Source organism: Cornus florida, unplaced genomic scaffold (assembly GCF_030987335.1).
Source record: "Cornus florida cultivar Cherokee Brave unplaced genomic scaffold, ASM3098733v1 CherokeeBrave_3.0.0_Hap2_Chr09, whole genome shotgun sequence".
Classification (NCBI taxonomy): domain Eukaryota; kingdom Viridiplantae; phylum Streptophyta; class Magnoliopsida; order Cornales; family Cornaceae; genus Cornus; species Cornus florida.
The window spans coordinates 73352101-73424189 of record NW_026775579.1 but is presented as its reverse complement, the minus strand read 5'-3'; the positions used below and the strand labels follow the sequence as shown (position 1 = coordinate 73424189).

Sequence of the window (72089 nt, the reverse complement as noted above, 5' to 3'; positions counted from 1 at the left end):
TTATATTATTTAATTATTTGATTTGTTTTTTTGAATGTATTTTTACTTAGAAACCCTATTCCATTGAACTAGTATATGTTTCTTGAGTCCATAACAGACAGATTAGTATGCATCTTGACACAATTAAAAAATTAGTGATACATCACATACTTTTGATCTACTATGCATCAGTAGATCTGAACTTGTATGATCTTTCATAATTTTGATTATTTGTTCATCAGTTATTGGGAATGCATAATTGGCGTGATTTCTTGCTTCTAATTAATGAATTCAGACTATTTGTGCATGGAAGTGTGTAATTTTTGATTATTTGTTCATAAGAAATGTTATTGTGAATGCATAAGTGGCTTGTTTAGGATTTCTTGCTTCTAATTAATTGAAATTTATTTATTTATTTTTCATGAATGTGATTGGTGCTGCACAGGTGACATTGACGGTCAATTACAAAATTTAGTTAGGTGACATAGGTTCCTATATAAAGAGTTATTAAATATAATTTTTTTTTATATTTTGGAGATCATACCAAATTGTTGGGTTTGTTTAATTATTATCAAGAGTTTGAATACGGTCTTCATCGCTTGGAACTAGCACCATGTTATGTTATTACCCAAATCACATAAATATGCAAGTTTATACAGTGTGATCCAGTTAACTTGGAAGTTCAAAATAATGTATATTGCTCTGTTTGCCATACAAATTTTCTATGCTACATGATAAGGGAATAGGTTTTGTTTTGAAGAGATCATAATAATCACTAGTTTAATTTATTTAAACACCATGATATGTAATGAACAATTGGTCAACTTGGTTACTTTCCGAAAAAAAAAAAAAAAAATGGTCAACTTGGTTGATTATGTGCTAGATTCTTATATGTGTTTACACAGTATGGTTTATTATTTAACTTGTAAAGTTTGTTACACATGCTTCTCATTGTTGAATGCCTCAAATGCAGATTTCATATTGGATTGAGCTGGACATCACGATGAAACCTATGAAGGTGATTCTAGAAACTGTAGCTGACCTAATTTTCAATTAAGATCATTTGGAAAAGTATTTTTTTCATCATACTAACTACTACCTGCCTCTCCTTACCATTCTAGCACAAATAAAAGACTTGATAAAAACAATCAAAATGGACAATACATTATGAGATCATATAGGAGTGTCCTAATACCTTATACATGGATGTGCACAACATTCTGTTTTACTTGAACTAGCCTGAAATTTATTATGTCTATGTAGCAAATGGCCTGTATGATCTCAAAATGTATTGTCCATTTTATTTTTATTTATCAAGTCTTTTATTTTGTTCTAGAATGGTTATGAGAGGGAGGTAGTTGTTAGTATGATGAAAAAAATACTTTCCAAAAGATCTGAATTGAAAATTAGGTTAGTTATAGTTGATCATCTTAAAAACTTTATATACATTGAAGTAGACAAAGAAGCCCATGTGAAGGAGGTATGCATTATCAAAGTATCATACATTTGTGTTGCTCAACTAAATGATCTTTGCCTTCATATATGTTTGCTAATTTTACCCTTTTATATTTTATTTTTGTTGACACCCTTTTTTGGTAAATTGGGCAGTGATGTGGCAATTGGATGGAAGTAAATTGGGGAGTGACATTGCAATTGGTTTAAGTAAACTGGACAGTAACGTGGTTTAATATTGCATGTCAAGGGTGGAGATGATAGAAGCTTTTGAATTAACTAATGGATAAGAATCATAGCACTAGTATTTATCTTTTAGTTGGTTTTAGTTATATATTATGTTTATCTATATGATTAGTATATTTTGAAATTACATTTTGTTATGTGATAAGAGTTGTAATGCAAGTAAAATACTTTCATATAGGAGTTTGTTTTATGTATTATTCTATAAATAATTGTAAAGGTATGCTATGTTAGAGGTCGAGCACCTCAGAATCTTTTATTATTATTGTTGCTTTCTCAAGCTTCTTCCCCATATAGCATCCTTGCTATTTCTATCTCTTTTTTTATTTATTTTAGTTTCGCTTCTCTCTCACTTCTTCCTATCACCTTCTATATCTATATTTTCTTCCCCTTCTATTCTCAAATTGTTACTATATTTATTCATCAATTTAAAATAGGTTCTAGCCAGCCGATTTTAGCTTCAACATTCTTGGCATGCCCGGTGGAACCTTACTAGGTGAGTGATTAATAGTAAAAATATGCAGTCGGCTTCTCAACCGATGTATGAATATTTTGATCAGTCATATATGATGTACTAGTATTCTAATCAGTCATATGGTTGGCTAAACAATTATCAACAAACAGTCGCTGATTATCGGCAGGTGCCAATAGTGGATTATCGGTAAGTGGCAAATCTCAACCGTCGCTGATTATCGGCAGGTGCCAATAGTGGATTATCGGTAAGTGGCAAATCTCTAAATGAGAGAATTTAATCAGAAGGTATTTGTCGATATATTTGCCAAAACGAGGGAGAAGATTAAAGCAATAATGACTTAGATATTGGCTACCCAGAGTAGCTATGATCAAGCCGAAAGCTTGGCATCTTATGCATCAATTTTTCAACTAGCGGTGATTCGCTAGTAAAAACAGAATTAGCAATGCTTGCAAGCAATGCTGATTGCCTTTCAGAGAGAACAACGAGAAATGGGGGGGCAATCAAAACCGAAGGAAGAACAACCCACAAGCTCCACCAGTATCACCGACGGCTGTCGAGGGGCATGTTATTGCAAATCCACAACGAGAATGGGTTGACCCGTATTATCCACTTCAGCCTATTAATGATTTTACTACTTTCAACGGCAGAAAATATCAACCGTATGATCGGCAAGATTATTATCGATCAACAGCAAAATTTCAGCCACCAGTAATAGATTATCTGCAAGTTCCAGCAGCCGATTAACGGCAGGTGGTAAATAAATCACAACAGATGACTTATCAACAACAAAGTTGGAAAAGTTATCAGACTGGTACTGAAAATTGGCTGAAAGCAAAGCAGCCTATGTAGTAGAATTCTTTGTCGATTGTGACATCTAATAATCGGCAAAAACAATTATCAGCTCAAAGAATTGTTTTAACTCGCTGTCTTCAGCCCAATTTCAAAAAAAAGGATTAGCTGATGTTAATTGCAAAAGGTTACTTAGAGCTCGGTTGAGAAAATCGGCCGAGGCAAAATCGGCTAAAAAACCAGCTGCTGTCGGGGGGCATGTGATTGCAAATCCCTAACAAAAGTTAGTTGATGCATACGCTCTACTTCAACCTGCCGATTATAGTGGGGTCATGCTTACTGATCAATGGTCTTTTGGGCATGATGTAGTCCTGCCGATTGAGCTGAAGGCAAAATCAGCAGAAAGACAATCGGCTGAGATGAAATCGGCTGAAAGGAAATCAACTAAGAAAACTCTTTACTGGCACAATGCCATTCATCTAGTAGAGATATAGGCAGATCAGCTAGAATGCTTCACAATAATTTAATTCCTGTTGATCATGATTATGATTTGCTAACGGAGTTAGAAAATGCATGGGGGCAAGTCCTTTCTGGGTTTATGGGTTGACGATATCGGTAAACTTTCTGAGAATTTAGGAAGAAGACTAAATCATCTTAGGGGTGATTCAGAAGACATAAAGCTTTGGAGTTTGTTGATTTGAAATCTTGTTCCAAGTGACTAGCTCAACCCTTGTTCAAAATTTATTTCCAATGTATTTTAAATTTCAAATATCTTATCGGCTTGGGCGGCCGACAGCCGATAAGATATTTAAAATTGGAGGCATTGTTGACACCCTTTTTGGTAAATTGGGCAGTGACGTGGCAATTGGATAGAAGTAAATTGGGTAGTGACGTGGCAATTGGATGGAAGTAAATTGGGTAGTGACGTGGCAATTGGTTTGAAGTAAACTGGGCAGTAATGTTAAGTGGTTTAATATTTGTATGCCAAGGGTGGAGATGATAGAAGCTTTTGAATTAATTAATGGATAAGGATTATAGTACTAATATTTATCTTTTAGTTGGTTTTAGTTAAATATTATGTTTAGCTATAGGATTAGTATATTTTGTAATTACATTTAGTTATATTATAGAGTTGTAATGCAAGTAAAATACTTGCATATAAGAGTTTGTTTCTATGTATTATTCTATAAATAATTGTAGAGGCATGCTGTGTTAAAGGTCTAGCACCCTCATAATCTTTTATTACTATTGTTGCTTTTTCAAGCTCCTTCCTCATATAGCATCCGTGCTATTTCTATCTCTCTTCCTCTATATTTCAATCTCGTTATATTTCTATCCTCTCTATCACCTATATTTATATTTTCTCTCCCTTCTATTAATTATTTACTGATAAAAGTCCTTTTAATTAAGGCAATTTTGAACTCACAGAGGAGTATATTTATTCTATTTCTCTTTGCATCACTTGGAAGTCCAATTTCTCAAAGAGACTATTGTTGACTAAACACATTTGAACCATATAATTGGTTCTGACATGCCCGCAACAAATCAATTTAGAATCGGCTCTAGCCAGCCGGCTTTAGTGTCAACAATTTTGCTTTAGGCTTGCAAGGGCATGTAGGACATATTCTAAAAGTGTAATTTGTCTTCCAACTGAAGAGATCACTGATTTTCCTTTCTGTGAAAATGAAAGCTATTGATGCATCCTGGGATATACTTGGTTAGAATGAAGACCAGGACATACAAAGGGATCTAGTTACATTTTTTCTAATTATCAGGTTTTTATTTTTTAGGTTGTTGACTTGGATGATTTATGCCAGAAAGTCACTGCAGATAATTACCCGGATAAAAAAAAAGTCTATAGTTAAATATATATAAATAACCATATTTAGGACAATACAATTGAATCATACCTTGTCCTAAATGTGGTTAGTTATATATATATATATATATATTTTTTTTGTTTTGTTGGCCAAAGCCATTTGTTGAATTATTTTTGCTGTGAGTTTCTGGCATAAATCATTCAAGTCAACAACCTAAAAAATAAAAACCTGATAATTAGAAAATATGTAATAAAACAAGAAATATTATGAGTAATGAAAGAAAGGAAAAAGGATAAAATCAAAGTTAATGAAAACTTGTTGGTTTAGCATAGGATTGTTTAAACTGTATGTTGTATGTGATTTTCATACTTACAATTGTTTGTTGCTTAAACTATTTTTTGTGAAAATTCAGTGCTTTAAGATAATATATGAAGATGCTTAGTTATGCTATATTTGACTTAGTATGTGATTATCTACATATATGTTTGGGGTTAAGTGTAAAAAAAATCCCTTGTTTGTATAGTTAATAAGTGCATCTAAATACGTGTATTTTCAAATTTTGGAGCGAATTGTCCTTGATGGTATTTTGAGCAATTGTTTTATTACGGGATTTAAATTTTTTTACGCATACCTTCAACTCTCAATACAAAAATACAAAATTGCCCCTCATTCTTATAAATATACCACCTCCAAGATTACTGGACTGCCCTCAATCTTTACTTTAAGGGTAAATTGCATTGACACCCCGGTCAACGACTTTGTTTACATTAACACCTCCTAAGGTTTGAAATGTCATAAATGCCCTAGAATTTTTAATTCAATTTTATAAAAAATTATCAGCCATGCTAAATGGTAAAAATAACCCTCTATATAATGACAGCCTGAGAAGAAGATGAGGGAGAAAGAGAGTTGCCGCCAACCATCATCGCCGCCACCAACCAGCATTGACTCCTGTACCATTGATCATCCCTTTTTCTCCCCACTCACCACTGCAACATCCGCCCCACAACCATACCTATCATCGCCGACCCGTTCTCACCACTAACTGCCATCGCTACCACCACCCATCATCGGTAACTCCACCAGCGTCCACCCTTTCTTTCTCTCTCTCTACTCTAATATCCTCCCCACAAGCACCATCGCCACCTCAACCACCACATAAAAGCCCTAGTAATTAAGAACAAGAACACAGGATGCGGCAATACTACCCCCAGCATCGCTGCCGTTGAGCTACTGCTCTGCCACCTTGTGAGACCAAAATCCAGTCTGTTGCCACCACCCACCATGAGAAACCCCAAATCGAACCCCATTCGTATACCCCCAATCTGAAACGCGCCCCACCGCCCCCCACTAAAAAAAAACACACACACACATACACATACCGCCACTTCTACTACCACCACTTCTACTACCACCATATGCACCAATGACTAATATAATCAACCCCTTCCCCCCCACCACTTCTACCACCAGTATCTCCACCCATAGTGAACACGATCGAATCATGACTCATGAGGACCCCAATTTTAACCTAATTCATATATATATATATATATATATATATATATCCAGTGTCTCTCGATCTCTTAATTCATATACATATATAGAACCTTTCATATATATACTGGTTATATATATGTATATATGTATATTCAAAGGGGGGATACGAAGGTGCAATTTGTACCTGATAAATCTCCAAACGAGGGATACGAAGGTGCAAGTGAAGAATAGGTGCTCATGTGATTCAAATGTATTATTGCACAAAGAACATATGTTAAGATGCTTGGCCATTGATTTGCTATCAAGGGTTGGCAATTTAGATTGGACAGCCAACCAAAGGTTGAACTTCATTGTTGAGATTGTTGGAGATTGCCAAACCAAGTTGTGCCATGGGACAGTTGGGAACTTACCTGCTAGGTGTGCAACAGTATGCTTGAATGTTTATAGGCCGGATGGTGATGCTGTCCACTTCTTAGTGTCTCTTCTCGATGAGCATGGTGCAGGTAGAGAGAGCAGTTCAGGTATGACATTGGTGATAGTAGAAGAAAAAACCCAGTTGTTGTTTACAATGAAATTGTCCACTGTTGTGTCATCATTAAATCCAGCCTTAGTTAGTAAAATTAGTGAAAATCTTTAGCCAAGAGGCCCTCTTGGAGCTCAGTTATCCCACCAGAAGGATGTGTTAGCACTACTGCCAATAGAGTGTTTGATAAGAAGTCTTACAGGATTTCTAAGTTGAAGGATTTTCCTCCAACTCCAAGAGCAAGTCTGTGCGTATTTGAGTGTCCAAATTAAGATTTCTAAAGGAGGTGGGATTGGCCCCAATTGACCCAAAGTCTATTTGAATCATTTGTTAGGAAGTCCCAAATATACCTTATAATCCCAGCCCAATTTGCAATCTCCAAGTTAGGGATCCCCAATCCATCTGCAAGTTTAGGACTATAAACCTTACTCTAAGCAACTTTTGAACCAGGGGTTTTCATTTATGGGCCTATCCAAAGAAACCTCCTGAATATCTTGTTAAGTTCATCAAATAACTCCTTTTAGTAGAATGAAGATGTTGCACCAGTAATTCTGAGTAGAGACTAGCTTTAATCAGTTGCAGTCTACCTGCATATGAGAGTGATTTAGATGTCCAGTTAGAGATTCTATGTGTGATCTTACTTACCAATAAGCTGCAATGTTGTGATTTTAAGTTGGTAGTGATCAATGGAACACCAAGATATCTCATTGGGAGAGTGCCAACATTAATGCCAAGTAGCGAAGTAATCTCATCTTGTGTGTGATCATCAATTCTAGAGAAGTAAACTGCACTTTTTGAGAGGTTGATATTAAGGCCAGACATTGAGCAGAATAGATCAAGTGCAGATTTCAATACTAAAACCGAGGTAATGTCTCCATGGCACACCAATGCAAGTCATTTGATAAGGCAAATGATTTGCTTTTTTGCTCTTTGCACCTCTAGTGATATTTGAAGGAGGACACCATTTCCACATAGTTGCTTACAATTGATGAGAAAACATCCATAACAATGACATACAAAAAGGAAGGGAGAGATGGGATCCCCTTGCCTTAGCCCTCTTTCACCTTTGAAAATTCCATGAAATTCACCATTTAGAACAATAGTGAATGAGGGAGATGAAATAGAGGCCTGAATCAATGAAATGAACTTCAGTAGGTAGTTATGCAGTGTGAGATAGCTGATGATGAAATCCCACTTAACAGAGTCAAAGGCCTTCTTTAGGTTCACCTTGATTGCACGTCTAGCTGGTCTACTATGCTTATGGTAACCTCTAAGCAGCTCATGAGCTAGAAGGATAGGGTTTGTAATCCTCTTACCATGGACAAATGCAGCTTGGGATGCAGCTTGGGATTGATCAATTAAGTGAGGTAGTGTTGGTTGTACCTTGCTTGCAAGCAATTTGGAAATATAAAATTATTAAAATAAAATAAAAAAAATTAAAATAATTACCTTCTGGAAAAAAAAAATGGAAATATAAAATAATTACATGTATGCGCATAAGAAGCACATATAAGTAGGTTTGTGTACATAGAGAGGCCCAATTTTAAGGTCCATTGCCAAATGAACACACTTGATCAAGGCCCATTGCAATTCAAATGTGATCTTGAACATCCTCACAATGTGGTTGCATTTCCCGTTGGAGATGTCTACATATACAAATAGAATTGCAGATCAATCGAGCTATTCACAAATAATTCGAGTTCAGCTCATTAAAAATTGCACAGATTAATTTATTGATTAATCTATACTTAATTGTTGGAAATTTATTCGAAAACACAGGTTTTGTGCGAGTTTATTAGAATTTACATTATTATTATTATTATTTTTCTTTTATCTATGAAAATTTATTTATTATTTAATTGATTTGTCAACATAAAAACGTTGTATTATAGAGATGTGAGTTGAGTCGGTAACCTTCAATCAGAACTCAAATTTAGTAGACATGTACACCCTTTAAAGTTCTAATTCGAAGGAATAAAGGGTGACGTATGTTGAAATCGAGTAGACACGTAGACCTCTAAAGTTTTACTTTGAAGGAATAAAGTTTTAAATTTTAGCTGACATGTCTAAATCTGGTAGACATATAGACCCTCTAAAGCTCTCTACTTTGAAAGAATAAAGGCAAAAGTGCAAAAAACCCCCTTGAACTATCAGTAATCGGCATTTTATCCCTTTAAACTACAAAAGTGAACAAGTCAGTACAACAACTATCCAAATTGTGCAAATTAACCCCTAAAAGTCAATTCTGGCAACTTTCTGGCCGACTTCATTGTAGATTTACAAACTACCCATTGTAATTAAAAAAAAAAATACCAAAAAAAATAATCAGCGTGAAATACCCTTAATGCCCCTCAACAAATTTTTATTATTTTACCCAAATGCATCTCATCCTCTCTTCATCCACCTCGACCCCTCTCTCTCTCTCTCTCCACTCACTTTCTCTTTCTATATAGGTACACGACCGCCACCTCCACCATCAACAACTCATCTTCTCTATCTAAAAGGCCGATTTGTAACTGCCGCTGTCAACCTCCACCTGCAACTCATCTTCTCCGGCGACTGCATGTATATATATACATACATGTATATATAGACATCATTATCAACATCATCATCATGCCCTCTCTATATCACTCTTTTATCCATTCCCACTTTTCTCTCTATTCACTCTCTCTCTATATCACCACCACCTCTTCTTCACAACTCTGCCACTCCAACCACCCACCACTATCACTGCCACCCATTACCCACCATTAGAGACCCTGCATCTCATGAGCCTATCTCTACAATGCTTGTAGAAAGAGAACCCAAATGCATCTCATCCTCTCTCCATCCACCTCACCCCCTCTCTCTCTCCACTCATTTTCTCTCTCTATATACGTACACGACCGCAACCACCACCATCAGCAACACATTAGGAAAGAATAATAATTCCTAAATATCTGGTTAATTTATACCTTTAAATAGTTAAGACCTCTGTTCTAACTCTCATGTCCAAACTCCAAGCTTCAATGGAGGTTTTCAATCACAAACATGTTTTCTCACTCATATTCCTCCTCTTCTTCTCACCTTTCCTTTCACCATTTCCATCCCAAGCATGCCATACAGTAGACCAACAAGCATTACTCCAATTCAAACACCAAATCACCGATGACTCTTTTAGAATGCTGAATTCATGGACACCTTATTCTAATTGCTGCATAGCCTGGGAAGGCATTGCCTGTGACACCTCTGGCAGGGTCATCAACATCTCTCTTCTCGGCCTCGTGGTCGGCGACGACTACCCCATCAACACCTCTATGATCGGCGCACTCTCCCTTTATCTGGCAACATCACATTTCTTTAACTCCTTGACCTCAGCGAACTCGAATACTTGCAGGGTCCCATCCCACCTGAACTTGGCAAGCTTTCACACCTCACTGACCTCATACTTTACTACAACAATCTCACAGGCTCAATACCCATTTCATTTCAAAACCTTTTTAGGCTAAAGAAGCTTCAACTGAGTCGCAATCGCTTATCTGGTTCTCTCCCTAACCCTGTTTTTGAGTCTTTAGCTTCACTTTCTTTTCTCGACCTTTCAGAAAATCAACTGTGTAGTTCAATCCCATCTTCAATTGGCAATTTGGTTTCATTAACTATGCTTGATCTTCGTTAAAACAGCTTCTCTGGTGCTATTCCAAACGTCATTGGCAAGCTCAAGAAGCTCAAACTATCCATTTGTCAAGAAATCGATTAAGTGGTAGCTTACCAAAGACTATAGGCGGACTATCTGAATTAGTAAATTTATATCTCGACAACAACCAAAATAATAAATTAAAAAGAGTAAACACACACACACACACACACACACACATATATGTTCCAGTAAATATAACATTAGATTTGATAATTTAAAAAAAATTTAAAAAATAAAATTAATAGTAAGCATATATATAGAGATGTGTATTGTCCAGTAAAATATACTACATTATATATGATAATATATACACACACACACGCGCGCACGCATATATATATATATATATATATATTTACATATATACATATATATGTATATCTTACCTTAAACTTTATTCTTCAAATTTGTTCGAGTGTTTGGTGCAGAGGTGGAGTGGAGCAGATTAGAGGATGGAAGAAGGCAAATGAACAAATGGATTCATCTATCAGCAAGCTACAACGGTAATATTCAAGGGCAATTTCGGAATTAAAAGAAAATGACAGTCACGTGCTGACCTTGTGGGCCGGAAAGTGGCTGGAATTGAGTGTCGGGGGTTAATTTGCACGATTTTTGATAGTTGTGGTACTGACTTGTTTATTTTTGTAGTCCAGGGAGGTAAAATACCCATTTGTAATAGCTCAAGGGGTTTTTTGCACTTTTGCCAAGAATAAATTTTAGAATTGTCGAAATCTAATACACTTCCAAGTTTTAAATTTCCACGAATGTTGATATTGTATTCGATTGTATTTATTAAAAGAATTTCGATGTTGAGACGCGCATGGAATTACGATCCACAGGTGTTGTGTTTCATGCTGGCCGTGCACCAAATGAATTTATGGTTGTTTGCCGCCTTCAAAACAATAGTGAGATCTAATGTAGTATCAACTCTGGATTCACTCATGGAATGTAACATGCAGGACATTTATAAAGGTTCCGAAAGATGGGAGAAGAACCAAAGGTTCTAAAAAATGGAAGAACTTCTTTTATGAAACTTCATGATGGGAGAAGGCTAAACGGACATGGGGCGCAGTTCAATTTTATTCAGCAGCATGCAGCTCCAGTATTATTTATTTATTTATTATTATTATTTTTTTAAAGCAAAACACACACACACCCACTTTATCGGGACATAAACATCAACCTTCTACTTTGGAGATCCTCGTTTATTGGAAAATAGGTAAAAAAAAATAAAAAAAATAAAATAAAAAATAATAAATAAATGTTTTATTTGTTTATTTATTATTTTTTGTTGACATGAAAATATTGTGTCATACCCCCAAGTGACAGATAACTCTCTACTCACAAAAATAGTAGCACGTAGACATCTAAACTTTGAACAACATAATAATATGTAGGTCGATATTGTATTCAATTATATTCGTTAAAATTATTTCGTTGTGGAATTACGTGTGTTTCATGTTGGCCGTGCACTAAAGGAATTCTATGGTTGTTTGCCGCCTTCAATACAATGTGAGATCATGTAGATTCAACTCTCGATTCACTCGTGTAATTCAGGTGATCGTGGGCATTTGGCTTGGTTTAAAGAAACTCACTATTCTTTCGAAGGCAGCAAACAACTATACGAGTCCGAAGGGCCCAGTCAGATGAGTGTTGTGTGAAGTAGTTTATCAGCTATAATCCTTGTTCAGTTGAAGATCGAATCCGAGGAGAATATTGTGGCGCTAATAATGTAGCATGCATAAAAGGTTTTGAACGATGGAAGAAGAACCAAAGGTTCTGAAAATGGAAGAACCTTTATAAAACTTCTGAATGATGGGAGAAGGCTAAAACGACATACGGTGCAGTTCAATTATATTCAGTTTTGTGAGAGCAACCACTACTTTCAAGTTTCAAGGGTGTAACCAATCTGGACTCCAAAATGCCAGTGTGTGGGAGAGGGTACACTAGAGAAATATGTAAGTTTTTATTTTATTTTATTTAATTTATTTTACCCGACAAAAAACTCTTGTACCCCCACTTTGCTGGGACTTGAATTGTTGACCTTTTACTTTGGAGAGCAAGAATGGTAGTTGTGATCCGTTTTATTTGGTGAATATTATAGTAGCACAACAGGATTTGTTTGTGGTTATTTGGGTTGAAGTATGACCAAGAATAGTCGGATTTTATCCGGATGGTTTTTTGAAACTTATTTTGTCATAGCCCTTAATTTTGGGTCGTTACATAGGCGATCCCAATGGAAGGATGAACGTTTCCAAATGGAATGGTGAATGTTTCCAATTGGAAAATGTTTCCAATTGGAAGGGTGATATGCAGATAAGGGTGCACTCATGAAGCGAGACATGGCTTCATCAAAGGAAGCCATTTGGTATAACTAATTGCATAGGGATACGTGTTAGCAAAGAGGGAGGTAGTTACTTACGAGTTGAAAAGTTATGGGACACATGACAGCTAATGAAGGAGCAGTTACTTGAAAGGTTAGAGGCAGTTAAGAGATCGTGGTCCATTCTCCTTGGCAGTTCCAGAACGTTGTTAGAAGCATTCAATTGGCATTGAACCACCAAAAACACTTCTCCAAAGCTGTAATTCATGGGAGATCATATCCTTATACGTGTTAACATTATGAGAAAATTAAGGGAGACATAAGACACGTGGCAAAAATCAGACGTTCCACGTGGCACAAATCAGAAATTCCACTTGGCACAAATCGAACGTTCCACTTGGAAGCATTTTAACAACAAATGGAACTGCCACTAACTATAAATAGAAGGCTTTGACAGAATAAAATAGCATCTCCACACAGATCAAATGACTCTTATTTTCACTTACTTGTCATTTCAAGTAATGTACTTTTATCTTTTCCTAATGTAATCTTTACTTTTCAAGAACTTTTATTTTCTACACATATTTCAATTCCTTTAATTTCAAGCACTTGTGCTTCAATTCTTAGCTTAATGAAATTTAGTTTAGTTTAGTCTCTTTCATTTAACAATAGCACTTTCACCAAGCATTTTTATCTTTTTCCATTCTATCTTTCCATTTCTGAAGTTCTTTTTCCACAAAGGCAAAAAGAACTTTGCGAGAGGTGGTCATTCCAAACTCTCCACAATCGCTTGAACCTCCAACATCTCCCGGCTAGAATTGGAATATAGTTTGGCACAGTTCCATTTCTATTGGATTCTAGACGAATCCTGGCATGCCCGCACCTTCCACCTTTCCACTTGGAATGAACATAATTTTTATGGCCAAACAAGTACTATACCATCATTTTTACTAGCTAGATTTATATTCGTGCATAAAACTATAGTATAGTGTGTAAATAACCAAGTGAATTTAGGCTTGGATATACTTTAATATTGCATTTGGTGTGCAGAAATGGAATATAATGGAATGTCCCTTCTAACTATTCAATTGTTTGGTATGCAATTTAAAGTGAGAATCGTCATTCCATTGGAATGCAAATTCATTACTGGGAATGAAAATCCATTATACAACCAAATCTTGGAATGGCTATTCCATTCCCAAATAAATTTTTTAGAAAAATTAAATTCCTAAAAAATTATCATATTCTAAGTCCAAAAACCACTACCACCACTGCCATTGCCTTCCACCACCACAGCCACCACCCGCGCTGCCTTCCATCAAACCCTAAACTGAACGTAATACTTATATTTATAGATTTACACCAAAACCCTAGTTTAACTAAACCCTAAACTATTTCTTAGTCGGCCCATAGAAAACCTAATTAATGTTTAATTATGTTGGCTACATACGTGACGTCTGAAAACCTAATTTAACACAACACACTTAACTTAACTCAATTAATATAACCATGCAATTAAGACAACTAAGCAAATAACAATGAGCTAAAAACAAGTAATCAATTTAAAATTAACTCAAATAACTCAACTAATTCACATAAGTCAAATAATTCAAGTAATTCAAATAAACAATTAAATAATTAAAAATTCAATTAAAATAATAAATTAAATACCAGGACTATCTTTTTGAAATTTAGGAGTATTACAATTGTACTCGGAAGGTGATATAGAAATAGAAGCAGTAAATGAATATATTACTCTCTTTGATCTCTATTTCTCTCTCTTTTTATATATATATATATGTTATTACACTACTGCCTATAACATATAATTTATTATAAGGACGACATAATGTGAGAACTGTCGTCTCAAATTAAATGTTCATTTTTTTTTTTTACCGTCTTAAAATAAATGTCTCATTTAAAATGTCAAAATACTATTTATTTGTAACATTACTAATTTAACTTTATTAGATTGAACTTATAAAAAGTAAACTATCATATATGTGGACCCACTATAAACATAATTGCTAATTCATTCTCTATCAATATAATAAAAAAAAATATTAAAACACATCCTCTAGAAACACATCCTGTTTTGAAAACCGTGACTCACAAATTCACCATTATTAAAACAGGACATTAATTTGAGACGGAGGGAGTATTATTTAGTATATAATCTTACAAATTGTGCCACTTTTACAAACAAAAAATAAATAAGTAAAGATGAAATTTTTTATTTATTTTTGAAAGGCAAAATAATTCACTCACAAATACACTAGGGTCGAACGCGTTACCTCCCTTTTGTAAAAAAATATAGTCTTAGTACCACCGGCCACTACTCTCTGATTTAAAAATAAATGTTGTTAGCACATCAATAAGTTTATTTATTGATAAATTCTTTTCCTACCACCATTAGGATTTTTAAATAGCTTATAAATATTTAAAATGGACGCATAAAGAAATTCCAAAGTATTTTTTTTTTCTCTCTCAAAAAGCCGCCGCCGCCACCTCCTCCTTCTCGTCTCTTCCCATTGAACACCAAATCAATCCAGAAGCCAACCCACAGTTCTCTCTTAATCCAGAAGCCAACCCACAGTTGTCAGATCGGCTTCTTCAACATCAGGTAATTAATCTTAATTTCGATCTGTTTGGGGATCCAATTTCACTCTGATTTTATTATTTCATGTTTTCCTTCGTTTTAAATTATTATCATTCTGTATTGGGTTTTGGTTTAAATTCCATTTGTTGATGAATCGTGCCGATTGGGGATGCAGTTTATGGGTAAAAATATTTTCTTTTTTCCTTCTTCTCGAAGTAAAAATTAAGAATAGAGAGTTCTGTTGTGCTTTGGTTATGGTGGAAGTTCAGAATTTTGAGTTTAGAATGAAACTTTTTTAGTTTTTCTATTTGTTGCAGTATATTTATATTTTTATTCAGGAAGTCACATTATCTTTCTTCTTGTGTGTGTTGGCAATTTATGGGTAAAAATTTGTTCTTTTTGATTGTTTTTTTTTTTTTTTTTTTTTTTTTTTTTTTTGTTTTGTGTTGGGGTTGAGCTGATGCTTGTGCAAATCAGGGTCAGTTGGTTTTTTATGATTCTGGTAAAAGTTCAGAATTTTCAGTTTTGTTAATAATGAAACTTTTTTTACTTGTTATATTTGTTGCAATTACTTCATTTTATTTTTATTCAGAATTTTTACGTCAGTCACATTATCTTTTATTTTGGTTTCTTCTTCTTTGTTTATTAATCTCCTTTTGTTGATGAATCCTGCTGATTAGGTATACAATTAATGGGTAAAAATGTGTTCGTTTTGAGGTTTTCTTTTTTCTTTCTTGTCTGCGAGAGTAGAGTTATGTTGTGTTTTGGTTTTGGTAAAACTTTTTTAGTTTTTCTATTTGTTACAATTACTTTCTTTTGTTATTTTTATTCAGTTTTTTTGTCAGTCACATTATCTTTCTTTTTGGGTGTTTAATTTTAATTTATTTTTCTTTGTTTATTAATCTCCTTTTGTTGATGAATACCAATATATGTATATATATATATATATATATATATATATATATAGTTTTTCTACCTCTTGTCAGAAGTACTTTATTTGGTTGTTTTATTTAGGAATTTTTCTGTCTGTCACATTATCTTTCTTTTTGTGTGTTTAATATAATTTCTATTTCATAAATTGTTTATTGATCTCCTTTTGTATCTCTCTCCTTCATTTCCAGGATAATGAAGGGGTGCCACAGCAGGTTTAGCAGTGTGGAAGCTGTGTCACAATGCGATGAACTTGTAAATGAGATTTTGATTCGATTGCCTCTGGATGCCGTCTGCAAGTTTAAGTGCGTATCGAAGACATGGAACAGTTTGATCTCTCATCCTCTTTTCTGCAGCAATTACCTTTCTCAAAGAAAGAATTCTCTTCTCCCATTGTTGGGATTCTTTCGGGTTTCTTGTTCTGCAGAAATTACATTTAAATTTTCATTCCTACAAAATAGTAAGGAAAAGAAATTTACAAGTTTGGATTTGTGTGAAGACTATTTACTAGGAAGTGTTTCTCCTGAAGGCCTAATACTATGGCGTTCAAAAGGCAACATGGTCTTGAAATTCTACGTCTGTAATCCGGTTACAAACCAATGGTTAACTCTTCCTGAACCAAGACATGCTCCATCCTCACAGGCTTTCTCTTGTGAGGAATGTAGCAGCAAAGATGGTGATGGTGTAGTGCATTTCAAAGTAACTCTAGCTATTATAGAAAAGAGAGTGGGAGCCACATATGACGGATTACATTTAGAAACTTTCTCTTCTCGGACAGGCGAATGGAGCGAATCATTTATCACTTCTCCATCTGAATTTTCAGATGATCTTGGCGAGTCCTGCGAATGTTGTTCAGTAGGTGGGATCTTGTACTGGAAAGTTAGTAGTGGTCATTTGGCTGCTTATGATCCCAACATGGGGGAAAATCGTCTCTGGCTGATAGAGTTGCCTCCTCCTTGTCTCAAAAAGAGAAGGGGATTCTCTGTGGAATATGTCTTGGGACAGTCGTCGTCACGGGAGGGTTGTCTTCTTCGGTTTGCCGTAAACGTAAAAGAAAAATCGATGATCAAAGTGTTGGAGCTCAAGAAGAAGCTTTCTAGTTATAGCTTATCTCACATCATACCAAGTAGTGAATGGGTGTTGAAGGAAGAGGTGAGTCTGAAGAAGTTGGGCATCGGTAATTGTTGTCGCTTGATGGTTTTTCATCCTCGCGATGCAAGACTTGTGTATCTTCAGCAGGGATGCAGGGTGTTTTGCTATGATTTTGAGACTAGAAGATTGGAAGCAGTTGAGTATCATGGAACTGCCTTGCCAAACGAAGGCCTAATTCCTTACTTCCAACCACCTTGGCGCCCTTCTTTGCCTTGTTTAACTTGGACTTAACATTCTATGTAATACATTCTTGTACAACTTTATTTGTTGAGATATTCAATTTATATTACCTTACTATATGAGCTAGCTTTTTGAAGTGCATTGGTATTACATTCTTTGTAACCTTTGTACAACTTTATATATTCAGGTTTCATATGGATGACATAAAAGTCTAACAAGATGAGTAATGCTGCTTTTTAATTATCTCAGTGCCTCGTATTCGTATTCGTTTGCCCTTATTATTTGAAAGCACAGGCGAGTTAGTGGGAATGAGATCAAACTGTTCCTTGCAGATCGACGGCATCTCGAGGCAATCCAAGCAAAATCTCCTTTACAAGTTCAGCGCAGTGTGATACAGCTTCCACACTGCTAAACCTGCTTTGGAACCTCTTCAATGAACAAAAGGAGATCAATAAACAATGAAATAGAAATAGAAATCAAACATTAAAAAAGGAAGATGATTAGACAGACATAAAATTTCTGAATAAAAATAACAAAATAAAGTAATTGTAACTAATAGAAAAACTAAAAAAGTTTAACCATGTAAAACCAAAACACAACATACTTATCAAAAAATAAAAATAAAACATAACTCTATTCTTGCATAGAAGAAACAAACAAGAAAACCTCAAAAGAAGACATTTTTACCCATAAATTGTGTACCAAATCGGCAGGATTCATCAACAAAAGGAGATTAATAAACAAAGAAGAAGAAGAAACTAAAATCAAAGATAATGTGACTCCCATACAAATTCTGAATTAAAAAAAAAAAAAAAATGAAGTACTTGTGTAACATATATAAAAACTAAAAAAATTTCATTATTAACTAAACTGAAAATTCTGGACTTTTACTAAAATAAAAAACGAACAACTCTAATTTGCACAAGCATCAGCTCAACCCCGACACAAAAAAGAAAGGGAAAATAAATAAATAAAAAAGGACACATTTTTACCCATAGATAATGTGACTTTTTGAATAAAAATAAAAATATAAAGTAACTGCAACAAATTGAAAGTACGTTTACCCATAAACTGCACACCCAATCGGCACCATTCATCAACAAATGGAATTTAAACGAAGGAAAACATGAAATAATCAGATCAAAGTGAAATTGGATCCCCAAACAGATCGAAATTATGATTTATTACCTGAAATTGAAGAGGCCGATCTGAGAATGTCCCAACCTTTTAATCCATCCCAAATCAACGTCAAACTATGGGTATTTTTTAGCAACACTTGTAACATATAGAATGATCAATCACTACTCAACATTGCACAATATGATTATGGTATCCTAATTTCAGTGAAAGCGAAGAGAAGGAACTGCAAAAGCTACCTCCTTTTCGGGTGAAATTATCAGTATGGAGGTTGCCACTCAAGTCCAGTTCCTCCAAGTTGCTCATGTTATGAAATGCTGGTTGGCAGAGGAGTTCCATATGTATAGTTAGTTGTTGTTGATGGAAGCTTTGATTTGCAATCCTCTCTTGCTCCAACCAACCATTGCATCCATAATCCATTACAAGCTAAGAATTATTCCCGATTGAAAATGGCTGAACAATGGATACTCACGGGTTATACTTGTGATATATGCTATTATTAAGCCAAATTTATTCGTTTAGGGCTCCAAAATCACATTGGGTCATATATAAATATTTTCCTATGTTAAGTTTTCTTTATTATAAATACATGTATGCAGAATTTGTCAATGATTAATAATATTTTTATAGTTCTCTTTACTTATATTTTGTGAATTCAAAGTGAATTTATATTTTTCTTTCTGAACATTCATTATATTTCGCTCCATCACTAATCAAAAGGGACAGTTCAATTTGGTCAGAAGAAAGAGAATAAAAGTGTGTAATAATTATTTATCATAATGAATTTTGATATGAATTTTTTACTAAATAATTCTCATAATGAATTTTGATGCGAAAATTTTACTAAGTAATCCTCATAATGCATTTTGATACAAAAATTTTAACGTATAATCCTCATTGTTTTCTTTCAAAAAGTTAGGTTTTTCTCTAAAATATTGTACGTAACAAGGTCCTGCTACATATTTGACTAAATGATTCATCCTTTCCCCTACTCTCTCCCTCTCACACTAACGCACACCCGAGAGAGAGAGACACACACACAAATTATTTGTCATATATATAATCATCATTGTACATTACAAAAACAGACAATCCTTAAATAGGCATATATATATACACACACATAGCCAAGAAGATACACGCAAGGTCTACACACCTCTTCTGTCGAATGGCTTGAGAAAGCAGTCGAGAACAAAATAATAGCAAGAGGTCCCATATGCTTCGACGATATGAAACCATGCTCGTCTCCAATAACAGAACGCTATTATGAAAGAGACCGTAAAAGTCACATAGAAAGCCCCCATATGCATAAAACCTTCCTCTTCTGAAGAGTGATGAGGCAACGTCGATGGAGATCCAGTTTTAGTGCAACTGTTAAGTAATGGAGGTCCACAAAGAAGAGGATTTCCCTCATAACTGCTTTCTTCAAAGGTCCCAAACTGAGCTTTTCCTTCCGGAGTCGTACCTGATAAATTGTTGTGTGACACACTGAAGACTGCCAAATAGTTCAACTCAATGAGTTGGGAGGGAATTGTTCCACTCAATTTGTTGTAAGAAAGATCCAAACTCTCCACTTGTTTTAACATTGAGAAAGTTGTTGGGATTGAACCAATGAGATTGTTATGCGACAGGTTTAGTGCATGGATTTTGCTTAGATTTCCAATAGCAGATGGGATTTCTCCTTTTAAGAGGTTGAAAGAGAGATCAACTCCTGACATGTAGTCCAGTATATTATGCATACAATCTACTCTTTGGGGTGAACTCCACTACATGTGCTGCCTTAACCAGTACTAGGAATTCCTCATTCTCCTTATGAAATTCATTATAATAGTTCTTAGATAACTTGTCTCCATCACCAGGAAAGATATCAAATAACTTTTCCAATCCACAATAGCAAACCTGCTTGGTATAAAGGATTTTGTAGTCGTTGGCTTGAAAGATACGTAACCAAAGCAATGAGGTATGGAACCGGAAAGATTGTTTTGAGAAAGATCCAATATGGTTAACCCTTTCAAGCTACACAAATGGACAGGAAGTTCACCCTCGAGACTATTAGATTTGAGGAGAAGAATTCTCACTGAGGAAAGGTTGCCAATCCAGCTCGGAACCTTACCAGTTAGGTTATTGTCTCTTACATCTAACGTCACCAGAGAAGAACAGTTGTAAAATGCATGTGTGAATGGGCCTCTTAGCATGTTGTGATTCAGATGTACATGCTTTTATTTGTGATGAATTGAAGCAAGATGGTATAGATCCAGACAGATAATTGTTGGAAAGGTCAAAAAAAGAAAGCGAATCAAGTTTGCAGAACTCAGCTGGAATTGGACCTTCAAAATGATTTTTGGACATGACAAGTACAAAACGGTTATTGTCCAAATATAAATATTGCAAGTTAGTTAGCTTCACAACATCAGGAAGCATCAGATATCCAAATTATTATTGGATAGTGTGAGGAACATTAAGGAGGAGCAACCAATTGCAAAATGTTGAGGTATTTGTCCTGACAAATAATTGTTAGACAAGTCTAAAATCCATAAAGAATGCAGATCACCTAATGAAGCCGGAATTCTACCTTCCAATTCATTTCCGGACAAGTTTAAATAATTTAAATTGGGAAAGATGGAACCTATATTTGCTGGCAGTTGACCATGAATATGATTGTTAGAGATATCAATGACCTTTGTAATGTTGTGAGGAGGAGGAGGAGGATGAGAAGAAGTCAATAATGGGAAAGGCCATGAGAAGGAGTTATTTCTTAGATTAAAATAACCCAATTGTGTATTGTTCTCTAACAGCCAAGAAATAAATAATGTTCCACCTATCTGATTGTTATGTGATAGTTCAATCACTCTCAGGTCATGCTGGTGATACAGAAAACGGAAAAGAGTTACGCTGAACTCGATGCCATCGCAGTTTGACAAAGACAAAATCTTCAATTGGAACCTCGAAATTATTGATGAATGAAACACAATTGGGTGGTCACTACTACTACTCATCTGTTGTAAGCACCTGAAATAACCTTGAGCTTTGAATGGTTATAAAATGAGGCAAACGACATTGGGAACATAAAATGATTATTTAAAATGAAAAGATATTGGAGTGATGTGAGACTGGTAAGTGGAGAAGAGGCAATACTTCCAGCGAAATGATTGAATGAGAGGTCTAAAAACCGGAGTGATGTCAAATTCCTCATGCACCAAGGAAGTGTCCCATTTAATTCATTATCACTCAGGTCCAATGCTTGAAGATTATAAAGTTTACACCAAGCTGAAAAAAAAACCAATTAAGTTAAAGTTGAATTGACTTTTATTATGCCTACATCCAAATCATTTTTTTTTTAAATTTTTTTATCAAAACAATAATATGAAATTGAAATTTTTTTTTTCGTGATTATTAATCCAAGAAATTAAATCTAGTATAAAGCATATAAACCTTGGTTCGGTAGTCTGCCGTTGAATTCAATGCCTCGCATATACAACCCTCTAAGAGAAGTTATCACTCCAACATTATGAAAAAAGCTCACGTCAATAGAGGAACTATCCAAATACAATTCTTCCAAGTTGGCTAACCCCTCCAAATCTAATAACAACAGTTGAAAATAAAATTATTACAGTATCTACAAAGAAGATATTAAGATTATTATATGTCTTACCTTTTTTTGTAACCAATCCTCGCAGCAATTCATAATTGTACTGGAGATCCACCTTCCTTAGTGAGGATAGAGCACCCAATGATTGTAGAATGCTGGTATTTTTAAAACTGTTGGACCCCAACCGCATGATTTTCAGTTTGCTTAAGCTCTTCAAGCCTGATTAATTAGTATGAAAATGAATATTTAAAATCTGGTTGGTTATTGCATCTCAACATGGTCTCTAAAAATTAGATCAACTAAAATGCTTTTATCTCATTTTGTCCCCGTAAAACTATTTATCTGATTGTAACGCAAGTACATTACTCATGTTAAGAAAAGCTACAATGATACCAAATAAAAAACTGATATGAGAATATATACTACTTCAAACCATTCATAGTAAATTAGAGGCAAAACCTGAATTTTTTTTTTTTTTTTTGACACTAATATGAGGATAAAATTGCTCAAGACTAATATGTATTTGTTTTTTTTTTTGTGGTTGAATTTAAATTGCAGTTAAATAACATGTAGCTTTCCTCCAAATTTATAAAGTATGTAAGAAAAATGATAGTATTAAGGCATGTATTAAACTTATTCCTGTTTACTTTGTTTTCGTATTATTTCTCTCTGGATATTTTGGTATTACTTTGTCAATTTTGTCCCAAAAAGGGGGAGAACAAGGTTACATTAAGGGGGAGAAATAAAATTAACGAGGTTACATTAAGGGGGAGAAATAAAATTTTTGGATCATTAAGTTAGGGAGAGTTTTTAACTTGTTTTATTAAACTTTCACCGGTAGTTTTGCTTGATCCATGTGCAAAAATTCAGGTGAAATTTTGTCCAAGAGCAGAAGAGAACAGAGATAAACAAATTCCGTGTTTCCTTAAACAATTGTAATTTATTTTTCTGCTTTGAGTAGATTATAAATTGTTTTTAGGGTTTTGTCACGAAATTGCCAAAAGGGAAGATTGTGAGATATATTTTTGTAAATTGGCGTATTTCGGTAACAAAACAAGTCCTAGTCGAGTTGTAATTTCAGTTACCATATCAGACTTGACATCGACTACAGAATTCAGAGGTTGACAGAAGAGGGAAGTATTATTGATCGTTGAAAAGGCAAGAAGGACGATTTAAACATCGTTCCCCACTTATTCCCACTTAGGACACAATAATATACACGGTACATTTTCAGAGTTACCAAAATACAGACAATCTAAGTTCAACCTGGAGTCTGTCAAGTGGGAACCGGTTCAAGATTTGGGAACCGGTTCCAGAGGCTAATACTCGAAGGATAATTCTCTACTAGGTGGGAACCGGTAGCAGAAATGGGAACCAGTAGCCAAAGACGTCGGAAAGGCTTCTGATCTTCTTGAACCAGTAGCCAATTTGGGAACCAGTAAACTTGAACCGGAAGCCAAATTGGGAATCGGTAGCAACAGTCCTGACAGCTTTCGAACTTTCAGTTTCCTGTTCTGCTGAATCCCTTTTTGATTCCACTTTCATTCTAAAGTCCTATGCACGAAATTTCTTTCATTTTTAAGAGGAATAGGACTTTGCAAACCTCTATATAAACCATGTCATACACAAGATTTATTTCACGGCTTTTGATATACAGATTCAATATTTTTAAAGCCTTAGGAAGAAAATCCCTCTCAGAAAATCAAAGTTGATTTTTCTGTAGTCTTCCTAGAACATACAAATATTCACCTAGATAGGTTAGAGTTGTGGAGTTTGAATCCTGATCGTGATCATACAGTTGTATCAACATCGATCAGACAAAACAGATCTTCTTCTAAATCATTCAGACAGTTAAAGAACAGAGGTAAATGCAATCACACTTTTGAAAGGGTTGGAGCATTCGTGGAGTGTTGTCTGATCTACCTGCTACTTTTCTACAAATATCAAGTGTTAGTCTGAGATCAAGTTGCTGTTGGATGAGGAGTCGCAAAGCCAGAGGATCGTTAGCGGTTGGTATGATGTAGAACGATAGGGTGTGAGTCAGAGTCAAAGTTCAGTATACTTTGTTTCAAGCATAGTAGTTGGTTTACTTTAGATTGCACAGTCCACGAGATTTTTCCCATAATAGTTGATGTATTTTATCAACTGGGGTTTCCTCGCTAAAATCCTGGTGTCATCTCTAACTTTATACTTTGCATTATTTTATCTACATGTGATTAAATGTTTAATTGTTAAAACATAAAATAAGTAAAGTTGTTAAGGATACAGATCTGTTTTACAAAACAAACTAAAACTTTCAAAGTAATTTCCGCTGTGTACAACTCACAATTTGATATCAGAGTAGATCTCTATACACTGAGTTGATCCTTGTTGGAAAGTTTAGTTTTGTTGTTTGTTTTCAAAAATTGTTTTTGACATCATGTCTTATGCGTTGAAAGAAGGTGGTTATAATCAACGTGGTCCTTTATTTGAAGGAGATAATTACAATTTTTGGAAATCAAAGATGAGAGCCTATTTGCAAAATTCTGGTGGTAAAACTTGGGCTATAGTTGAAACTGGCTATACACCTCCTACAGTAGATACAATTATGGATGGTAAAATAGTCAAAGAGTTAAAAGATACTTTTACTTTTACTGCTATTGAAACTGAGCGTAATGATGCAAATGGCAAAGCTTTATATTCAATTAATAATTCTGTTGTTCCATCTGAATATGCTAGAATTTCTGATTGTAAAATTGCTAAAGAAGCTTGGGATATTTTGCAGGTTACCCATAAAGGAACTTCAAAAGTGAAGTTGTCCAAAATCCAGTTGCTCTCTCATAAATTTGGCAACATTGTGATGAAATAAGATGAATCATTTTCTGACTTTATTCTGCTCTTCTTGAAATAATTTCTGAACTGCGTCACTAAGGGAAAAAAGTTAATGATAAAAAAACTTGTGAGAAAATCTTAAGGTCTTTACCTAAAAGATTTCAGATTAGGGTTGAAACCATCTCTGAACGTTGGGATTTGGCTACTTGTAAAGTTAATGAGATGGTAGGTTCATTAAAAACTTTTGAGATGCAAAATTTTGATTTAGGTCAAAAGGAGAAAAATCTTGCATTGAAATCTATACAGGTTGAGAATTCTGTGGATGACAACTCTGATGGTGATTTTGCATTCTTGTCAAGACAATTCAGTCAGATTTTGCAGAGACAACAGATGAGAAGGAATAGCAACATGGCTAATCCTCAAAACTTTGACAAAACATCAAAGTTTAGGTTTAATGAAAAGAAAGTAGAAGAATCCAAAGAAACTGAATTCACATGTTGGAATTGTGGTGGCAAAGGCCATACATTCACTGTTTGTCCTAGTCTTAAGAAAGAACAAAAGGATAGGAATAACGAGAAAGCAATGAAAGTTTCTATGTCTGAAAATTCTACTTTAAGTGATAATGATTCTCCTTAGGATAATTCTAATGATTTTTCTTATGTCGCTTTTCTTGATAGAGGTCCTCATGTCATGTCTTTATCTGATTCTGATATTTCAGAAAATGTAATACCCCTAATTTCAAAAGGATTAATTGAATTTTTAATTATTTAATTGTTTATTTAAATTACTTGAATTATTTGAATTATTTGACTTATGTGAATTAGTTGAGTTATTTGACTTAATTTTAAATTGGTAAGTTGTTTATATAACATAATTTTTATTTCTTTGAATTACTATTTTAATTTAATTATTTTTTTTTCATTTAAAGATTTAGATTATGGTTCTTTTAAGAAGTCACGTATGTAGCCGACATAATTTATTAATTAGGTTTTCTATGTGCCAATTAAGGATTTAGTGTAGGGTTTGAATTAAACTAGGGTTTGGTGTAAACCTATAAATATACGTCATGAAGTTAGGCCTAGGGTTTTAGAACCCTATTCACGTCTGTGGAGGTAGAGAAAGAACAGATGAAGGATTTCAGTAGGAATCGCCGGAACTTTTGAAGACGACGTAGAGATTTTGAACAAAAGTCTTAAAGGCAAGTTCTAATCCTATCTCTATTCCTTAGACTCATGTTCTTTGCATCTCTAATACAATTCCAGGATCATATAAATTTTAAAATTCAATTTGTATGCATGTCTGAGTTTTTAAACTGAACGTGGTTGTAAAATGTGTATTGTTGGTTTAAATTTCCTCTTTGCATAACTTTTATTTTAAATTCATGTCAATTGGTGTATTAAGAGTTTTATTAGTCTGGAACCTGTTGGAGACTACTAGAAGTAATCTGGATTACAGTGTTTGAATTGTTTAAATAATAAGCATTTGCAAACTGTAGATTGTCTGTGTTGAATCCTTAATGTATAATTCGGGTTTAAATCATTGTTGATCACTAGACAAAGAGGTTAATGGTCTCTGGAACACCTTAGAGTTTAGTTCAGACCTTTTTGAACTTTAGGTTAGGAGGACAGACAAACTGGACGTCGCCGGAATAGACATAGGGGACGAAAACAAGCAGAGAGGATAAGAAGGGGATGAGGCGGCTCCATGGAATCATGGAGCCGGCTTTAAATGGACTTAGAGGCAGCTCTAAGTGGGTTGGAGCCGGCTCCATCTTGTTTGGAGGCGGCTCCAACTTGGTTGGAGGCGGCTCCTTCAGGCTTTCTTCAGTTTTTTCGTTTTACTGCGACGGCTTTGGCTACGGGACTCGGATTTTGGGATTTTTTGATTCTGGAGGAAGCTAGATCTGGGTGTTTAAAGATGTTCTAAGTCTAGTTAACACTTGAGAGAGTGGATTAATGCTTAATAAACTAGTAGGAGTTTATAGCTTGAACACTGGTAAGTCACGACTGAAATTGTTTTATTTCAGTGCAGAGGAATGTTAAATTATTGAACCTTGATTTATTTATTCTCTGTGAGTGGAAATTTTATTAATATGATATTATTAATAGTGGACAAGCATGATAATTAATATGTTTTTATTAGACTTGTCATAGTTTTATGGACGAGAAGAATAAATTATCTACATGCTCAGAGTAAGATAATTTGTAACGAAGATATGGGATGAACATGATGCTTATCTGTTTAATTTATGTTCATCATGGAATTAATTGATATGTCTTATTATTTTGATCTATCAGTTACTGGAGTAAGCATGTTAGTCTATATTTATATTTATGCATATTATGTTTCAGTTGTTATGTGCATTGATTATGTATTCTATCAACTACTGGATGGATTGGATTGTATGTACAGGTATGGGACGGTGACATACTAGGTTTGGATTAGCTCAAATTGCTAAGTCCTACCTACTTTGGAATAAGGGAACGGATCACAAAAATAGAATCCTCCTTATGTATAAGTCTGTGCAGTTGAATAAGCTGAACGACTTACTGGATTTCTTACGGATGAATGTGAACGGATTTTACATATTATTATTATGGTACCGTAACTTGAGCTTGAGTCTTAGAGTCAACGGTTAGGGAGCGTATATACAATAGGACACGTAACTGGCTATGCTGGTTGAGGTATACCCTGTTAGACTTAGGTAGTCATGCCCACTCAGGTGCATTTTGCATGTAAACTTCTACTCAGGTTGAAACCCGTATCATAGTCCAGTGAGAGTCCATAGTGTGGATATATATATATATATATATATATATATATATATATATATATATATATAGACACTAATTTATAGTTATTGTTGAGTTGGTTAGAGTGTATATGCGTATCGAGTCTCTGCTTGGATTGTAGTAGGATAAAACTTGTTCGTGGGCCTGACCCACTCCTATTTTTCAGAGGTACGTCAGTTCCAGGCTTGAGCTTATTCGTGCTGAGCAGAGATGATCTTCTATTCTACCAACGATGTAGGACTTCTTTCCAGATATTGGATTTGGATTTTATCTTCAATTTTACTTTCATTTAATTTGGGACTTTTATTTGGGGTCCACATGATCGATTCCCGAGTTGTACCCTTGGAGGTTTTGGAGTTGGATTATTATTATTTGGGATTTTAAGTATTTAATTTTAAAGGATTTTATATTTTATATTTCTTTCAGCTTAAACTATTATTTCTGAAAATTCATTTTGTATTCTGTGTTCGTTTTAACATATTAATTGTTTGATATCCTTCGGGTTTGGGCCTGGGCCTGATCAACCCGTGTCTCGAATTCGAGGGGTATCACAGAAAACGAAACTAATGAAGTTCATGATGAACAGGTACAAGAGGCTGAAAAGAACGATAAAAGATTGAAGAAGATGGTCAAAGAAACCATTGAAGTCAAACAGACAATCAATAAGCTAGCAAAGGAGCTTATCCAAGCAAAAGGAGATAATGAAGATCTAAAGAAACAAATTGATGAAGGAAAAAAGAAAGCTTTTGAAAGCGATTCTGTCATCACTGAGCTTGAAAAGTAGATCATCATTCTGGAGGATAAGGTAAGTATTGCTAACTCATTAAAGGAATGTCTTGCTTTAAAAATTGATTATCTTGAAATTGAATTGAAATCTAAAAAAGATAAACTGAAAGGATTTAATTTGAGTCACGACAGTTTGAATAAGATAATCAACATGGGTAAAGATGTGAATGATAAAACAGGGTTAGGGTTTGTTAAAGGTTCGTCTGGTAATCAAGGTAAAACAAATTTTGTTAAACCTATTATTATGCCTAAACCATGTTTGCATGATGCATTACACTATGATATGTCTTATGTGCCTAAATTGTTGCATTGCACTTTTTGTGGAAAGAATGGACATAAGTATAACTCATGTATTCATAAGCAAAAGAAAGATTTTTGTAAAAATCATTCTCAAAATTCTTATGCTAAGAAAAAGGGGCATTCTATGAAGAAAAAGAATGTGACACCTAAGGTTTCTAAAACTGAAATTTTGCCTAAGGGAAAGGTAAAGAATGTAAAAGAATTTCAGGAATTGAGAGTGAGAACTGTTTGAATCAAAAAGTCTGATTTAATCAAGTATGTGCCTGTTGAGTCCTTGGAACAAGTTTCCAAAAGGACTTCACCTTTAAACTAAGTCCTATTAAATTTAGTGATCATGGCTTGTGTTTAAAAGAAATTTTGTTACCATTGGATCACTTGCTAGGGTTTGGTTTAGGTTTGAGTTTCTGATTATAGTCTTCATGAAATATCTGTGAAAATTCTTTCATTGAATTTATGATCTATCTTGAATGCAAATTTGGATACATGATTTTTTGATTAAAAATATATTCTTGGTTTGTAATCTATACAATGAAAGTTCATTTGCATTGATTAAGGGATGCTTAGATGTAAATCTCTTAAGTTCATAACCTTTGTGCACTAGTCCAAATCTAAAAAATTTGATTGAAAATCTTTAATTTGTTAACTATGGTATATTGATTATAAAAGTTATAAAGGTTATTGTTTGGGAAAAAAAAATAGGAGCTTAAAAACAAAATGAAAAAATTCAGTTTGAAAAAGAAAAAGAAAAAAATGCTGAATTCTTTGTTTAGGAAAAGGCTACCTATTCAGATGTGGTCGAAAGCTCCCATGAGACTTTGAAGTGGAGCTAAATGAGTAAAAAGAAAGGTGAAGACAAGTTGAATTGGGGAATTGCTGTCTGCTCTTTAAAGTGAAAGCCACCTAACTTAGAAAAATTGCTCAAAGACAATTTTATCTTGATGTTTTTCGATCAATATGGTTTAGACAATGATTTATTGATAATTGATTGGAAATTGATGAGATGGATTGCACACACACACATGAACTTGCTAGATTGATTTCTAACTATATTTGCAAGTGAAAATTCATGTTGTGATTACTTCCTGAGAATTGAAATTGACTGACTACTCTGTGGTGTCAAGAATTTGTGTTCATAGATATCTCTGATAATTCTTTGGAAAGTTGGATCAGGTGTGGACTTGAAAGACTTTGGATGATTGCTCAATGATTTGTGTTTATTTTTATTTATTTTGAAAATGGAAAAATAAAAAATAAAAAAATGAAAAAAACTAAAAAAATTCAAAAAGATTTTTTTGTTTTTGTTTTTAGCTTATAGTTTATTTTGGGGTTTGATTTGATCATTGAGTGTATTCAAAAAGTCCAATGAAAGTTTCTAAAAGTTTTAAGTTAAGAAACCATACTGTCCATTACCTACTGGTCCCCATGGCTCCTACCAGTTCCCAGTTAAAACCTTCGAGGTTCAAGTTACTGGAGGCTTGCTATCGGTACCCAAATGTTGGTACCGGTTCCCCAGTGGTCAAGATCCACTTTAAAGTCACTGCCAAGTGAGAACCGGTTCCCACTTTGGCAACCGGTTCCTGGCAGCGAGATTGAACTTTAAGGTTTCACTTTTTGCTCTTTGTTGGGTCATATTGCATAAACCCATTCTTTCTCTAGAGTACCCACTTTCTCTCTCTATATTGCTCACATATATTCACATCTTCAAATGTATTATTCTCATAATATTGTTGCTTACATTCAATCATATATTTTTTATCTTTGTATAAACATAAAGAATTGAAGATTGAAGCCTGGAAGTTGAAGAGAATTTGTGGAGTTTAGGAGTTTGAGAAAATTAGAGATTGAGACTTGTTTGGGTTATGATTGAAGCATTGCTTGCTTTGATATTGGGTTGATTGTTGGGGTTTTAAAGAATCAAATCAAGCTTGTCTAAAATCAAGTGTTGAAATTCACACTGAGTGTTTGATAGAATTCCCAAGAGAAGTTGGAGGCTTCAAAGTGAAGAATTATGTGAAAAACATGGCATCTCAATTTCTCAAAGAAGCCAAAGGTAAAGGAATTGAGATTCCGGAAGCTCCCAAGCAAGATAGAACTAGTATTGTCATCGTGATGCATGTGTGATAACACAATGGATGCAAAGCCTGATGATGATGATGATAAGAATGACGGTGGAGAGTATTGATTTTCTTTTTGACATTATTTCTGGAGATACTAATGCCTGATATTTTGTCCTGCATCATGACATTACTTTTGCTCAGTTTTTACATTGTCATGACTTGGTATTTTTGGATATTTTGTTTTGGTTTCTGACATGTATTAAACTTATTCCTGTTTACTCTGTTTTGGTATTATTTCTCTCTGGTTATTTTGGTATTACTTTGTCAATTTTGTTCCAAAAAGAGGGAGAACAAGGTTACATTAAGGGGGAGAAATAAAATTTAACAAGGTTACATTAAGGGGGAGAAATAAAATTTTTGGATCATTAAGTTAGGGGGATTTTTTAACTTGTTTTATTAAACTTTCACTGGTAGTTTTGCTTGATCCATGTGCAGGAATTCAGGTGAAATTTTGTCCAATAGCAGAAGAGAACAGAGATAAACAAATTCCATGTTTCCTTAAACAATTGTAATTAATTTTTCTGCTTTGGGTAGATTATAAATTGTTTTTAGGGTTTTGTCACGAAATTGCCAAAGGGGGAGATTGTGAGATATATTTTTGTAAATTGGCATATTTCGGTAACAAAACAAGTCCTAGTCGAGTTGTAATTTTAGTTACCATATCAGACTTGACATCGACTGCGGAATTCAGAGGTTGACAGAAGAGGAAAGTATTGTTGATCGTTGAAAAGGCAAGAAGGATGATTTAGACATCGTTTCCCACTTATTCCCACTTAGGACACAATAATATACATGGTATACTTTCAGAGTTACCAAAATACAGACAATCCAAGTTCAGCCTGGAGTCTGTCAAGTGGGAACCGGTTCAAGATTTGGGATTCGGTTCCAGAGGCTAATACTCGAAGGATAATTCTCTGCCAAGTGGGAACCGGTAGCAGAAATGGGAACCAGTAGCCAAATACGTCGGAAAGGCTTCTGATCTTCTTGAACCGGTAGCCAATTTGGGAACCTGTAGACTTGAACCGGTACCCAAATTGGGAACCGGTAGCAACATTCCTGACAGTATTCGAACTTTCAGTTTCCTGTTCTGCTGAATCCCTTTTTGACTCCACTTTCCTTCTAAAGTTCTATGCACAAAATTTCCCTTATTTTTAAGAGGAATAGGACTTTGCAAACCTCTATATAAACCATGTCATACACAAGGTTTATTTCACGGCTTTTGATATACAGATTCAATATTTTTAAAGCCTTAGAAAGAAAATCCTTCTCAGAAAATCAAAGTTGATTTTTCTGTAGTCTTCCTAAAACATACACATATTCACCTAGATAGGTTAGAGTTGTGGAGTTCGAATCTTGATCGTGATCATACAATTGTATCGACATTGATCAGACAAAGCAGATTTTCTTCTAAATCATTCAGACAGTTAAAGAACAGAGGTAAATGCAATCACACTTTTGAAAGGGTTAGAGCATTCGTGGAGTGTTGTCTGATCTACCTGCTACGCTTCTACAAATATCAAGTGTTAGTCTGAGATCAAGTTGCTGTTGGACGAGGAGTCGCAAAGCCAGAGTATCATCAGCGGTTGGTGTGGTGTAGAACAATAGGGTGTGAGCCAGAGTCAAAGTTCGGTATACTTTGTTTCAAGTATAGTGGATTGGTTTACTTTGAACTGCACAGTCCACGAGGTTTTTCCCATAACAGTTGACGTATTTTATCGACTGGGGTTTCCTCGCTAAAATCCTGGGGTCATTTCTAACTTTATACTTTGCATTATTTTATCTGCATGTCATTAACTATTTAATTGTTAAAACATAAAATAAGCAAAGTTGTTAAGGACGTAGATTTGTTTTACAAAACAAACTAAAACTTTCTAAGTAATTTTCACTGCGTACAACTCATATTCATGGTGTAACGATCCGAACCCCGATGGTCCGAATCGCTAACCGGGTCCTTATCCGAACCCGAGTCAACTAAAGACGTTACCGTCCTTTCCTATGTCAATACATAATATACGTGTCATCCTAGGGTTTATAAATAATAATAATAATAATAAAATGAGATCATAGCTACAAAATATATCAAACAGTCCACTAACCCATCAAAACCTGTGAAGGAACGTCATCCGCCACTTTCTTCTCGTGACCTGAAAAATGTTAATAATAAAGGGGTGAGCAAATTACTCAGTAGGTAGTGCCTAAGACACACCTCTTGTGATCCTATGAATCCACGTATAGAAAAGAAAACAAGAGAATGGGATTATATTATACCGGGGATGTAAACCATAACCACAACATCCAATATAAACATAAATGTCATTCAAGTCACAAATACACCATGTATGCCAATGAAGTACAATGACATGCTCATGTCGCTCCCCATTTTCGAAACATTTCTGTTTCAACTTTCAAACCGTTAGTGTAATCCGACCCAAGGCACCTCCATGGTATCACGAGAGGAGAATTGGCTAACTATCCACGACCACAAGGCACCTCCAAGGCTTCATATCCTGCCTAGTTAGCTCAACCATACTCCCCTCTAGACTACACTAACACCACGGACCACTAGGCGCCTCCTAGGCGTCCAGGTTTTTACAAACACTTTCGAAAAACTTTTTCCCAAAAATAATTCTATTTGTTTTTAAAACAAACTTTTCCCTTTACTTTCCCAATGACAATGCATGAATTATGCAATTCCTTCAATGCCATGACAAAATATAATTTCATACATATTATCTGTATCATTTAAGCATGTTTAAAATATGAATTTTGACACACTATCACATTCTTATATTTCCAAATCATGACATTTTACATACTTTCAATTCGCAAATCCAACAATTAAATTCTATATATTCCATCAACGTCATATTCACCTTTTGAAAAGAAATTCTAAACATTTATTTCCACAATTTCAATATCACTTTTCTTAACAATTAAAAATCATGGAACATCTAAAATATCAATACTAAGCATGTATCTTCACCACCAAGTATATAATCATAATCATAAGTTCAATTAACACATTTAATACATCCATCACCTTAATTACATACAACCATAATAACATAGGCAAAATTGCTAAAATCAAACATGCTTAGAATCAAATTAAAGGGGAAAACTCACAAAAGATTAAAAATGTGAATTAGAGCACCCCTACCTCTTAATTGTAGAAAAGTCCCAAAAATTGTCCAATTCCTAGCCCTAATTCGAAATCCCAAGGCACATCAAATGGGGCTTGGCTTTAATCAAATCGAAGATCTCGACGAACTCTTTAATTTGCCGTAAACGGCACCAAAAATCTCAAAAAGGTAAGAGAGAAATTGAAGTTTGAAGTTTGCTCAAAAGAAAAAGAAAAAAGTGAGAAAGAGAATGAGGGAGAGAGCTACAGGAGAAAGAAAAGAATGTGTGGTCAAAATGGACTCTTGGCCATTAAAAATTGCAACAATTGGTGGTGGGTCTCACCAATGAAAAAAATATCTTTTTTACATTTAATTTTTTTTACCACCACAATATCTATATATATAAAAATAAATCATACATATTACACATGGATCGAAATATTTGTATTTAATTATTTATTTATGCATTACGAATATGTGAAATTAATGAAGTTCTAAGATTTTGAGATTTATGATGTGATTAATATTTTGTACAAATAATTAAAGTTTATAGTTCGACCCCAACTGCATGATTTTCAGCTTGCTTAATGGTAATTGCATCTCAACTTTGCAAATGAGTAGGATGGTCTATGAAAATTAGATCAACCAAAATGCTTTTATCTCATTTTGTACCTTCATTTCCCGTAAAACTATTTATCTGGTTGCCACTCAAGTCCAGGTTCACCAAATTGCTCATGTTAAGAAAAGCTACAATGACATCAAAAAAATTGATATCAAAATTTATACACTTCAAACCATTCATAGTAATTTAGAGGCAAAACCTGGATTTTTTTTTTTTTTTCTTTTTTTTTTTGACACTAATATGAGGTAAAATTGCTCAGGACTAATATGTATTTGTATTTTTTTTGGTTGAATATAAATTGCAGTTAAATAAAACGTAGCTTTCCTCCAAATTTATATAGTATGTATGAAAAATGATAATATTAAGGCATATTGAGAACAAGAAGATATATTTCTTTTGTCGACCTGAAAAAGGTATTTTATTTTTGAATTAATCACCTTGGGTGTCAATTGAGTTTTGAGTAATGAAAATGCACCAAGAGATGGTAGGATGCTATTATTAAATAAATTATAATCCAATATAAGCACCTCTAACTTCCTAGACTCAGATAATCTTTCAAAACCTACAAATTATATTAGAAATTTCAAAGTCATTCACAATTAGAAAAATTCCAAAAAAAAAAAAAAAAAAGTACATATCAACAAAAATAAATAAAAAACGCAAACCGCTAACCTCCATGCTCAACCCAACCGACTAGTCCAATACTTGTCAAATCTAAATATATGAGTTTTGTAAAAAAAAAAAAAAGAAACAATGAAAAATTCATATACAGGTTACGTCATCCTCGTGAACCCAATATGTGGAATTGAGTAAAAGTTGGATGACTCTCCCATTGTTGCACTCAACACTTTCCCAATCACAACAGTTGCTGTGTTCATCATTTGATTCCCAAGATGGTAGAGAAGTTCCATTTGGATAGTTGATGGAGGCTTTGATTTGCAAATCCTCTCTGACTCTAAGCATCCATTAACACGATGTGAAACAAAATCCACACCCACCACAACAACCGATCCATCTCCATATAAACTTGTAGTATCTAATGGTTCTCTCTCACCTCACACTACTTTCTATGACCCCAAGCTTCTTGTACTACTTATATAAACATTAGTGGGATATATTCTTTTTTTATTATACTATTATCCTCACTGAAATTATTTAAAAAATTTATTATTGTCTTTCCTTACATAATTTTTCGAGTCTATCCCTACACGTTAGCGTTTTGGACTCTTCAAATTTTGGTTATCAAATGTGCCACAATGTTGCACTTTCAAAATGTTACATAACTACCCCATACTGACAAATAGAATTAGAAAATTTGTTAAAAATCATAAAACATCTATTTAGTGACAGAACTGTTAACTGACGACGTGTGAAATAACAAAATTAAATTCCATAGCTAAAATTATAAAACATCTCATATACTAACCAAAATCAGTCTTATAACCCTATATACTAAGAAAAATATCTAAAAACTACGTTACTTGTTAAAAATTCATCATATCATCTCCAATTCTTTTGTTTGAATTAGTAACGAAACACTAACATGTATGTGCTAACTTTTAAAATGATATATGAACATGATGCCTTTTTAATCCCTTAAGGACTAAAGATGCACTATGAAAAATCAAGTTCATTGTATCCATTCTTTCTCCTTTTTTTTTATTTTTTCTTTTTTTATTTTTTTTTTTAGGGTGGTCCTTGATGACTAAAGATGCCCTATGAAAAATCAAGTTCATTGTATCCAATTTTTTTTTTTTCCTCTCTCTTTGTGGTGGTTTGGGGTGGGGATCTGTTCAGGAAGGGGCAACTGGTATTATTGTAATATATTTGTAGGGGATGGATTGTCGATAGGCCAAAGGACCCACGTGGCACTCTCGTTGTAAATCATTGTAAAATTCAACACCCAATTCCTGCACTAAACAGCAGAGATGGGGAGATTGTATTTAATGAAGGTTAATTTCAATGGTCAATCAAATACCTCTTCACATTGCAGTAACTCATTGAGCTATTTGTTATTTACAAATGAAGCATATATTGCCATTTGCATTAGAAAATATTGGTGAGTAAAGAGTATTCTCCTTTCTTTTCTTTTTTAGTCTTTTGTGTGCGTTTAGGGAGGGGGGCTTGTTATTACTGAAACATGAGTTAATTGCAGAACAATTTTGAAAGGGTTTTAGCAAGATTAATTTCTGAAATTCCGTGATAGATTGTACAAAAGACTACAATTTGATTCCTAAGCATGATATTCACTCCCTCATTCTTTAAAAAAAGAAGTCAAGTTGAAGTATTATTTACCTTATTGTAGCAGTAGCAATTTGTTCCCCTGGTTCTGTGATGTTGAGTTAATAACAAATGCAGCTTTCACATCATTTCACCACATATAATTGTTAGTTAGATATCTATTTATTTTTTCTTTCCTCAATTACACAATATTTTGCATTTGGGGTGAAGATGTTCATGGGATGAAGAATTGACTAGCAGAAGGTGGAAATGTGAATGTTAGGGATCAGAACGTATCGCCCGGCTCCAACTACTGCCACGTCATCAAGTCAAAATTCTCCCCCACAAATGCATGTAGTCAACAAAGGCCAAAAGAAGAATGAAAAGAAAATATTAAAGAAAGAGGAAGGAATAAAGAAGAAAAGGAAAAAGAAAAAGAAAAGAGAATGATGAAGTTCTGGGTGGAGAAAACAACCGGATCCACCACTGCCACGTCATCAAATAAAAAATATCCCCCCAAAGGCAAAAAGAAGAATGAAAAGAAAATATTAAAGAAAGAGGAAGGAGTAAAGAAGAAAAGGAAAAAGAATTCACGACATAAAGAGAACAGATAGAAGTTTGGAGGAGTTTGGGGGAGAACAAAGGGAAAATCAAAAGATCGTCAGGAAAGCTCAGGAAAAAGACGTTGAGATTTCTGAATCGAGTTTCACAGGCAAGTTTTAATCCTATCTCTTTCCCTTAGGCTCGTGTTCTTTGCACGACTAATACAATTCCAGAATTTAATAAGGATTAAAATTGAACTGGATTGCATGTTTTAGATGCTAAAAACTGAATGTTTAAGTTGTTTAAAGTTTGTTTTAAATTCTTCATTGCGAAATTTCTGTTTAATTCATGGAAATTGATGAGTAATGATTTTAATAAGTTCTATACTATATTGGGAATTACTGAAATTAATTTAGTTTGCAAGGTTGATATGTTAAAACAGTTAGTGTTCGGGAACGCATAAACTGCTCATATTAAATCCTTATTGCAAAATTCATGCTTTAATTGATTTTGGTAATTGAACAAAGAATTTAGTGGATTATGGATTAACTCGGAACCTGATTTAAACATCTAAGTACCTTAGGAATAGAAGTCAGATCAACAGAAACACGCCAGATGTGAAGGAGATGAAGGAATAGAGAAGAGCTGGCTCTTGTTTTTGAAGAGCCGGCTCATTGGGGCGAAGAGCAGGCTCCATGGGAACATGGAGTCGGCTCTAGAGGACTTGGAGCCGCCTCCATGCTTGGGAGAGCCGACTTCAAGCTTGAGAAGAGCAGGCTCTTCCTTTTGGAAGAGCAGGCTCTTGGTTGGTTGTTGTTTTTCCATTTTTCTGTGACTGTATGGGCTACGGAACTTGGATTTTCACGTTTTCAGATTTTGTTGGAAGTTGTATTGGAGTGTTTAGAGATATTCTAAGCCTTGTTGAACTTCAGAGAGTGGGTTTAATGCATAATGAACCATAAATGTTCATAGCTTGAACAATAGTTAATAATGGATAAAACTGTTGTTAATTCAATTGTGGAGGATTTTAATATTTCTAAACCTCGGGTTAATTATTCTCTGTGAATGGGAATTTGTTTAATTCGATACTGATAAATAGTAGACAAGCATGATAATTAATATTATACTTGTCATGGAATAAGTAACGGGGAAACGGATTTTGTGTAATCTCAGGTGTTGGAGAATTCTACATTGGTAATTCGATATAAGCATGATAGCTTATCTATTTGTTATTTGTTCAATATGGAATTGATTGATATATCTCATGATAAGAGTTATCAGTTACTAGAGTAAGCATGTTAAATTACAGAATGATTATATACTTATAATGGATGAATTACTTATACATATGTTGACTGTATTAGAAATTCTTGGATAACTGCGTAATGGGGTAAAGTAAGCATGTTCAATTTAATATTTTGACTCTGCTTATTGTGAATTTGTTGGTATTTACATTCGTGATTTGTATTATCAACTTCTGGACGGATGGATTGTATGCACCGGTATGGGACGGTGACATACCAAGAATGGTTTAGTTATAAAATACTAAATCCAACCTGAATTGGAATAAGGGAATAGATTATAATTAAATCTTACTTATATTTATGCTAAGTCAAAGAAGCTGCACAAACTGAATGACTAGCTGGATTACTTGTTATCTAGGTTAAGTCTGTGCAGTTAAATAAGCTGAACGACTTACTAGATTTATTATGGATGGTTATGAATGGATTTTAAATATATTATTATGGTACCGTGACTTGAGCTTGAGTCTCAGAGTCAACGGTTAGGGAGCGTATATGCAATAGGACGCGTAACTGGCTATGCTGGTTGAGGTGTACCCTGTTAGGCTTAGGTAGTCATGTCCACTCAGATGCATTTTGCATGTTATCTTCTACTCAGATTGAGACCTGTATCATAGTCCAGTGAGAGTCCATAGTGTGGATATATATATATACACGACTTATATAGTTATTGTTGAGTTGGTTAGAGTGTATATGCGTATCGAGTCTCTGTTTGGATTGTAGTAGGTTAGAACTTGTTCGTGAGCCTGACCCACTCTTATTTTTCAAGTGTACGTCAGTTCCAAGCTTGAGCTTGTTCGTGCTGAGCAGAGACGGTCACTCATTCTTCCGACGACGTAGGATCTCTCTCTATGATTTAATTATGGATTTCTTCTAGTTTTATTTCAGTTTGGTTTTTCTTATTAGGGGTCCACTGGATGGATTCCCAAGTTGTACCCTTAGAGGTTTTGGAGTTGGATTATTATTATTTGGGTTTTTTTTAAGTATTTAATTTTAAAGGATTTTATATTTTAGATTTCTTTCAGCTTAAATTATTATTTTTTAAATTCATTTTGTATTCTGTGTTCGAATAAAATACTTTAATTGTTTGATATTCCCTCGGGTTTGGGCTTGAGCCTGATCAACCCGTGTCTCGGATCGGAGGGGTATCACAACAATTGATGGATATATATAGGCTTAAGGATGAGCTTCAAGTGTAAGCCAAGATAAAGAAAACTTGCTCACCACTCAAAGGGGTTGTCATTGATGATGTAAGCAATGATGCAAGGTTCAAAGATTGCATCATGTGGATCCCACATCCATAACACTCCCATTGGGATCCACAACACTACACTAAGAAAATGCTTCGTTAAAACCTTGTTAAGGAAAACCCAGTAGGACAAAACCCTAGCGAACGAAAATGAGTACAGTATCCTTGCATATCTGAAAATTGTATTGCATAGGTTAAAACTGCTTCATTAAAACCTTACCAGAAAAATGGGATAAAACCTTGATGAACGAAAAAGAGTACAGTATGTCAATACTTTTTTGACCAATTGCTCCACCCTCATTGTTGCATTAGTTCAACCCTGACTATCATTTAGTTGACGCATTCCAATGTTGTGCACAAACTTCTTGAATGTTGTAATTGGAAATGTTTTAGTGAATAAATCTGCTAGATTTTCACATGAACAAATCTGCTGAATATTAATATCACCATTTTTCTGGCGTTCATGTGCATAAAAGAATTTTGAAGAGATTTGCTTGGTCCTATCACTTTTAATATACCCTTTTTTCTTCTGTGTAATGCACGCTGCATTATCTTCATATAATACTGTTGGGTTATCATTTATGGATGAGAGATCATATGCTGTTCAAATATGTTGGATCATTGACCTTAACCAAATACATTCCCTGCATGGCTCAAGAATTGTGAGTATTTCAGAATGATTTGAAGAAATTGTAATCATTGTTTATTTCATAGATTACTATGATATAGCAGTGCTGTCACAGGTAAACACATATCCTGTTTGTGAATGAGCTTTATGTGGATCAGAGAGATAGTCAGCATCTACATATCCTATTAATTGAGAATTTGGCTCTTTTGAATAAGATAATCCCATATCAATTGTACCACGAAGATATTGCAATATGTGTTTGATTCCATTTCTATTCTTCTTTGGCTAAGATGATTATATATTTTACTCTAGAAATCTAACAGATTATTGGAATAAAGATTAACTTTGTTAGATACTTTCTTCATTCCTTTTTCTATATAATTTTGAGCATCTTGTTCATTATCATATAAATCTTCTACACACATTATTTCTTTGACTTTTCTAAGAATAATGGTCATTCTTTATATGGTTGTAATAGATTTATTCGCTTGGTGTTTTTAGTCGAGAAAAGATTAGTTGATAATTTTAAATCTTTTATTTTGTCTGAGAGTTCCGATATTTTTTGGAAGATTCTCTAGGAATACTTTCTTGTAATACCTCTAATTTTTCTTCAAGTTTATTAACCTTTTCAGATAACTGAAGTAATAACTGGATTAAAAAGTTGTTTTGTTTAATATATATATTGGTTGATTTTACGTCTGTAGGAAAATTTGTAAATCCTATAGGTTCTTTATCTATTTTATATAGCTCAACTAGTGCGTGTAGGTAATCAGGATTACTAGTGCTCATAAATTATTGCAATAACGTTTGGATATCTTCTTTTAATGATTTTAAATAGTCTATAATTATTTTTTGATTTTTAGCAATATATTGTATATCACTGTTTATATCTTTAATGGTAGAAATTATTATTTTATTATCTAAATTTTTGGGACTAGACTTTTGTTCAACTGTCGTTTTAATATAGTCTAAATTTTCTCCGAGTCGTTTTATCGAGGTGTTTAGATTATTAAAATCTATTATGTTCATAAACCTAACTAAAATCTTTGCCGTCTAGCTTCTAGAATATTCGGTACAAGAATAATTCTAGATCTAAGTTCTTCTATTCTTCGTTGAAGGCTATGTGTTGTATTACCGAGTTCTAGTGAAGTGTAACAGTTTCTAAGTGCTATTTGAAAATATTTTAGAATTCCTAAAAGTTCTTCTTTGGTTAAATTGTGCATAAAATAAACTTTAGGGATGAAAATATAATTTTAGCTTATAAAAGGATTCAAATTGAAGGTCTTCACTTTTGATTCATGAAATAGTAAATATGCAAACTACGCTCATGAGTTGGTAATATACTTTTGTTACTACCACTTATATGTAAATGTCCTTAAAAAAATCCCTTATTTGTATAGTTAATAAGTGCATATAAATACCTATATTTTCAAATTTCGGAGCGAATTGGCCTTGATGGTATTTTGAGCAATTGTTTTATTATGGGATTTAAATTTTTTTACGCATACCTTCAACTTTCAATATAAAAATACAAAATTGCCCCTCATTCTTATAAATATGCCACCTCTAAGATTGCTGGACTGCCCTCAATCTTTATTATAAGGGTAAATTACACTGACACCCCTGGTCAACGACTCTGTTTACATTAACACTTCCTAAGGTTTGAAATGTCATAAATGCCCTTGAATTTTTAATTCGATTTTATATAAAAATATCAGCCATGTTAAATGATAAAAATAACCCTCTATATAATGACAACCAGAGAAGACGACGAGGGAGAAAGAGAGTTGCCACCAACCATCATCGATGCCACCAACCAGCATCGCCGCTTGCACCATCGACCGCCCCTTTTTCTCCCCACCCACCACCGTAACATTCACCCAACAACCATACCTATCATTGCCGACCCGTTCTCACCACTAACCGTCATCGCCACCACCACCCATCATCGGTAACTCCACCACCATCCACCCTTTTTTTATTTCTCTTTTTCTCTCCACTCACCACTATAATATCCACCCTACAAGCACCATCGACCATCGCCACCTCAACCACCACATAGAAGCCCTAGTAATTAAGAACAATAACACAGGATGCGCTGATATTAACCCAGCATCGCTACTGTTGAGCTACTGCTCCGCCACCTTGCAAGGCCAAAATCTAGTCCTCTGCCACCACCCACCACGAGAAACCCCAAATCGAATCACATTCGTATACCCCGTATACCCCTACCTCCCTCAACACACATACTGTAATACCCCTAATTTTAAAAGGATAGTTCTGGTATTTAATTAATTGTTTTAATTGCATTTTGATTGGATTAATTGGTTATTTAATTGAATTCTTTGTTTATTGCATTGTTTTAATTATTCTTTAATTAAATTAATTGTTTTATTTGTTTATTTAACTAAGCATTTATTTTAATTATTTTCTTTTATTAATATATGCGTACGTGGAAGATTAAATATGTATTTGCAGTAATGGTTTAATTAGGGTTTATATTCTTTTCGGATCACGGTTTTTGTTTAGCCGACTTAGTTCTATAGGCTTTATATATTTTTCGTTTCATATTCTTAATATAATTAGGATTAGGGTTACAAACAAACCATATTCACATAGTGAGAGGCAGAGAGAAACAGAGAGAATGACTTGAGAGATTAACAGAGAGGTTCAAGGAGGAATGAACGGATTCCTTCTGAGTTGAACCAAAAGCAACGGAGGTGTAGAACGGCAGTCTAAGAAGTTGACGGAAAACTCAGAGAATGTGGTTGAGACTCCATGGTTTAAATTAATGTTAAAACATATCTATTATGCATTTTAAATTAATGTTAAAACATATCTATTATGCATGTTTAAACTGTATTTGATTCGTTGAATTAAACTGGTTTGGGTGTTGAATGAAGTTTTAATTAAATCGTGCTGCCGCTGGTTTAAAGCTTGTATTGAATTCATGTCGTTAATGTATAATAATGTTTTACAGTTAATCTGGGACTGAAATTACATGTTTGTTAAGAAATTGAGGTGGTGGTGAAAGGTGTTTATGGCAGTAGTTGTGGAAGGCCGCAGTATTCCACCAACACTCCGTCCCCGCCTTCCAATTTCTTTTTTTAAAAAAATTATAATTCATTTCATCTTAAATTTTAAATTATTTCAATCAAACAATTAGAACTGATCTTTATTACAAAATGAGAGTGACTATTTCAATTCATTTGTTTTCGCCTGTGCTTTCAAATAATAATCCACTGTGAATGTTTTTATGATCCACTGTGAATGTTTTTATGTTGCATAGGACAAACGAATACGAGGCAAGAATGCGTACATAGAATGTTAAGTCCAAGTTAAACAAGGCAAAGAAGGGCGCCAAGGTGGTTGGAAGTAAGGAATTAGGCCTTCGTTTGGCAAGGCAGTTCCATGATACTCAACTGCTTCCAATCTTCTAGTCTCAAAATCATAGCAAAACACCCTGCATCCCTGCTGAAGATACACAAGTCTTGCATCGCGAGGATGAAAAACCATCAAGCGACAACAATTACCGATGCCCAACTTCTTCAGACTCACCTCTTCCTTCAACACCCATTCACTACTTGGTATGATGTGAGATAAGCTATAACTAGAAAGCTTCTTCTTGAGCTCCAACACTTTGATCATCGATTTTTCTTTTACGTTTACGGCAAACCGAAGAAGACAACCCTCCCGTGACGACGACTGTCCCAAGACATATTCCACAGAGAATCCCCTTCTCTTTTTGAGACAAGGAGGAGGCAACTCTATCAGCCAGAGACGATTTTCCCCCATGTTGGGATCATAAGCAGCCAAATGACCACTACTAACTTTCCAGTACAAGATCCCACCTACTGAACAACATTCGCAGGACTCGCCAAGATCATCTGAAAATTCAGATGGAGAAGTGATAAATGATTCGCTCCATTCGCCTGTCCGAGAAGAGAAAGTTTCTAAATGTAATCCGTCATATGTGGCTCCCACTCTCTTTTCTATAATAGCTAGAGTTACTTTGAAATGCACTACACCATCACCATCTTTGCTGCTACATTCCTCACAAGAGAAAGCCTGTGAGGATGGAGCATGTCTTGGTTCAGGAAGAGTTAACCATTGGTTTGTAACCGGATTGCAGACGTAGAATTTCAAGACCATGTTGCCTTTTGAACGCCATAGTATTAGGCCTTCAGGAGAAACACTTCCTAGTAAATAGTCTTCACACAAATCCAAACTTGTAAATTTCTTTTCCTTACAATTTTGTAGGAATGAAAATTTAAATGTAATTTCTGCAGAACAAGAAACCCGAAAGAATCCCAACAATGGGAGAAGAGAATTCTTTCTTTGAGAAAGGTAATTGCTGCAGAAAAGAGGATGAGAGATCAAACTGTTCCATGTCTTCGATACGCACTTAAACTTGCAGACGGCATCCAGAGGCAATCGAATCAAAATCTCATTTACAAGTTCATCGCATTGTGACACAGCTTCCACACTGCTAAACCTGCTGTGGCACCCCTTCATTATCCTGGAAATGAAGGAGAGAGATACAAAAGGAGATCAATAAACAATTTATGAAATAGAAATTATATTAAACACACAAAAAGAAAGATAATGTGACAGACAGAAAAATTCCTAAATAAAACAACCAAATAAAGTACTTCTGACAAGAGGTAGAAAAACTACATATATATATATTCAACAACAAAAGGAGATTAATAAGCAAAGAAAAAGAAATTAAAATCAAACACACAAAAAGAAAGATAATGTGACTGAGATAAAAATTCTGAATAAAAATAATAAAAGAAAGTAATTGTAACAAATAGAAAAACTAAAAAAGTTTTACCAAAAACCAAAACACAAAATAACTCTACTCTCGCAGAGTAGAAAGAAATAAGAAAACCTCAAAACGAACACATTTTTCCCATGAATTGTATACCTAATCAGCAGGATTCATCAACAAAAGGAGATTAATAAACAAACGAAAATATTTTTACCCATAAACTGCATACCCAATCGGCACGATTCATCAACAGATGGAATTTAAACCAAAACCCAATACAGAAGGATAAGAATTTAAAACGAAGTAAAACATGAAATAATCAGATCAGAGTGAAATTGGATCCCCAGATCGAAATGAAGATTAGTTACCTGGAGTTGAAGAATCCGATCTGAGAGAACTGTGGGTTGGCTTCTTCGAATTAACTACACTTCCCACTGGATTGATTTGGAATTCGATGGGAAGACACGAAGAGAAGGCGGCGGCGGCGGCGGCTTTATAATAATAATAGTAAGCGGTGCAAGAAAACCCTAATAGTTGTAGAAATAAAGCGCTACAACTTGCATCTTCAATGGGGTAAATGCTATATATATATATATATATATATATATATATATATATATTCACTTTTAATCCTAATCTTAAAATTTAATCCTACAAATTAATTAATCGCTATTTTCTTTTTATATTTAAAGCTGCTTTTTTTTTTTTATTGTCATTATATATTATTAATAGGAAATGACAAAATTAAATATGTTTTTAATAAAAACAAATTAAAATTAGAATTTTCTTTTATATGAATTCATTTCCATCCAAATTGTTAAAGCAAATCAATTAAAAATAAAAATAAAAATTAATTATTTCCAATTACTTCGACGATAGAAGGATAAAACATAGAAGGAGCCACATCTGAAAAAAATAAAAATAATGAAATTTTCAGTCCCATTAACTTTGAATTGCCAAAGGCGCATTCCACCTCCATCACCACCACTTCCACCGTCGCCGCCACCACTTACCCCGCCACGACCGCCACCTCCACCACCGTGGTGGAGGTGGCGGCAGTGGAGGCGGCGGTGGCCGACGGTGGCCAGCGGTGGTGGAGGCGCTGACAGTGGCAGGATAGGTGGCGGCGGCGGTGGCAGCGGCACCGTGGTGGAGGTGGCAACAGTGGCGGCGGCGGTGGCCGACGGTGGCCAGCGGTGGTGGAGGCGCTGACAGTGGTAGGATAGGTGGCGGCGGTGGCAGCGACAGCGGCAGAGATGACGGCAATGCCAAGGTAGGTAGTGGAGGTGGTCCATTCCCTTTCTCTTTCATATTTTATATACTGCGTTATACGATTTGATGATTTTGCTTGTCTTTGAATTCATTTTTATGCACACACATACAAATAAACATATTTTAAGAATACAACATTCATTTCTAATTGGATAATACACATATACAAATAAACATATTTTGAGAGTACAACATTCCTTCTAATTGGATTATTCAGTAAAGAATACAACATTCATTTCTAATTGGATAATACACATATACAAATAAACATATTTTGAGAGTACAACATTCCTTCTAATTGGATTATTCAGTAAGTAGTTGTTTCATAGACATAAATTAATTATAAGGTTGAGAATTAAGGGGATGATTGTACGTTAATTTTTCAACTGGTATGTTTTGAGAATTCCTTGACTAAACGGATAAGAAATTAGAAATAATTAATTTTCTTTTTTTCCATTTTCAACTAGCGTGCTTTGGCTGAACTAATGTTTTGTAAATAAGTAAAATGTTTTAATGTACATTTCTAATTTATTGAACTACTAATTGATTATTTACTAATTGCATTCAACCCTTAAACTATGAGCTGATTGTAATAAACTCCTACACTAAAAATAACCCCCTAAACTATTAATTCGTTGTAGTCAAATAGGAACCTTATACAACCGTTAACAAAAATAGTAAATTGTTATTTAGTCCTTATTTGAACGACCTCATTTAGGTTGTATTATGTTATAGATATGTTGATGTGACAATAAAATCTCAAAAAATTTAAATCTTTTTTCTATAAATTCTTAAAGTTTTAAAAATATATATATTTAAAAATATATATTGCGAAAAAAGTTTCAATATATATATATATATATATATATATATATATATAAAGTAATATGCACAGTGCATATAATACCGTTAGACTATGAGATTAGTAGCATATATATTCCCTTAGATATTTTTGGAAAGTAAAAAGGCAAAACGGGTATTACAACACTAATTTATATAAAATTTATGATTGATGAGTATTTTTGCACAATGTATAAAAATAAAAATATATTTTCTGCACTTGTCTCTTATATATATATATATATGAACTCATCCAAACCTACCAAAAAAAAAAAAAATTTGAATGTTGTCTCTACAATTATTTCCTTCATTAAACAGAGGCCATCCATCATAACGAACGAAAAAAAAATTGAAGAAGACTGACTCATATGGTCCATTTATAATAGGCACAAATATTATAATTTTTTCCCCACAAATATAAAATAATTACATGTATGTGCTAATAAGCACATATAATGTAATTTTTAACTTTTATTTTTATCTTTTTATTAGGTAAGCCCACACGCACATTTCACAAATTTCTATGAAACTTCATTAAATTAATGATCCATTAGTATTAGTTATCTTTATTGGTATTTTTAATTTTACAGAAAAAAGACTACTATTTATTGCCACAGACGACTATATGTATCAACACTCACAACCCAACAAATGAATTTTTCCTTCACAGTATGATTTTTCTTCTGCTACCTGATTAGCTATGTTTAAGTCTGGGTATGAAAGAAATATAACATTAGAATAATGGCCGTGAAACATGCATGGTTTATTATATTATTTATTTAGATTTTCTTGTTCGTCTTTTTTTTTTTTTTTTTTTTTTTTTTTTCACATAAAGAAAGCAGAAAATTAAGAAACAAAGCAGAGATCACCCTCTATAGTTTTGATTTTTTTTTTTTTTTTTTTTTTTCCCTTACTCACCGTAATTTATATGTAGATTGATTATTTAAGGTCCCATACCCAAAACTCTCAGAAACATTTTTTACTTATCCCAAAAAAAAAACCACTCTCGAATTATTTTTCATTTAAAGTAAATTGGGGCCGGAAAATGTCACAATTAAGTTGGTCCCATCAACAAATTACTTACCATCAATGTTTTAATTAATCAACCAATTTGGTGATGTTGCTTTCTCATTTTCGTTTTGATATCAGTGCTATGAAATATATTTTTCACCATGAAGAATTTCGTTGTGAAATATTTTCTCGAATAATTTCATACTTGACTTGCAGAATTGTGAGTCCCATCACAATTATCGCAATAACGTTTACGCCTCACCGATACACCAACTAATGGTATGTGTCAATTATTCTATCATTGCTCTCTTCACTATATTTGCAAAATTCTTCACTGCCATCTCATCCAACACTTCACAGTGAAGAATTTTGCTTTCCCTTCTTGTTCTTCACTTCATAAATACAATTATTAGTGAAAGCAAATTTTTTAAATACAATTATTAGTGAAAGCAAATTTTTTATACCAATAATGCATACATTCAATTGATAAATGAATAAGCCATCCCATCTGAAGATGCAAGAAATTTTCTCTCTTTAAATTGACAGAGTTTCATTACACTTCAAAAATTTTCCATTTCCATCTCCTTCATTTTTCACCTATTTATAGATTATTTACAATGTTCTAGAAGATCCCTAACTCCCTCCCTCCATTAGACCCATCATCGAGGCTTTTGTATCCATCAATCCATTAGTCTTTCAGGCTTTCAGCTTCACTCTTCGGCATTGGACTTGTCTCACGACAGCTTGATTTGGGCCCAAGTCATTTACCTGGCCCATTCTTCATCATGTGGGTTAGATCCGACCCATGCCGTCTTTGGTATCCTCATCTGCCCCGATAATCACTCCCTTATTAATTAGGGTGTAATTATCAATAGACCTAATGATGACTTGGTGGCTAATGATGATTCGACGGCTCGAGACGATCACGTGGGGCATCGAGCGGTCGGCCTCGGAATTAATGCCTTTGAAATTTGAATCGTCTTAACTCCCTGACGTCTCGATTAACGGGACCACTTCCCCTTTATAAACCACTCCTCATATCCACATCTTCCTTTGTCGTACCCCCCACAAATCACTGTCAATCGATTTTAGTTTGTTCTCTCAAGACAATTCAGATTTTTCCAGTCAATCCAAATACTTTCCGGCAAATCCAGTGAAAGGTTCTTTTCTCTCAATCCTTTTGCAACATCTCTCGCTGATCTTCATCTTCTCAAGGTTAGTTCTGTTTCTTCTTCTTAAAGTATTTGCACATTTTCCCCAAGGATTATAATCGTCAGCATTATGCCTATAGATTTGGATATTCTGCGTATGAAGCTCCATCTCCCTCCCGATATTCACCTTAGAGAATGTCCTAAAGACGTTAATGTCAGAACTGGTGCCCGTCTTCTTCCTGGCGAAGTCTTGTTTTCCCTTCATCACCTCAACATTATTAGATTCCCTCTTCACCCTTTCTTCTGTTATGTGTTCAATAGGTTGAAACTTTCTCCTCTTCAAGTTAACCCCAATTTTCTTAGGGTTTTATCCGTTCTATTACTTCTGAATCGTGACAGAGGCCTAGATCTTGACTTGGTTGATTTTCTCCTTTGTTACAAGGTCATCAAAATCAGGCTAGAAGATGCTTATTACCATCTTTACCCTCTTGAAAAAAAATTCATCTATACAAACAAGCTTAATTCTGAAAAAGGATGGAAAAAGGGTATTGTTGGCGTTCGGGGTGCTTGGTTTGCTTCGGCTGCCAAGGACTATCCTATCCTTACAGCCTTCGGCGAATGCTCTGTATCTTTGTATAAGAAATTCAAAACCCATAAGGCAGACTGCCCTTTGTGAAATTTGCATTCCTCGATTCTGTTCGTTTCTTTGTAATTCTTTGGGTACCCCGCAGGATAATGAACTTAGTTATAACATTTGTAGGGATAGAACCAATTACCTGAAGGAGTACGTTCTGAACGACATCCCTTCCTGTTCGGAACTCCTCACATCCGAGAATTTAAGTGATATATCTCTCCTCGGCACCACAATGAGCCAGCTTCGGATCCATCCTTCAGCAGGAGGAAGGATCCTCCCAAGGTCAATGCTGCTTCTGCGGCTTCTTTTTCTCCAGCTTTGGCATCTTCATCTGCCACCACATCCAGCACTACCCCGAACGTGGTGACTGTTAGCCCGATCGTCACCGCTCTACCTATCAACCAGAACTCCGTCCCTTAAACTCGGAGTACCATTGCCCCCATTGCATCCGTTCAGGATAAAGAACGAGGAAAAAAGCCTCAGTCTGAAAGTAAAGGCAGCCCTGATGACGTTCCCCTGACAAAGAGGATTCGTACCTCCTGGCTAGGTTTGCCTATCCCCCCTCAGGTTAGGCTAACTGTTCCTTCCGGGTCTGGCAATGCCGCTGGTTCCTCCTCTGGAGAGGCCCCATGGACCCCCAGATTAGTCCGAGCTGACGGATCGGTAGTGAAGTAGAGCGAGACCATGTTCAGGGAAGGTCCAACAGCCATGGCTTACTACAAGAACATGTGGTCTCCCAAAGACATTGAGGTTGTCAAATCTCTGTCTCAGAAGGAGGTCTTCAGCCGTTTTCCCCTTGTGGCTATGGAGGTAATTTCCTTCCCTTCTCTTTGTTACATTTGAAATGTCTTTACATTATAGTTCCTCCAGACATGCGTTCGGCTTAATTAGTACTCATGTATTATTTTATAGACTCTCTTTGGCATGATGGTCATGCAAAAACATGTCGAGGCTGCCAATGCTAAGGTACGAAAGTTCGCCAAAGACGTTGAGGTGGGTCACAAAGAGAACAAGATCATCAGCACCAAAAATGTTAAACTCATGGTGCAGCTGGACAAGGTTGAGAAGGAAAGGGATGGTCTGAAGAAGGAAACAGACTCCCTTCAAGACGAAAAGGACGCCATTCTGATCGAAAAGAGCGTCTGGCAGACCGAGCGCGAAGAGCTCAAGGTCGAAAGAGACAATCTTCAGCGCCTGCTTCATAATGAACAAGCAGAGCGTATGGCCTTTGAAAAGAGGGCTCTAGATGAGCATAATGCCTTGCTAGATGTCATCGGTAGAGTCAATGGAGGGATGATGGCTCTGCACAACCGTTGTTCCCACGCTGGGCCCTTAGGTATGCCGAAGGATACCGAGAAGGTTTCAACGATCGCCTTCCAGCTGAGGGTCAGACAATCTCAGGCACAGGCCCGGATGATGTTGACAAGGAGCTGGGAATTGATCCTCCAAGAGTCTACGTTGATCCTAACCTCACTCCTGCCGAACACATTTTTGAAGAATATGATGGGATTACCTCATCTGGAGTTATCCCTGTTTCTCCTCCCGCTCAGCCTTTAGACATACCTCTTCTCTTTACCGTGGTTCCCCTTGTGACTACCATTGAAGGTGGAACTTAGCAGACTGAAGTGGTGATTCAACTTGACTCCCCCCCTCACAGGGATGCCATTACCAATGATGGGGAGGGGAATACTAACCATCCTAGGGAGGCTGCCGAGGGTGAGCAGGTGAATGAGGAGTCAGATACAACTTGATTGTACCCGTCTTATGTATATTTTTGTAATCTTTCAGCTTATAATGAATGAAAGGATACTTTTTGACTACATCTGATCAGAATCTCTGCATCACTTGGTGGTAGTACTTAATAATAATTTTTGTTTAACACAAGTGTGTAGCCTTCGGCTCATAACATCAACCACTTGTCTTTTTCATTACTTTTATTAAGTGTCTGGCGTTCGGCAAGAATTCTACTTGCCACTTGGCTTTTTTTTATTTTTATTATTATTATTATTTATCAAGTGTTTGGCGTTTGGCTCGTGGTGCCAGTTGCCACTTACTTTGTTTAAGTGCCGGGCGCTCGACTAGAATGTCACTTGCTGTAACGACCCACTCCACTACATAGTATGATATTGTCCGCTTTGGGCTTGAGCCCGCACGGTTTTATTCTTGGACTTCACCCCAAAAGGCCTCATACCAATTGGAGGTGACACACTTACATATAAGTACTTCACCTTTCCTCTACCCAGGCGATGTGGGACTGTGCACCCGTAGCTTACCAGTGTGGTAGCTTGACAGTGTCTCTCGCACCCGCCCACGACACACCCGCCCATAAGGTCATCACAATCCACCCCCCTTGGAGGCCCGACGTCCCCGTCAGCACACTTTCGGCTAAGTCAGGCTCTGATACCATTTGTAACGACCCACTCCACCACATGGTATGATATTGTCCGCTTTGGGCCTGAGCCCGCATGGTTTTGTTCTTGGGCTTCACCCCAAAAGGCCTCATACCAATTGGAGGTGACACACTTACATATAAGCACTTCACATTTCCTCTACCCAGGCGATGTGGGACTGTGCACCCGTAGCTCGTCAGTGTGGTAGCCTGACAGTGTCTCTCGCACCCGCCCACAAGGTCATCACACTTGCCACTTGACTTTTTCATTATTTTTTAGCAAGTGTTTGGCGTTCAGCTCGTGGTGCCAGTTGCCACTTACTTTGCTTAAGTGTCTGGCGCTCAGCTAGAATGCCACTTGCCACTTGGCTTTTTCATTATTTTTTAGCAAGTGTTTGGCGTTCGGCTCGTGGTGCCAGTTGCCACTTACTTTGCTTAAGTGCCTAGCGCTCGACTAGAATGCCACTTGCCACTTGGCTTTGCTCATACTCAGTCACCTTGTTTAGAAGAAGACGATACATTTTATTTATTTATTTATTTTTTTTTTTTAAATCTTTCAAAGTTTTTGCTCTCTTGCAAGTATACAATTGAAGGTAAACATTGGTTAAACTAAAACTCAATTTTTATTGATAATACCTTTTTAAAGAAGTGGCATTCCAAGGCTTGTTTACTAGCCTTCCAGCCATAGTCTCTAAGACATATGCCCGCTTTTCGATAACCTCTACAACTCTATATGGACCTTCCCATGGTGACACCATTTTCTTAATAATACCGACTTTTCTTTTCAGAACCAAATCACCAGGTGAAAAACCCCTATGCCTCACATTTCTATTGTAACTGTTCATGAGCGTTTGTTGATATGATGTGAGCCTTATTGCTACAGAATTCCTCTTCTCTTCAAGTAAGTTGAGATTAAATTTCAGCATATGATCATTCTGTTCCTAATTCCACGCTAAACTCCTAATGGTAGGAACTTGTTGTTCTACCGGTATTACTGCTTCAGTACCATACTTCATGGGCTTTCTCCGGTCGGTCGTCTTGGAGTGGTTCTATACACCCACAGGACATTCGGGAGTTCATCCAACCACTTCCCTTTCTCTTCTTCAAGCTTCTTCTTTATACAAACAAAGATCGTTCTGTTTGTGATTTCAGCCTGACCATTCGCCTGTGGGTGGCTGACCGCTGCTAATTTTTGATTAATTCCATATTCATTCAGCAACTCCCTCACCTGCTTGCTATCAAGGTTAATCCCATTATCCATGACGATCGCCCTCAGCACACCAAATCGACAAATGATATTATTCCAAATGAAGCGTCTCACATGGGTCTGAGTCACACTGGGGTACGGTTCTGCCTCCACCCATTTTGTAAAGTAGTCTGTTGCAAGCAGAATGTACTTGTTTTGCAATATGGGGGTCGGTAATGGGCCAACCACATCAATCTCTCATTGCGCGAAAGGCCATGGTTTGGCCATTACGTGCAAATCTTCTGGTGGTTGGTAGATCAGTGGTCTGAACCTTTGACACTTATCGCACCTTCGTGAAATTTCTTCTGCATCTCGTACCATGTTTGGCAAAAAAATAACCCTGTGTCATCGCCTTGTGTGCTAGAGACCTTCCTCCTGAATGATTGCCACAAACCCCTTCATTAATAGTCCGCAGTATCTACTGAACCTCTGCAAGGGTTACACATTTTAAGCATGGTCCTAAATAAGACCTCCTGTAAAGTTGGTTGTGCATTATGGCATATTTTGCGGCATTCGATCTGATCCTTCTTGCTTCATCCCTCTGTTCGGGCAAAACACCGTCCCATATATATGTAATAATTGGATCTATCTAGCTCGGTTCATATAGTATAACATTCACCTGTCAGGGATCCGAATTGGACGGTTCATTAAGGATAGATGGCTGGCGTAGTACCCCGATTGGAATTACCCTTGCTAGTATTTCACCTGAACTTGACGCACTACAAGCCAACCGATCGGTATCTTCATTATGCTTCCTCGGCAACTGAATGAACCTGATCTGATCGAAGCTTCTAACCTCTTATATAACGGCAGAACGGTATGCCTCCATTGTCTCATCTTTTATTCCATACTCTCCAGTCACTTGCCAAATTATTAAGTGCGAATCACTGAAGGCAACTAAACTTTTGACCTTTAGCTCCTTAGCTAACCTTAAGCCAGCCAGCAGCGCTTCATACTCTGCTTCATTGTTGGTTGCTTTGAACTCAAGCCTAATCGTTTAGCTCAGCGTAGTGCCTTCTGGTGTTTGTAACTTGATCCCGATTCCTGCCTCCATCTGATTTGAAGAGCCATCAACGAAGAGCTTCCATAAAAATGCTTCAAGGTATTCATCCGGCTCATCTACTTCATATTCTAGTAAGAAATCAGCCACAGCTTGCCCTTTAATAGCCGTTCGGGGTTCATAAGCTATGTCAAAAGACCTAAGCTCTATTGCCCACTTCGTCATTCGTCCGGACAAATCGGGCTTATGCAGGATCACCCTTATAGGAAATGTGGTCAGGACGACTATAGGATGAGACTCAAAGTAATGCCTGAGCTTCCTTTTTACGTTTACCAAAGATAGGATTACTCATTCGGCCTTCGAATACCTTCTCTCTGGCTCGATCAACGTTTTGCTTACATAGAAAATCAAGAATTGCTTACCCTCGGCACATCGTATCAGCACACCACTGGTCGCAATGTTAGAAACTCCAAGGTACAGGAAAAGCTTTTCGCTTGGCACTGGGGCGTTCAGGACTGGTGGGTTCCACATATATTCTTTCAGCTTGATCAGCGCTTGCCTTTGCTCATCCCCCCAGGACTGTTTTCCATAACCCCTAATTGTATCGAAGAATGGTTTGCATCGGTCGGATAACTTAGAAATGAATCGACTCAGTGCCGCAATGCATTCGGTTAGAGCTTGGATCTTTTTGATAGTACTTGGTTCAGCATTTTTTAGCAAAGTTTCCACTTGGGCTGGACTAACCTCAATTCCTTTCTTGTTGACCACGTGGCCAAGGAATTGCCTGGATCCCACGCCAAACGAGTATTTAGTTGGATTCAGCTTCATCCCATATTTTTTTAGCACGCCGAACACCTCATGTAAATGTTTTAAGTGATGGTCCTTTTATCTGCTTTTGACCACCATGTCGTCGATGTAAGCCTCTACTGTCCTGCCCATTTGATCCTTAAAAATCTTGCTAACCACCCTTTGATACGTGGCTCCGGCATTCTTCAGTCCGAACGGCATAACCTTGTAACAATAAATCCCTCGTTCGGTGACAAAATGGGTCTTTTCCTCATCGCCTGGGTCCATTGGGATTTGATTGTAGCCTGAATATGCATCCAAAAAGGTCAGTCGCTCATACCCGGGTGTTGCATCCACCATTTGATCAATCTTTGGAAGTGGAAAACTATCATTCGGGCAGGCTTTGTTCAGATTAGTGAAATCAATGCAAACTTTCCATTTTTCATTCTTCTTTTGCACTACAACCACATTCAACAACCAGTCCGGGTACTGTACTTCTCTAATAAACCCAGCCTCCAGCAATCGATTAACTTCATCTGCAATGATCTGGTTGCGCTCCAGGGCAAACCTTCTCCGCTTCTGCCTTACTGGCTTGACGTTCGGATCTACATTAAGAGAATGGCAAGAGACTGATGGGTCAATCCCTGGCATGTCGAGATGGCTCCAAGCGAATACATCGGCGTTCTGGGAGAGGAAATCAACCAATTGACGTTTTTCTTCCTCGGCAAGCCCGGAACCTACCTTCGTGGTCCAATCTGGGCTAAAATGATCAATTTGAACTTCAACCAGTGGTTCCTCGGTGAGCACTGGAAGCTCCTCCTCTCCGTTCATGCTGAGGGGAGGCTTCTGTAATTGTTATTGCTCATCAGCAGATCGGGCAGGAGCTTTTCCCTTCCTTGTAGCTTTCAAAGTCACCAAGTAATACTCCTTTGCTGCGACCTGATCTCTATGGATATCTATCACCTTGCTACCGTCTGGACTTATGCATCTCATCACCTGATGTAGGGTCGACGGGACTCCTTGTACCCTATGGATCCACCTCCTCCCCATCAGCAGATTGTAGGAGGGATGGATTTCCACAACCACGAAACTTTCGACAAGGTTCTTTTTAACTGCACGGACCATCAACTCCACTATGCCAATAGGTTCTACCCGTTTGCCATCAAACCCCAACAGTGGATTTTCAGTAGACTTCAACTCCTTTGGATTGATTTCTAGGCAATCAAAAGTGACCCTTGGCATGATATTTGCACTACTCCCCGGATCAATTAGCACTCTTCGTACTAAACACTCAGCCACTGTCAAACTGACAACCAAAGGGTCCTCATGAGGAATCTGAACTCGCAACAGGTCTGTCTTATCAAACCTTATCGGCGTTGTTGAGCTTTGTTGGTACAGAGTGTTGACACTACCTATTCGTCTCTTCATTTGTGCTTGTCGAATACGCGTTCGGGTTAATTCTTCGGACTCTTCGGCTCGTTCAGGTCGACCATGAATGGCATTTATAATCCGAACGGGCTGAGTGTTATAGTGATTCGGGTTTTGATTTTTTTTGACTTGCTCAATTGGTCGATTATGCTCTTGGGCTGGTCCTTGAACATACCCTGCAAACTCTCCCCTAGCGATCAGCATCTCCACTTATCTCCTTAAGTTCCTGCATTCATTAGTCTGATGACCAAAATCACTATGAAAAGCACAATGTTTAGATTGATCCCTCTGCTCAAGAGGTTGTCTAATTGGCAAGGGAGGGCGAAACTTATCTTTGTTCTCTTGGTATAGCCTTGCCAGTGTAACTTTGAGTGGAGTAATCAAGTCATCCTCCCTAGGTCTCTTCTCTGCCTTCCAGGAGGTCTGACGCTGCGTAGGAACTTGCTTCTACCGTATCTTTGCTTTGGACTTCTCTTCCGTGGAGATGATAGATGTTTTTTTAGCATTAACTGTTTCTTCTTCTTCCAGGCGTACGAAACCATCAGCTCTCTCATTCAGCTCGTCCATTGTCTTCGGCGTGTTCACCACCAGACTGGTATAGAACGGTGTCCCTCGGGTCATAGCTAACTTGAACGCCTGAATTGCTGTGGAAGGATGACACTCTATCACCATGCTCTTGGTTAGGTTAAACATGGTAAGAAAAGCTTGGAGATGCTCATCGTCATGCTGTTTCATGGTGAACAAGCTAGAGATATCTTTTGCCGGGCGCTTATTCCCATAATATTGGCTTATGAACCGATCACATAAGCTACGGAAGCTGTCCACTGAGCCCCTCGGCAGGTTCTTAAACCAGTTGAGCGCCGGTCTAGCTAAGCTTGTAAGAAAACAATTGCACATCAAATGATCATTCTTTGTGTTTAGTGCCATCTTCAACTGAATGTAATATACATGATCAATCGGATCGGTCATTCCATCAAACAGAATGAAAACAGGCATGGAGAACTTCATCGGGCTTGGAGTATTTAGGATCTCATCAGTAAACGGCGAATCAACCATCCGTGCTGCCGAACGGAGGGCCTCATTCTCTCTTTCAAACCTTGTGACAACTCTTTGATCTGTAGATCTTCTTTCCAAACTCCTATAATCATATGTGGCCATTGAAGGCCAATAAGGTCGATCGAACGACCTTTCCTCAGTAAACTCTTTCTGCCACGGCGAGTTAATCTTGTGACAATCAAACTCCATATCCTGTTTGCGGTTGTGCCTTTCCTGCTGCGAATTGAAAGTTGCACTTTCGTCCTGCCTGATATGCTCACGATGAGGATCAAGATGTACAGATCCTTCCCGATCCTCAACTCGACGAGCGTTTGGCGGTAAATTCTCCATCCTAACCTCCTCATGGTGGAGATTGACGTGGTTATCTCCTTCTTGCTCACCTTGATGTGTGTCATCAGGTCGCACGCCTCTTTCACCTATCGGAGGCAGTCGCGGCGCAACTGAAACCTCTCGGCGTTCCATTCTAGCTCTCAATTCTGCATTTTCTTTTCTCAGTGCCTCAATCATGTTCATCAGTTCATCAAGCTTCATCTGCTAGTTATTCTCCACTGGATTCAAACTCGCTTCTCTGATCATCATTCCAGATCGTAGCAAAGTCATCAACCGCGAATTTCTAATCAGATCTAAGTTTTGCCAATGCTGACGCTCTAGATCTGGATTCTAGTGCAGCTGAATTTTAATCGTGATTAACCAGATCTGAATTGTTCCGTCAACAAACTTGCCAAATTCAGCAATTTCAGCGACTCTCGACCGCACAGCTCTCCAAAACAAACACAAATTAGAACAGCATAGATCGAACGCCAATTTCTCCGGTCATAATTTCACCGATCTTAATTCCGCCTTCAACGATCAAGCTTCATCTTCAAGCACTATACCACTAGATCAAATCAATCTGAGTGAATCATCAATGAATTCTCATCGGTTCCCACAGACGGCGCCATTGAAGATGCAAAAAAATTTTTCTCTCTAAATTGACAGAGTTTCATTACACTTCAAAAAATTTCCATTTCCATCTCCTTCATTTTTCACCTATTTATAGATTGTTTACAATATTCTAGAAGATCCCTAACTAACTCCCTCCATTAGGCCCATCATCGAGGCTTTTGTATTCATCGATCCATTCGTCTTTCAGGCCTTCAACTTCACTCTTCAGCATTGAGCTTGTCTCATGACAGCTTGATTTGGGCCCAGGTCATTTACCTGGCCCATTCTTCATCATGTGGGTTAGGTCCGGGCCATGCCGTCTTTGGTATCCTCACCATCCTAACATGTCTCATGGATATATAAGCAGTTTTGAATGAATGTGTTTAGGACTATCTAATAGGTATTTTAAATTTATAATTGGAACAAATTTAATTAAAAATTCTAACTAAATTTCTGTCTATTTAAAATTCAAATCATCAATTCAGTGTTTCCAATCACACTGTTAACTCATTTTAAAAAATTAAGTTAATTTAATTAACAAAAATTATACAAGTAAATCAGTCCAAAGAAAAAGAAAAAAAAAAAAAAAAAATTAGCAAACCCTTGAAATAATTGGGAGTCAATTGCATGAAAAGACTTGACATGATATAGACCACAGTCTCCTTAGTCCTTACGATGCACTTTTATCCGTGACTACAGACAAAAAAAACTTTAATGCGAGTATTTAAGAAATGGTATCATTCATGGATTAAACACCAATTAATATATGGTGATAAATGTATTATTATTATTATATTTTTTGGTAAATGATAAATGTATTCTTATTTTTATGGAAAGATATAATAAGTTGATAATATTAATGAAATGGTATTGTGAGTCCAGGGAAGATTTTCTCTAGGGTATGAATGTGTTTATTTTATATTTTGCATTGCAGTTGGGGTATCGACTGTATGTGATATGATTCACGCGGTGTAACGAATTTAAATGAATATTGATATAAATAGGTCAAATCGGTCGGTTCATGAAGATATGTAATTGTATAGAACCCTTGAAAAATGATTATGTATCAGTTAATACAGCAAATTATGATTTATGTGAAAAGAATTTTAGAAAAAAATTAATATGCCAATATTCCTCATTAATTAACCTACTAGATTTGATCATATTTACTTATATAATAAGATGTTATTGATGACATAATACTCTCGGTGCAAGAAAGCTTAATATTGACCCTTAAACAGTAGTTATGCTACTCAAATTTGTAGTCTCAAACTTTAACAAGTGACATTTTTATACATATTCGGGGTTAATATATCATTCGACTAGTACCATAAATAATGATCGATTTTTTTACATGACGTACTTCAATAAATTATGTCTAACAAAGACTCTTGGTCAGAGAAAGATAAAAATCTCTCTTCTTTTGATATATTGATATTTATATCAATAATTGTTACATTAACCAGTAACAAAAATCCATTAGCATGTACTATCATTTTTCGAATTGTTAAGATAATACGGGGAAAAAAAAAATTCTGAAAAACAATTGCATCATATTAGTTGGGTGCTAGGGTTGGATTGATATTGTTTATTTACTGATATACCATTTGTCATGAGCATGTATAGATTACACAATTCAAGGACCACTCACAATCGTGTAGAGTATTATTCATCATTTAGAGTTTTATTGAGGGTTAGCATTGAAGGTATTGAAGGTTACATTGCCCTCAAACGTAAGATAGATATATAGATATATATATCTCAATAAATATATAGAGATAGATACTACTAAAAATTGCACCTAAGTTTGCATGGGGTGACTTAGCAAAGGTTTGGCCACATATAGATACCCTCAGCGTTTATAACTCCTAACATATGATAGAGATCGAGAAAGTTTGGGGCGCAGCACAATCCTGGTGATTCCTTCCAAAGTGTTTAACAGCCACTAAACTTGTGGACACAACCTTTTTTTTTTTTTTTTTTTCCTTTCGGTTTTTTTTTAGGTAAATTTGTGGACACAAGTTCATGTGTACAACTAACTAACTGAGGCTTTCTTAATTTCTGTTTGAATTGAGTTGTTTTTGTTCCTTTCATGGTCACCTATGATATAGGTCAAGTACTGAAGGAGATAAAGAACTCTAGACTCCCCTGATGTTAGCCTGATGTTAGAACTTATAAGTAAGCCTAATGGACCAAAAAATATCACCCTAACACCAAATAAATTTACTTAATTAATTAATTATTGCAACCTACCATTGTGAAATGACAAAATTAATCCTATGGTTCATGAAAAAGAAATTCAATACTCCCTAATTTAATTACTACTATATTGTGGCGAAGAATTGAACAAGAAGTGGTGATATATATGAAGGGGTGGAGAGAAAAAAGAATAGTCGTGCTAAGGAAGAACAAAGAGAAAGAAAGAGATCAATGGAGGTTGGATGGGAGAGATGAAGGACATGAGAATATGACATTAAGAGAGGGAAGATGGAATCTTTCGATTATTATTATTATTATTTGTTGGAATTTTTGTAGAATTTCATTGGTCGAATGATATAATTGTGGTGGTCAATTGTATGGCTGTGTGAATGGCTTAAGGCGCATGGGAAGGGTTTGATGAGGCAATACGCAAACTTTAAGGAAAGTAATTCATAATGAATGAATTGCTTTGTGCCAGCGACAAGTAAGGTATCCAAAGGCGGCTACTTTCGCCTATAAATTAGACATAACATGCATGCTGAGGTAGATCCCGGTGTGATCCTATGGGGAGATCATACGGTGATCCCACTGAGATCCTTTAGAGATCCTAGAGAGATATTCTGATCAAGAGAGGGTAGAACCATAATAAGTTGTTTTGGATTTTTGTGTGAAGAAATCATTTTGTGTGTACAATCTTCAAGAGAGATATTTGAAATTTGTCTTTGAGTGGGTTTTCTTTTTTATGTAAACCATTTAATTATTGGGGGTTTTTTCTTGAGAGCGTTCGGTGAGCTTTTCTTCATTTGGCGGGTGACGTTTGACTGTGAGAAGAGGAATTATTGCCTGGAAGAACCAAAACGTTCTTCAATTTGTAATCTTCTTCTATATAGTGATACAGATCATCATCGCTTATGGACGTAACCCTATTTGTGACAGTAAACTACATATAAATCTTGTCTTATGGTGTATTTCTTTTCATCTTCATTCATATCTTTCTGTTATTAGGATTTGCCATCATTATATGTATATTTGTTTGGGTCGCTGCTGCCCAACAAATTAGTATCAAAACTTCTGTTGTGCCCAACAAGCTGGTGTCAAAGCTTCCGTTGTGCCCAACACTATTATTATTATTATAGTTTGTTCAATATTTTCTTAAGTGTCAACTTTGAACTACTGATTTAAAAAAAAAAAAAAAAAATAAAAATAAAAATAAAAATAAACAAAGAAAAAAAAAATTTGAACTACCTTTCAAGATGTTAAGGAAATATATATAACCCTTTGGCCTAATACATTCTAGTGCATTTTGTGGGAAGGGTTGCAATAGTTTTAGGTGCTTGATCACTTGCAAGATTATATTCTACAAAATTTTGGTGAAAAATAAAAGTATACAACATGCAAAATTTAAAATCTGATGTAAAATGTTTTACATAACAAAATGGAGCTTAATTTACATAATGTTGATTGAGACATTCACGGAAGAAATGTTGTTTTCTTCTTTTTCTTCAACCTCACTTTTGGAGAGATGAGTTCATTGATACCACCCAGGACAAAGAACTAAAATGAAAATGTAACAACGAATAAGGAATAAAGCAATCACACAACAAACACTAGATTTATGTGATTCACACAAAACTAGATGAGAACTGAGAAAAGATTCACTATATCAATGAAGAGATATTACAATAGTAGAAAATTTCTAACATCAGATCTTGCACACAAACTCTTGATCGACTTCCTTGGTTATTAGTGCTCGATCACTCCGCCCCACTTTAACTCACCTTTTAGTTAAAATGTGTTATTAGATAGACATGGGAAGAGTTATCGGATGAAGTTTTTAGGTTGACATTTTTATTTGACCATATGAGGAAGGAAGAAAATTGAATCCACCCAACGACCCCCGGGTACATTAAAGACTTATTTTGTTGGTAAAGACAGAAGGTGAGATAATGTTAATTATAAAGAAAGTCTTATAATTTAAATTTTTTAATAAAAGCTTTGCATTTTTTTCTTTACATTCCTTCCAAATTTGGAGGGATGGAAATTTGTGAAAAGAAGAAAGAATGACTCATCAATTCTCTTTTCTTTTCTCTCCTTATCTACTCTCTACCAAACCAAAAAAAAATTATTTCTACCAAACATTAATTTTTACATAACAAATAAAACAAAAAATAATTTGAATTTCACTTATTATAATATTCCCTCTTTCTCAAAATACTCACTTTGAGCCACAGTTCACGAAGTAGATAACTATTTTGAGATAAAGGGAGTATATATATGGAAATATGAATATTGGATGGACCTACATTAATTAGCTCCATTTCCTTTTACAGCAACCGACAAATTAATTGTTGTGAAATTAAACCAAAAACATGAAAAATAGATCAAACACACACAACAACAACATATTAATTTTACTTGGTTCACCCAAAAATCAGGACTACGAAGGTTGTAGGAATTTTATTATGATAATAAAAAACAGCAGCGAATACAAAGATTTCAGAATGAATATATATTCTCACACTAAGACAACATAATAAGTGTTAAAAATACTAAACTACCCTCCAAAAAAATTGATTGATCTTAATATATAGTATTTATGGAGCCCCAAACTACCCATCACAAATTTCGTAACCAAATTGCTAAAAGGGATTGCTTTAAGTACGTTTTGTATCATCACCAAGAAGTAATCGAAATACAGGAAACGGATTGTGCATTCATGATCTTATCATGGCAATGACAGTGTCTTAAACCGATTCTCTAATGATATATACATAATATAGTACTATATATATATATATATATATATATATATATATATATATATATATATATATTTAATGGTGTGCGTAGAATGAGATTTTGAGAAAAGACCGTTCAAGAATCATGAATTTTGAAGAAGTTGTGAAACTTGTTGTGGATGTGGTCTAGCCACGTCACCAAAGGCCAAGTCAAACAATCAACACTTTGACAAAGTCCACCTCAGCAAGGCATGTGATAGTCGATCATTGGGCCTCAATCTTAGTCTACATTCGGCCGATGGGCCTTGAATCTGATAGTCACAAATCACAACCTCGATCTGAGTTGTTGTCGATCGATGGGCCTTGAACCTTAATCTGACCTTTTGACAATCTGTCGGTCGATGGGCCTTGAACCTCGATCTATTAATCACAAATCATCGATCAACAGGCCTTGAACCTTGATCCATCACAAATTGTCGATCGACGGGCCTTGAACCTCCATCTGACCCTTGACGATCTGTTGATCGACGGGCCTTGAACCTCGATCCGACCGTCATAATCTGTCGATCGACGGGCCTTGAACCTCGATCTGACGCCAATATGTCGATTGACGGGCCTTGAACCTCGATCTGACCTTCACAATCTGTCGATCGACGGGTCTCGAACCTCGATCCGACTCTCACAATTTGTAAATCGACGGGCCTTGAACCTCTATCTGACACTGCCATGAACCATCGATCGGTGGGCGTCGAACCTCGATCCAAGCAACGAAGAGTTATGGTAGGGCTCTTCAAGCAACATTAGGACGTAGAAGGGATTTTGGAATGGAGGATGGAAAATTAGTAATGTCTTGTCCACTAAGGCAAGACCCAGTCTAAGGATAAGAGCAAAAGACAGCTGGAATAGTACAATTGCCTTTACAGCTTGCCATTTTTTGGATTATTCACCGGGAAAGGTACATTTGGCAGTGGATCCAAAAATGTAGGGATTAGGGCAACATGACCCAAGAAGGGAATGACCCTGACCCATTCCCAACATGGAGGCCCAACAATGTACCACCTGGATGACCTAAGGCTATAAAAAGAAGGCAATGACGAAAAAATGAGGCAGGAACTGATGGCAACTTCTTCCCTACTATTGCTCTAATTCTCTAACTGGACTGGTTTTTTCTTCCTTCTTCTACCTTTTTGCATTCCTCATATTACTTTGTGATATATTCCCATACCTCTTTTCATTGACTATTCAACCGACGAGAACCAGGTATCTACATTTGGCGACTTCACTGGGGATTATCCGGGCAAAATGATGAATCCAAATGAGATTTCTCCTTCGGCACAGGCAGAGGTGTCCGCAGTTGGAGCCACTGGCGTCAAGGTTGTCACTACCAAATCTGCTAGCCACCGAGCCACAAGTGCCAAAGCCACCAGCGCCAGAGACAATAGCACTAGGGCTACTAGCACAAGGTCTCACTCTTCAAAATCCAGACACATATCTAGCACCGATGCTGTCTTGGAGGCTATGCAGAACATAAATCACTAACTGATGACCCGAATGGAGAAGTTTGAGGAAGCTCTCCGTGTTCTTGACAGGAGGGTCTCGGCGACGCAGATTATAGTTCCAACGGAGCTCCCTTCAGCTACTCAGATGGTGTTCGGTACCAGTACCCCAACTGGTGTGACTTTGCCTCTATTACATGAGCAACAACTCACGAAGTCCCCAAAAGGTCTAGATCGTAGTGCAGATCTGTCACAGCCCATTCCAGAGCTTTATAACCCTGAATTACAGGTAACCCCTATGGCTCTTCGAGTATTCCTGCCTCAAGGCAAAGAGCCCATGTTTTGTTCCCCACCCACTTATGCCCAGGCGAACCCTAAGGCACACCGTCCTCTCCCCTCATATTCCTACTCCGCCTCAAAAGAAGTGTTCACACTTTCTGAAGTGCGCGATCTTTTCAAGAAAGGCACCCCAACTTCTCGTGCCTTAGACTTTGGCAGTAAGCCTCCTTACCCTCTTGCTATTGCACAGACTCCATATCCGCAGGGATACTTGGTCCCCAAATTCCTCTAGTTCAATGGCAAAACCGGTGATCCTAGGGAACATGTCATGCGCTTTGTTGAGGCTTTGGGTCATTTCGGTGATAATCATGTGGTTCATTTACGCGAGTTCTCTAAATCTCTAACTGATCGAGTTTACTGTTGGTATTTCAATCTCGAACCAGACTCCATCAGTACCTGGGAGCAACTGAAAGATCGCTTCGTCACCAAGTTTTTCCAGGCTGAAGAACGGGTCACCACCTTGTCTCTCACAAAGGAGGCTCAAGAGGACAATGAGGACATTCTCGCCTTTATCAATCAGTTCAGAGACCGCGCCGGCGAATGCTTTGAAAACAGTAATGAAATGGACTTGGTTGATATTTACATCCAGGGCATGCTACAAATTTACAAGCTCCACCTTGTCAACCTAAGGATAGCTAGCTTTGGCGAGCTCAAGATTGCAGCCCAGATTCTCAAGGATCTCAAGCCAATTGCCGCTAAGTATGAGCCTCTAAAATATGATGCCCCAAAGTTTGAAGCTCCAAAACCTTCCAGTCGCAGGCCCGCACCTGCAGCGACCATTGAGGAACGCCCCCGAAAGTGGTTTAACAAATCCCAATTCAAGCCACAAGGCGAGGAACCACCACCTTTCCCCATCCGTATTGAGGAAGTTAAGAATACACTCACCCAATGGGTCAAGGATGTCAACGTTGTTCTACCTACCCCACGTCACGAGCCCACCCCGGCAGATCGAGCTAACGCTGATTTCTGTGTTTACCATCAAAGTGTTACTTATCCCACTATTAATTGCTGGGGCTTGCGCCGCCTCTTGCAATGGCGAATGGCAACTGGTGATCTTGAAGTCACCCTTCCAAAGGATGTTCGTCAGTTCCCGTACCCCGATCATCGTGTGGCTGTTATCACCTGCTATGATGAACTTGCAGAAACAAATTCAGGCCATGAGACAGATCCTTCTTCAGAGGTGGATATGTGTCCTTTGGTCGCCTCTGTTAAACCCAACTCTCCTGCACTAAAGAAAACTTTATCCTTTTCTGATGCTGACAAACAGAGCCAAGGCGCCCAAAATCGACCATTGTATGTGCTGGCTTCTATCAAGGGAGTAAAATTCAAGCGCGCTTTTCTTGACAATGGTTCTTCCATCAATGTCATGCCCCTCTCCACCTTTCGCATGGCTGTCATCTCTGAGGATCGTCTGATCAAAGAGCCAATCGAAGTCACAGGATTTGGCAATAATCTTCGTCGCACGATGGGCTATGTTAATGTTAATCTAGCTGTTAACAAATTCCAAGCCTCCACGAAGTTCCACGTTATTGACAGTGACACTTCTTATCACATCCTTCTAGGACGCGCATGGATGCACCGCTTTGGTATTGTTCCTTTCACTTACCATCAATGTTTCAAAGGTATCTGGAATAACAAAGTTATCACTGTCCCCTGTTCAGATTGCCCTTTTGCCACCTTTGAGGCTCATTACACGGATGCGTTATTCTTCAATGACCTTGATGACTGCGCGTAAAACTGCGATACAACCATTATCAGTACTCCTCTACCCACCTGGGCTGACGCCCAAAAGGGCATTTTTCACCTACCCTCTCCTGTTCAGACAGACGATTCCCCACATGAATGTAAACACGTTCGTCTCCCCAACTGTCGTGTCATCTACCGTTTATGATGGTGTCCAGGGTCAACAGAGGTTCACTCTACTGACTCCCCAGCATATCAGCCTTGAATTCTCAAGAAAGCACCACTGCCAGATCTCGTTGAAGTTAATTTAGCGCATCCCAATTAGCCGCCTCGCATCACGTTCCTCTCGGGTACACTCAGTTCTCAAGATAGATCTCACCTTGTCTCTCTCTTGCAGGAATTTCGCGATGTATTTGCATGGACATACAGTGAGATGCCAGGGCTTCACCCTTCACTGGTCTCCCATCATCTCAACGTTTTGCCCAACGTTCGCCCAGTTAAACAAGGCTCGCGAACCTTCCGGCCAGAGCTTGAGTTGCAAATTAATGACGAGGTCCAAAAGTTATTAGCAGCCGGCTTCATCAAGCCTATCATCCATCCCACATGGTTAGCCAACATCGTTCCTATGCAGAAGAAGAGTGGCCAACTCAGGGTGTGCGTTGATTTCAGGGATTTCAACAAGGCTTGCCCAAAGGATGACTTCCCTTTGCCCATTATTGATACTCTGGTCGATGGCACTGCAGGCCATGAAATGTTCTCTTTCATGGATGGTTTTAATAGTTACAATCAGATCTGGATGGCCGAGGGTGATGCAGAAAAGACAGCCTTTCGGACGCCTCTTGGTAATTTCCACTTCACTATCATGCCTTTCGGTTTGAAAAATGCAGGTGCCACATATCAATGAGCCATGACAGCTATTTTCCATGATCTACTCTATCACAATCTCGAAGATTATGTGGACGATTTGGTGGTCAAGTCTAAACAGAAAGCCAATCATCTCCATGACTTACGCCAAGTGTTCGAGCGTTGCCGCCAATATAATCTCAAAATGATCCCCTCAAATGTGCCTTTGGCGTCAACCATGGCAAGTTCTTGGGTTTTATGGTCACTCTCCAGGGTATTAAGGTCGATCCAGCAAAAGCTAAAGCAATTCTTGACATGCCATCTCCAATGACTTCTAAGCAGCTAAAGAGCTTTCTAGGCAAAGTTTCTTACCTCCGTCGATTCCTACCAGCCCTCGCAGAGGCCACACACGCTTTTAGTACCCTTGTCAAGGGAAAAGCGAAGTTCTCATGGATGGATATTCATCAGGCCGCCTTCGAACTGATTAAACACGTGCTATTGTCCCCGTAGATCATGCATGCTCCACAAAAGACCAACCCCTCTTCCTGTATGTTACTTCTACACCTCGATCCATTGGGGCACTGCTCGTACAGGAGATCGATAATCAAGAATGCCTGGTCTATTACATTAGTCATTTGATCCATGACGCTGAAGAATGGTATTCCCTTATTAAAAAACATTGCCTTGCCTTGGTATTTGCCGCGCACAAATTCCAGCACTATTTCCTCGCCCATCGAATCATTCTCATCACTAAATGCGATCCCTATAGGCACCTCCTCTCCAAACATATGCTTACAAGCAAGGCCGCACGATGGCTTCTCTCCTGAGCAGAATTTGACATCACCTGCCAACAGCCGAAGGCCATTAAAAGTCAAGCTCTCGCGGATTTGCTCGCTCAATTCCCCAACGCAGCTCATGAGCCCGTGGATGAATAGTTACCTCTCGATGACCTACAGGTTGCCTCTCTCGAGCAAGCTCAAGAATGGCACTTATCTTTTGACAGTTCTTCCACCACAAAGGGCGGAGGCGTGGGCATTGTGCTCTCCTGCCCCACCCTTACCTCTACCGCTGCTGTCAAACTTGACTTCAAGTGCACTAACAACGAAGCTAAATATGAAGCACTCATCCTGGGGCTATTAACAGCACTCGATAAACAGGTCTCCCGGTTATATATGGATGGTGACTCAAAGTTGATTATCAAACAGACTTCAGGTGAATTTGATATTCGAGATCCCTCTTTGGCCTCGTTTCACATAATAATTCAAAAGCTTCTCTCTCGATTCACCGCCGTTCACTTGGCTCATGTCTCTCGATCTGTCAATCGATATCCCGATGCTCTTGCTATGCTCGCCTCCAAACTTGACATCTCTGGCCCCACACAACAAATCACTATTCATAAACAAACACAGCTTGCCATCGCCAGTTTGCTCCCTCTTGAAGATATCACTGATTGGCCGCCCAATCATCTATTAAATGCAGACCTTCACCAGTTCATTACCCCTTACTCAGCTCAAATGCTTTCATTTGATCCAAAAAGTTCTTTATCATCGATCCCCCTCTGGCATCCTCAGTCGTTGTCTCGGGGATACCGAGGCTAGTGAAGTTCTTCACCGTGTTCATCATTAACATTGCGCCACTACTGATATCGCTCTTTACCGACGGCTCCAGCACCAAGGCTATTACTGGTCTCAAATGTCCAGTCAGGCTGCCGCGTTGCAGCGCGCATGTATTGCTTGCCAGAAATGCCTTGATGCAACTGAGGTCCTCGAGCTCGAGTTAGCTGATTGGCGGACCCCCTTCATTCGTTACCTCTAACATGGTCATCACCCAGACAATCCAACCTTGGCCGCCAAGCTCAAGCACCAAACGCCACGCTTCTAAGTTTGCGATGGTCGTTTGTTCCGCCTCTCTCGAGAAAGGGCACCTCCTACGATGCCTTGCTGGCGCTGAGATCCGTGAAGTACTTCATCAAGCTCACTCCCTCGAGCATCAGGGTACCTATAAATTATTTCAACACTTGATCCACAAGGGGCTCTACTGGCCAACTATGGAGCACGATACTAAGATGTTTGTTCAATAATGTTTACCATGTTAATATCATCACTATCGGATTCATACTCCCCCAACAGTACTTCATCCACTTGCCACCCCTTGGCCTTCCACACTTGGGGTCTGGACCTCATTGGCCCAATCAATCCTATAGTTCGTCAAATGCATTGGATCCTCATAGCTACAGATTTCTTTTCCAAGTGGGTTGAAGCCATCCCCTTGCGCCATGCCACAGGCGTCGCTGTTGCAGCCTTTATTCGTGAAAATATTATTTGCCGGTCCGGCATCCCAGCAATCATCCTCTCAGACAATAGTACACCCTTTGTTAATTATCGGGTTGCTCAGCTTCTTCAGCAATATAACATCACCCACGCCGATCTTCTGCTTACTATCCCAAAGGCAACGGCCAAGCTAAAGCAACCAACAAATCTCTCCTTAAAATCATCAGTCGCACGGTTGCCAAGCACAAGTCTAATTGGGTCGATCAGCTGCCCTTAGCTCTTTGGGCACATCGCACCTCCAAAAAGCGCGCAACAGGCCAAACTCCTTTTTCTCTCCTATATGGCACAGAAGTTATTCTCCCAGTCGAGATTGTTATTCCTGCTACTGCTTTGGCAGCTCGAAGCGAGGTCGACCACTTCACTCATCTTGAGGCCTTAGATGAACGACGGGAGTTAGCACGCTAACATCTCAAGGTCTACCAACATACCTTGGCAAAATCTTATAACAAGCATGTACGACCTCGTACCTTCCAAGTCGGTGACCTTGTTCTTAAAGCTACCAAACACATTATGCACAACACCTCTGCCCCAAAGTTCACGCCTAAATGGGAAGGGCCCTATGTTGTCATTGAGGTCCAACCCAGTGGTTACTGCAGACTGCAGGGTGATGGGCGCAAGGCTGAACCCATAAATTCCAGTTGGTTAAAGCTTTACCACAGTTAATTCTTTTGTACTTTGCGTTAGTCCTATATCAGAAATAATATATGCAAGTTTATTATCATACCATTTCTATAATTACTCAACTTTCATTCATTAACAAAAGCTAGTACATAATGGACCTGCTGGTCATTAATCTACAATCACTAGACTACTCATAACTTAGCAGAATGGTTACATCGCCACCAAGCTCGTTGTATGTCTCTTATACCAGAGCCCGCTGTTGTTCTGCCATCGACAGGCGAGCCTGAATCTCCTCCATCATACGCCTGTCTCACGCAATTCAGGCATCTAACTCTGCCATCTCCTTTGCCAAGAGAGCCTGCCCCACCACTTGCTCGCAAGCGTCAAGTCTCGTGTTCAGCCATTTTATTTCCACTCGGTCCTTGAGCAACTCAATTAGCTCGCGGGCCTCTTGCACTACTTCGTCTGACC

General features: G+C 36.8%; 4 protein-coding genes and 1 long non-coding RNA gene across 5 annotated transcripts in view; 3 read left to right on the top strand and 2 right to left on the bottom strand.

The window, feature by feature from the left end:
• Nucleotides 1-1966, top strand: part of LOC132274409 (uncharacterized) — a 2495-nt gene extending 529 nt beyond the window's left edge. The window contains exons 2-3 of the long non-coding RNA XR_009470411.1: nucleotides 953-1459; nucleotides 1588-1966. This is a non-coding gene — a long non-coding RNA (uncharacterized LOC132274409). The remainder of the gene's footprint in view (nucleotides 1-952; nucleotides 1460-1587) is intronic.
• Nucleotides 1967-15237: 13271 nt separating this feature from the next.
• On the top strand, nucleotides 15238-17780 carry LOC132274408 (F-box protein At5g03970-like). The gene is made up of 2 exons (XM_059775687.1): nucleotides 15238-15406; nucleotides 16504-17780. Exon 2 carries the CDS (start codon nucleotides 16508-16510, stop codon nucleotides 17693-17695), a length of 1188 nt encoding a protein of 395 aa, XP_059631670.1. The 5' UTR covers nucleotides 15238-15406; nucleotides 16504-16507; the 3' UTR covers nucleotides 17696-17780.
• Nucleotides 17781-44083: 26303 nt separating this feature from the next.
• Nucleotides 44084-46188, bottom strand: LOC132274407 (F-box protein At5g03970-like). The gene is made up of 2 exons (XM_059775686.1): nucleotides 46001-46188; nucleotides 44084-45377 (listed from the first exon to the last, which is right to left on the bottom strand). The coding sequence occupies exon 2, from the start codon at nucleotides 45371-45373 to the stop codon at nucleotides 44186-44188; it is 1188 nt and encodes a 395-aa protein (XP_059631669.1). The 5' UTR covers nucleotides 45374-45377; nucleotides 46001-46188; the 3' UTR covers nucleotides 44084-44185.
• Nucleotides 46189-56816: 10628 nt separating this feature from the next.
• LOC132272857 (uncharacterized) lies at nucleotides 56817-57593 on the bottom strand. Its single transcript, XM_059773936.1, has one exon. The coding sequence runs from the start codon at nucleotides 57591-57593 to the stop codon at nucleotides 56817-56819; it is 777 nt and encodes a 258-aa protein (XP_059629919.1).
• Nucleotides 57594-66409: 8816 nt separating this feature from the next.
• LOC132272856 (uncharacterized) lies at nucleotides 66410-67876 on the top strand. Its single transcript, XM_059773935.1, has one exon. The coding sequence runs from the start codon at nucleotides 66410-66412 to the stop codon at nucleotides 67874-67876; it is 1467 nt and encodes a 488-aa protein (XP_059629918.1).
• Nucleotides 67877-72089: the final 4213 nt, after the last annotated feature.

Coding starts and splice junctions, on each gene's coding strand:
- LOC132272856 (XM_059773935.1), top strand. CDS start 66,410: ATGCGCTTTGTTGAGGCTTTGGGTCATTTCGGTGATAATCATGTGGTT.
- LOC132274407 (XM_059775686.1), bottom strand. CDS start 45,373: ATGAAGGGGTGCCACAGCAGGTTTAGCAGTGTGGAAGCTGTGTCACAA.
- LOC132272857 (XM_059773936.1), bottom strand. CDS start 57,593: ATGCTGATCGCTAGGGGAGAGTTTGCAGGGTATGTTCAAGGACCAGCC.
- LOC132274408 (XM_059775687.1), top strand. CDS start 16,508: ATGAAGGGGTGCCACAGCAGGTTTAGCAGTGTGGAAGCTGTGTCACAA.